Source organism: Watersipora subatra, chromosome 1, assembly GCF_963576615.1.
Source record: "Watersipora subatra chromosome 1, tzWatSuba1.1, whole genome shotgun sequence".
NCBI lineage: Eukaryota > Metazoa > Bryozoa > Gymnolaemata > Cheilostomatida > Watersiporidae > Watersipora > Watersipora subatra.
The window spans coordinates 65,899,468-65,971,556 of NC_088708.1; the positions used below are offsets into that span (position 1 = coordinate 65,899,468).

Below are 72,089 nucleotides of genomic sequence, written 5' to 3' on the forward strand. Positions count from 1 at the left end.
GAGGACGCTATTCTAGAGATGCCTTCTTAGTGGTACACCAGTGCGCTATGAAGCTCCAGCAGCCCAAAGTCTCTGTGGACAGTTGGTCCCTGACCTGCATAGACAGACACGATTGGTTGTTGCTCAGCAATGTTCAAGTAGTGCGGGACATGGTGGCGCCAGTCCAGACTGAAATGGCCATTTCATGTCAAGTCACTAATAAAGAACTACTGCCCATCAGGGTTGATAGACGGTTGCTCAAGGGGCTGCTGTTGACTACGAGCTTGAACTGCCCTGGGCCGAAGAGAAGTGTAGTCACACGGTGCCTCAACCTCACTGACCAGCTTCTACACCTTCGAGCCGGCATTACGGTTGGCACATAAACGGAAGTGCAAGACCACCAGGTTGATGACACTCTGGCCTCAGAGATCTCAGACCCCGAGGTGAATGACCCTCTGACGCCCCTTGTCTACCTGTTAAATCAAAACCTGTTGTATCATATTATTTGGTTGAATTTGTGAGCAAATGGTGCGATAACAAAATGTTTGCAACTATAGTACAATAATGAAATGTGGGCAAGTATAGTGGCCTATAGTACAGGTGCAAACACTTCACGATGGCTTACAATGCGCAGTCTTTTTCTATTTACGCTTTTCCTTCAAGTCCGATCGAAAGAGTCGTGATGAACAGACAACTTTTAGCTACACAACCGTTGCGTTTTTAAAAATGCAAGCGATTCAACCTCGGCACTTTTTCGCTTCTTCTTTGCGGGACAACATGGCGGTAAGCTAATCATTTTATTGTAGTAATATTTTCATGTTTGTTGGCATGCAAGGTTAACCAATTATTTACATTGTAGTTTACATTACATGGAAGATTTTTGGTGGAATTGTTATAAAAATAGTTTCATCAATATTTTGTCACAGTCTGTATTCATTCGTGTTGTATTGTTGGGTATAAGCTGAGGTATTGTTCGAACGTGTTAATCGTTAACATTCCAATTGTATACTAGATATAGTTAGTAAACTTCTCGAAGTGTGTCAGTCATTTGTTTATTTTAAAAGTTTAAGCAAATCTAATTTGTATAACGCAATAATATTTCAGTTGTTGGTATTTCACGTTTTTGCACACATAAACTTTTAAACAATCCCTTATTTACGACAGTCTACATTCTGGTACAACTCAAATTAGGAGACGAAGTACCTGCATAAATTTTATATTACTTGATTACCACTAGGTTTCGAAATTTGACCAAAATACCAAGCGCAATTGAGCCATTTGTATATAAGGATAGGTCTAACCAGAAAATGGTTTTCGGCCCAGGATTACAACACTTTAAACCTGACTAGAATATTTATCAAACGCGCACTAAACAAGCGCATTAAAAAGGCGACCCCTGTTAAAAAGAATGATTGTAGTAGCATTACTGTCAAAAAGCTATTCTATAGAGGTAAGATTATTGGTATACTCCATGAAAGTGCTCTGTCAGTAGGGTATTGAATGCTCAATGACCAAAGTCTGTCGTTGATATGGCATAAACATGTCATGTACAGACATGTGACAACATATTGTTCTCCACTATCTCAACCCAATTCTAGATGCTGTACTATAGAACAGGCCATATATGGATTCAGGAGGGGTTTTGGTTGGGAAACCCAACTGTGCGCTACTTACCATGATCTAACATAGGGATTCGAAAAAGGCTCAACCATTTACAGCGTCATTCTTTATTTCAAGAAGCCCAGGTTCCACATAGAATTCTTATTCAACAAATTAGACAGATTGATTGTCTGATCCAGAATGTGTGCAATTGGATACAAAGTTTTCTTAGAGATAGAAGTCGAAAAGCGACTATGAAAGGGACACTATCTCATAGCATGGCAGTGACTTCTGGAGTTCCACAAGGCTTGATGCTGGGGCCAACATTATTTCTCACATGTATAAATAACCTTCCAAATTCTGTGTCATTTAAAGTCAGTCTGTATGTAGATGCTAAGTTTCTTTAGTCTAAAGTCAACAATGACAGAAAATTGCAACGCTTTCAAAATGTCATTGATCAGCTCTATGAATGGTCTGTCGGGTGCACAATTCCCTTCAATGTTGATATATGTTTAGTTTTATGGTTTTCTGCAAGAACTAACTTATACTTTGGGTGGCTTAACACTCCGGGTAGTAATAGATGCCAGAGATCTTGGTATTCAAATGCAATCAAATTCGAGATTTTACAAACACATACAAGGTCTGATCCAAGAGTTCCTGGAATGGAGTTGTATACACTTGCATATTCACACAATTGAAAAACCCATTGCAGTGTTTACTGGGAAACACCTCGGGAGTGTTGTCACAAAATTTTAGGTTGCTATGACAACGCGTTCTCAAGTGAGCCGACGATATGACAAGGTCTGTTAGGTGCTTCCGACGATTTAAAAAAAATTGATCAGCATATCTAATAAACCGAAACAGCGTATTTGCATCAAGTTTTGTGTGAAATTAGGGAACACAAGGATATTATGACCTTCAAAATAAAGTTTTGATCATTCCTGAAAGCTTCCTTAAAATCGTTGCAAGCGTGCATCCTGAGCTCTTCTTGGTCATCAGTTAGCAAGCGTGGCACGAACTTTGCTGCGACTTGTCTCATGTTTAAATTGTCAGTTAAAACTGAACAGTTCTAAAACCAAGTCTAGTCTCTCCAGATATCCCTCTAATGGTTAAACGCCGATCTGCCATGACTAGAAACCTCACACTGTCGATTGACGATCAAGTTCTTGCCGACGCTGGCCTGCCAGACCGCGCATCATCTTCAGCGCTGTCTCTACCTTCGCAAAAACGTTTGTGCCACTCAAAAAATTGTTTTTTATGATCAGCATCTCCAAAAATAGTATTTAACATTTCAACTGTCCAAGTACTTGTTTTCCCTAATTTTGCACACAGATTAGTGCAAATACGCTGTTCCGATTGATTATACCTGACGATAAGTTTGTTAAAAAATCGCCAAAATCACCTGACAAGCCTTGACAAACCGTCGGCTCACAGGAGAACGCGTTTTCATAGCAACCTGAAAATTTGTGACAACATTTCGGAGGTGTTTCCCGGCACATGCTGCAATGGGTTTTTCCATCGTTTGAATATGCAATGGTATACAACTCCATTTTGGAAACTTTTGGATCAGACTTCGTAGTAAAGAAGATTAGATCCGCCTCCAAGGTTTTAGGCTCTATTAAATACTCCCTCCGATTAGCTCCTGACAAGTACAAGCTGTTAACATACATCAGTCTATGCAGACCTATTCTGGAGTATGGAGACACTCCATGGGTTCTTGCAGACAAAACCCTTTTTGAATTGCTAGAATCAGTGCAAAACCAAGTTATCCGCTTTATCAAAAACATTAAGACCGTCCCGATCTGACAGAAGCGCAAGCTCAACTACAGCTTTTACGTAAATCACACCAAATAGCCATACTGATGAGAATAATCTCTGGTGAAGATAAACAACACCTTCTCCTCAGCTTATGATGAACCGCGTAAAGTTAGAAACTGCACCGCCATGACCACCCGTTTAGCTGCAAGGGGCGAACCAGCTTTCATATATGCATCCCACCGGGTATACTATTACAGCTTTTTCTCACGCGCTGTTAGAGATATGAGGATTGGGTCAACAAATAATGAAGGATAATCTCAGCAGCATGATGTATTGCTGTCTCACACCGTCTCAAATCGTATACCATATGAAGCAATTTTCCCTTTGCGCCGTCGGTATTATCAGTGCTCTATGTTGTATGAGGTACTGTTTATTGTGCAAAGTATATTATGGTTGCCCAAATAACTGAGTCAAGCACAATCATCAATTTTGGGCAGTAAGTAATTGCAATACATAAGGTGGTAAAATAAAATGCCACCAGGACTGTTGACGCTTTCTTGGGTGGTCCTAACACCGGTTAAAAGCTTTTCTTGCCCGGACACAACTGTGATTCAAAGAAAAGGCTCAGCCAGTACGTCTACAGTTGCTGACCAAGTGCAGAGACTGCCAGCAGTGCAAGCATCGTTTACAAAAGAAGTCTTAAATGGGATCCCAGCTTCATAGTCATTGACCTGCCAGTTCATGCCCCTAAATGTATGTACCCACCTATTTTGCTGATTTCTGTCGGGGTTGCCTCCCTAGTCATTGATCTCTATCAAGCAGTGGGGAAGCATCTCTCTAGCAGTGGGTGGGTCATAAAACAAGTTATATTGGTTTACATGATACTGTTACCTATTTAGAGATCAGGCTAAAAGTTTACTCTATTTGTTACTGCTCTTGGCAACATCACACTCGACTCAGTTGCTTGAGTTTCCCAATACTAATATACTTCATATACAGAGCATATCCCATCATGGGTACACCTAGAATGCTCTTCCCAACAGCAGGCTGACAAACAACCAGTGAGCTATGCATAACCGGTGACCATGGATGAAAATGAGAGCTACGGAAGACACAGTAAAAATTAAAAAAATCTCTCTATCACCTGCTCTGATATAAATGGTGCAAACTTCTGAGCACCCTGTATTGGTGATGTTTGGTTGGAGACAATTATAGCAGTAGTGACTATGAATGACTACAGATAACAATGTTTAATAAGCATACTTATTTATTTGAAAATTGATCATTTAGTCCCAAATGTACTCAGTATTCTATTTGAAGTGGTTTCATATTGACCAACACCGACATTAATGTAATGAATAGCATGTATTGGTTCTCTTTAAAGGTTGACTTGCAACAAAATTCACATTACAGTTATTTGGTATCAAAAGATTCACCGTGTCTTACTCTGTTGTGTTGTAGGTGCCAAATATGTGGAAATGTGATTACAAGCTCTTAAAAGCTCAAAAATGAAAAGCCGCCGTAGATTGGAATCTTTTTATTTCTCTGACGTAGTCATGAAGTTTGGTTATTGTCTTGTCACGTGATGTTCTCACGTGGATTGAAAGGCCAATAAAAATCTCAATATAAAACTTATCGTAGCACTAGTTTATGACAATCACTTCGGGTTTTATCGAAGGCCCCGTATCAAATATAGATGCTCGCTACTTTACAGTTTTGTTTCGGTTTGGTCTAATCGGCAAGTCGTAATCTGATCGTGTGACCCAATACTTCGCAAATAATTTCTGCAGCACTTTTCGATTATTACAAATGACCAACAGGCTCGTCATGATTATCAGACAATGATATATACTCCTTCAAGCTAAAGCCAAAAAAATTAAATGAATTTTTACGGTAAGTAATAAGATAATCACTGCTAAAAGTGACAGCATTACAATGACGATAAAACAGACGCGTAAGAACAATAGACATAGTTTTATTGAATGCGTGAAGTATATTTGTGAAAATATTTCGACGAATACGGTTGCATTAAAAGGTAAACAGAAACCATCTACCACAGCTACTTCACATTTGTGCCGTTTTGGAAAGAGAATCCAAACTATGACGGTCTCGTGTGACTGCGATTAACTGTTCGTTGTTGAGCTTTTAAGAGTTTGTAATCACATTTCCACATACAGTGAAACACGGATAACTCGCCCTCGGATAGCTCGAACACATGGTTAACTCGAACGGACTTGTTTGGTCCGTTCCCACGCAATCATAAATAGCTTTAGATAACTCGACCTCAACTTCGTTAACTCGAACAGTTTTTTTGCCCAACGGCTACTGAGACGGTTGTTATCGCTTTAGAATATCACTTTATTCCAAACCATAGAGATACACAACAACTTTTAGTAGTTGTTAGGCGTCATTATTACCACTATCGGCAAAATATTTTCGTTGACTTTTCTAAAGGTTTGCAAAAAATCAAATTTTACCAAACATCCGCTTGGGGATAGCCCTCTGCAAGCAAGAAGCGAGGTAACCTTCAGATAAACTTAAAGAAAAATCTGCAAACTGGTTTTTGTTAAAACGCTCAAAAGAAAAATGTCTTTTTTCTGAGAGTTTCAACTGCGATCAGGTTCTGACTATTTTAATCTAAAAACGTCCTGGCAGTCACATCACCTAAAACAAACAAACGAATCTCAAGTATTAGGAAAATATTTATACTTTCTAACAAAAATTGTTAAAATATCACATGAGAGGCCCCTTAACTTGCAACAAGAAATCAATGCTTTTGATTTATATATAGTTTGTATATGTACTGATAAATACATGCACTTGTGACAGTGTTCTCATAACTTAAATGCTCTGATAACTCGAACACTTTTTCTCGCTCCCGTGAAGGTCAAGTTAGCTGATTTTCACTGTATTTTGCACCTACAACACAACAGAGTAAAACATGGTGAATCTTTTCATATCAAATAACTGTAATGTGAATTTTGTTGCAAGTCAACCTTTAAGTATTTTATTCAAAAGGAAATCAACAAGGCAATACAATTGCGAGACAGTTTCTGGGTTATCATTAAAACTGTGATGATTGTGCAGCATCAGTTTGATTAAGTGGAGTTCTGAGTGTGACCATTTGACTATATATGGGCAGGGTTTTGTTAATCTTTTAGTGATGACAATGCTCACATCCAGAGCCCCAGCTGATTCACTATTCTTTTTATTTCTCCTCTCACTCCAAAATATTGCTACCAACGTCACTAAAACAAGCCTTTTTTATGAAGGACCTTTGTCTATTTTACACTTTTTATGTTCTTAAGTTATAGCATAGCTTTTTTTGTCGACTGCTTGCTCCGCGGTTAAGTATTGTTCTCACATTCCATGATGCAAAATCGTATCAAAAGTTGATTAGACACATTTATAGCTTGCAATAAATTTAAAAGGCTACTCTTAGGTTTGCAAAGTTGTACGATCAGTCCTCTATACAGAATAAGAAACCTCTGGGCAGACAAGGCAAGACTAAAATGAGTACAGACTTTAAACAGCCACGGTGACTGACCTATGTGCTATGACCTGGTTGCTAGTTTATATATGCGCAGTCCTTATAAGATGCCATGCTTCTAGTTTTGTTTCATGGTGTTTTCCTAAATAATTCCATAAAGCCTAAATATGGTTGATTTAGTGATTAGTTTTTAATGATGCCCATCAAAAAGGGACACATATATGTGGTTTGTAACATACATGTACACCATAAGATGAGTTTGGGCTATAAAGGATTTGCCTGCCATTTCAGATTTTGAATAAGTTGTTTTTCTTGCAGCATTAGGTATATTCGCTTAGTGATTGTGCTTAGTAACATCGGTATAACACAAAAAAGGTTATCAATTTTCATAAGTTGATGTAAATGGATATTGATATCAGACGCATACCAACACACAACGCTGTTGACAAGACATTCTGGCTTTTCATATGTTCTTTATTCTATGTGAAAATTTGCTTCGTCTCAAGGACGGCTATAAAAGTTTGCAATTTGAGTTTTTAATATTTTCGTTTGTAAAATTGTTGTTTGGGTGGGTGCAAGTGCTTTTTTCTATTGCTCTCTGGTTTCTGTAGACAGCTGTCATTATTTAGTCATCTATTTTTGTTTTGTAGAATCCGAGACCGCCATTCCAGACTCATCAGTCAGGTAGGTGCCATGTGAAACCTTTAAAATGGCGAGAGGCCATTGGGTGTGTTGGTTCTTTCACCTAATTATGGTCATCTCCCCGGTTTAAGGGCTTGTAATGAGTTGTTTTATCATCAACTAGTTATTGCAGTAGAAATTACTGTTGGAACAACGCTGAGGTGCTATAGGTGGTCAGTGTTATATATGTTGATAACTTTCTTTTCACTGTGACATGTTTGTTTCAGGTTTCGTAACGAGACCTCCAATGAATGTGCCGCTGCCGCGACCAGGCATTGCTCAAGCCCCTCCTTCTGTGCCCCAGGTCAAGGTAAGCAGTGCTGTAGTATCTTACACTGATACTCCTATGAGTTGCAGTGTGAACAATAATAACACAATTATTTTCTATCACACAGCATCTCATGTTTCTTATTACCGCGAAGCAATCAACTAGTTGCTGATATGGAAGGTTGTCATACACTCTTGTCTATGGTCTCTGTAGAGCGTTTGGACAGAACACAAAGCCCCAGATGGCAGATCCTATTATTTTAACACAGTCAGCAAACATTCGGTTTGGGAAAAGCCTGATGAGTTGAAGACTGAGGCCGAAGTGAGTTGATGCCAACATTTAGTTTTTTAGGATTTGCCTGTCCTTAATATATAATGAGTGATTCCAGTCTGGATTAAGAGCCTAACGTAATAATCAGTAAACCTTGTATGATGTAGAGCTGTGTTATTGCGAATTGACCTTGAAGAGATTAGCCCATCATTCGGTCCCATTTGAATCACAAAGGCTTTAGTTACTGTGTTAATGTTTATTTGTCTAATATCAAGTTTTTGTCGAAAGGTATAAGCTGCATGAAGGTTTACCACCGTTACAATAATTCATATGTTTACTTATTCATAAAAATAATTGTTCTGATTGTACTACATAATTAATCAAACTGCATTTATGTTACTAGAAGTAATATATTATTGAAGTAATATATAATGTTACTTCAATAATATAGGTTGTGATATATGGATATAGATCATTATTTCATTGTAAATCTCTAGAATTTTAGGGTTCAAAAGTAGATTTTTTTAAAAATATGTTGTTGAAGCCTTCCGAAAAAGTTATTCGCATGTTAATTGCCTTTTAATGCTGTTACCTTCTAGAAACTTCTTGCTCAGTGTCCTTGGAAAGAGTTCAAATCTGAGCAGGGGAAAGTCTATTATCATAATTCCATCACTAAAGAGTCCAAATGGACGAAGCCCAAAGAGCTGGAACTCCTAGAGCAGAATATCCAGTAGGTTGATCTGGTCCTTTGCTCACATGATGCTGTCTTTGTCTCTTGCTTTGCGTGTGATTCACCCTTGTGACGAGCAATTACGATACAATGTTACAGGAGTGGTGCTGCCCCAGCAAAACCTGGAGGCTCGGCTATTGAAGCAGCAATGCAAGCCACTCTCGCTTCTATTGCACTTCCACCATCACAGACAAGTTCACCTGCTGCCACAGTTGACCGCCCTTCAAGGTAGGCTCACTATTCGCTTACCGTTTGTCATAGCTCATTTTTTGTTTCTCATTTGCATATTATACCCTATCTTACATCAGGTCATTTAGACCAGTACAATTTCAGCATAATTTTATGTTATTTCGTGACTGTACTAGATTGTTAGTAGTACTAGGTTACTCGCTACACGTTAACTCTTTCGGTTGCTATGACAAGTCGTTATAGTGGCTCACCATCAAAATGAAATGATTCATTCGGACGGAAAGCCCTTGCGACAGCTTGTAGAAGTTGCATTTGGAATACACTTGTTATGGGTGGCGGACTTAATAGATTTTTCCTGTCAAGTTTGCTATCATTTAGTTAGGTGATCATTTCGTCGAATAAAAGTGTTTAAGCATTATTATTGAAACCCAACTATCATGGTTGCCAATGTTGTTAATTTTCAGTTATTATAGACGAGAAAAAATCTTCATTGCAAACTCAACATATTTCTGCAGCACTCTTGAACTGAAGCTCTTCAACATTGGACCTCAGATGTTTCTCATACCGATATTTCAGACAGTGATATTGATTCTGAATGTTCCAAACGTTCCAGATTTTCTTTTAATGGGAAACAAAAACAATATAAGTTCACTTGTAGTAGTAATACTATTTTCTACTAGTAGTGATGACAACTCACATGTGTTTTTTGCAAATATTCCTGCTTAATATCAACAAAGTTTCACCTATCAAACATCTAATTCAACTATTGCTAGTGAATATGTTTGACTCTCATTCTCCTATTAGTACTCACCACAACATTGACGATAATTGTCTGGTAACTGCCAAGGAAAGTGAATAGTGCCTCTTAATGCAAAATCTTATCCTGATAGAAAAAAAAATTAGTTTTAAAAGAACTTAAGCTTTTGTGTTAAAAAACAGCATATTTTAATAAAAAAAACTTAATGAAAATTAATTTTGTTAGAGCAACAACAAGAAAATAATAAGGAAGAATTAAAATTAGTTCATGTTGGTTAAATTGTCAGCTGATCAACATGGTTGTTATGTGTGCTTACATTGCCAGCTGTTGCTATCCGATGCACACTACTGTTCTGGTATAGTTCTTTTATTTTTCAACATTTAATTCAACATTTAATTCAGCATTTAATTCAACATTTAATTCAACATTTAATTCAGCTTTTAATTCAGCTTTTAATTCAGCTTTTAATTCAACATTTAATTCAGCATTTAATTCAACATTTAATTCAGCATTTAATTCAACATTTAATTCAACATTTAATTCAACATTTAATTCAACATTTAATTCAACATTTAATTCAACATTTAATTCAACATTTAATTCAGCTTTTAATTCAGCATTTAATTCAACATTTAATTCAGCATTTAATTCAGCATTTAATTCAACATTTAATTCAGCATTTAATTCAGCATTTAATTCAACATTTAATTCAGCATTTCATTCAGCATTTAATTCAACATTTAATTCAGCATTTAATTCAGCATTTAATTCAACATTTAATTCAACATTTAATTCAACATTTAATTCAGCATTTAATTCAACATTTAATTCAGCATTTAATTCAACATTTAATTCAGCATTTAATTCAGCATTTAATTCAACATTTAATTCAGCATTTAATTCAACATTTAATTCAGCATTTAATTCAACATTTAATTCAACATTTAATTCAACATTTAATTCAGCTTTTAATTCAGCATTTAATTCAGCATTTAATTCAACATTTAATTCAACATTTAATTCAACATTTAATTCAACATTTAATTCAACATTTAATTCAACATTTAATTCAACATTTAATTCAGCATTTAATTCAACATTTAATTCAACATTTAATTCAACATTTACTTCAACATTTAATTCAACATTTAATTCAACATTTAATTCAGCATATAATTCAACATTTAATTCAACATTTAATTCAGCATTTAATTCAATATTTAATTCAACATTTAATTCAACATTTAATTCAACATTTAATTCAATATTTAATGTGAAGTTATCTGATATTAGAAATAACAATGAGCAAGGTCAGTGTGCTACACCTGAAGTGAGCTCGATGTCTTTGGCTGCATCAGAGACATCTGAGCTATCAGTCCAATTATTATGTCAATGCTGGCCTCCTCATGCATAGCTCTCTACTAACTGTAACTGTCGCGTTTGTGGAGTTTTCTTCACTATATTGTTTAATTCATAGCATATAATCATGGCCAAGCTCAGTACTTATGTAGCGATAAAAACCTGTCAGCTTTACATATCTCATTTCAATCTTTGAAGGTTTCCTTTTATAAATATAGAACAATGTATTTTTGTATTTTACATGGGGAAGGCATTTACTAAATGCTTTCTCTAAATAAAAATCTCTTAGCAGCTTGTCAATGCACCGTCTGTATATATGAATAAGAATTAAACATGCAAGCCAACAAACCCAAGTAATATTTATCTAATTACATTGAGTCATGGATATTTCGGATTCATATTAGCTATTCCCTCAGTTGGTTTGTTCTACTCTACAAAGTTTTTATTAAAAAGTATGTGAATATACTAATGGAGCCATCATTTTAAATATTACTGTTATTAGTATTTCACTTAATTTGTTTCTGTCGGGCATATCTAAAAGAGAATATTATCTGGCTTTTACTGATGATAACTCTATTTTATTTTCCTCTTCTTACTTCATATTAGTGAGAGTTCTAGCGACGAAGATGATACTAAAAAGTCATCAAAACCTCTTACCTTTGCTAACAAAAAGGAAGCCATGGATGCATTTAAACAGCTTCTGAAGGAGAAGGTATGCAGGAGCACTATTCACGTAGAGACACTCGACGTAAAGTGGTGTTTAACGCATTTGATAAATAATTGATAAATAGTCTCACTGAAATCATTTTTTGCTGAGAGTCAAAAGCAATTAGTAAGTTGTCTGCTCTTAGGTGTCAGGCAACTTTTGTTAGTGCGATGCAACGTCTTGGCCTTATTCTGAGAATATTTTTCATATTATGGGATGTTTATAATTTTCTATAAGCTCTGCACAGCATCTTCAAATCTGCGTATAGATATTGTTGCCCTCAACTATCTTTTTAGCATTGTAACAAATATTATTGTTTTCTATAGAACTTAATATGGTTACAACGTGTCTTGCGCACGGTTTATGAATAAAGGTACATATACTTAAAGCAATGTCAAAAATAACTGTGTGGGGAATCCTTCTGAGAAGTATTCCAACTGCTCAAGCATGCCCAATGATAAACTCGACTAAAGGCATTTTTGCAATTATTTATAATTTATTGATTTTGATAATAGTGGTAGGTTGCTGTCAATCATAGATACTCTGTGTGAGTCTAACATAATATAAAGAGCTAATTTAAGCTACCTATGCCATGTGTTCACTCAAGAGTTCATCGCGCTATCGATCCATAGTCCTTTGCAGTTTTCTATATGCTCGTCTTGTTGCTCAAATCTCAACTGTATTCTACACTCATGTTTTTTGTTGACAGGAAGTGCCCTCCACAGCTACCTGGGAGAGTGCCATGAAATTAATAGTAACCGATAGGAGGTACACAGCCCTTGTACATCTCAATGAGAAGAAGCAGGCATTTAATATGTATAAGATACAGACTGCCAAAGAGGAAAAGGTATGATTATACATATATTTTATCGACCTAATTCCTGTTTTGAGGTTTCACATTGATGGCAGCATTGTATTTCTCAAGAAGTCACCAAGGAAACACAAGTCTATCAGCGCTGTAACACTTTTATGTTATATATATTTGTTATAAAAAATCTCCTTTTAAGGGGTTTATGTCCAAACTTTTGTGGAGCTCTGAATCACACCAATAACTCAAATAATCACAGGTTACCACCCTACCCTAGCTGTTACTCTTCTGGTATCATTTGTACACATTTACCACACATATCATGGTGGCTGGAAGTGAACATTTGCTTTTGTAATAGGAAGAAGCGCGGTTGAGGGCGAGGCAAGCTAAGGAAGATTTGGAAAAGTTTCTCCTTCTCTCGGACCAGATGACATCTGCACTTCGATTCAAGAAAGCTGAGAAGCTTTTTGAGGACGTACCTGAGTGGCAGGATGTGAAGGAGCGAGACAGGAAGGATATATTTGAGGATGTACAGCATGAGGTGGCCAAAAGAGAGAAGGTAGGTGACCTCTATATGTAGCTTACTGCATTTCTCTAATCCAATGCGTCTTTTTGTGTTGACTGGGTTCTAAAATCTGTTGTGTGCTGTTGATAAGTGAACAGCAAACAACAAAAACTCCTGTTAGGTATGCAGCAGAGGTGTGCCGCTAATCAGGATTTACTTTTTAAAAAACCCAAAAAAAGTACAGCGACACGCTTATGAGGCTCAGTTTAAATTCAGAGCGGCGGTGGGCAAGTTACGCCATCATATGCGGCGGTGCATGGGTTGAGGTATAGCCAGTCTCTTATGTTTAAAGCTTTGGAGAAAGCCAGCGTCGCTGTGAAACCACAACTGGCGACCGAGTCTGACTCAACAATGTTGAGTGGGAACCCTGAATGTTGGACAGTGAAATATCTTACTGGTTTGGTTCGCTTCGGATAGTGATCATGTAAACTTTGAGGGTTTAGTGGAAGAGTGAATGTATTATCCAATATTATATATATGTAATCTATGTATATAAATCTGAAAGTTTGTTTTCATCTGTTTGAATGTGTGCCTGTTCAGTTATAGCTAATGAAATTCACAGTGATTGCAACTGCAAGTTTCAAAATCACCAATTTAACCATTGGGCTATACAGTCCTTAGCAATCAATCGCTTCATCACACACCATATACCCTTTTCTTGATTGCACACGCTAAATAACATATTAATTGAAACTCTATTAACTCTATAAAACACAATGTTTATCAAACATATTTCCCTAGTAGTTCCGAGACAATAAGCAACATTCCATAAGATATAAGAGTTACAATTAAGTTAAAAATGAGTTTTGGTCAGCCATTCATTAGCGATGGTTGCAGCCTTGTTTTTTACTTGAAAACTCTGTCATGAATGCTCTCATGACTGTTTTATGATCGCAGGAGGCTGCCAAGGCACTGAAAAAGAGGAACAGTAAAGTTTTTAGTGAGATACTTGACTCCATTCCTAAACTCACCCATCTGACTACCTGGTCCGAGTGTCAGCAGCTACTTTTAGATATGCCACAATTTACTGAAGATCAGGACCTGCTCAGTATGTCACCTTTCTTGATTCAGTTTATAAGTTTAAGCCTTTCCTTGTATAGCATATCTTTATATCATTATCATAGCGTATCATTTATAGCGTACTTTATCCCAGTGTGCACTGCATAGCATTGTATACATTTGTATAACATTCCTTGCATCAGTGTATAACATACAATTACTACAGAGTTGAGCATACCTTGCAGCGTGTATTTCACCTCTGTCCGCAGCATACTGTAATTTAGTAGGTAACACATCTACCAGTTATATGAATTGGGCATTGGGTTGTCCGAGTCTGGTTTATGCTTTATCTCAGTCTGGTAGTGTCCTGATTGAATTTGTAATATGTCTATCCCGTCTGTGCAACACTCCTTTATAGCGTGTATTATTCCTTATCCTACGCAATATACTTGACTTTGCTGTGTAATATGTATCTTATCTCAGTGCTAAATGCAACATATTTTTATGCAATATGCTTTACTTAAACATTGATTATGCCATTTTTGGTGAGCCGATACTCATTGCAGTGTGTCATGTAATTTATCTCTGCCTATGTTTTTGCAGACATGGATAAGGAGGATGCCCTTATATGCTTTGAGGAACACATTCGAATGCTCGAGCAGGAATATGATGATGAGAAAGAGCGGGAGAGAAGGAGACTCAGACGTCAGCAGCGGAAGAATAGAGACTATTTCATCGTAAGCTGAACTCGGTTTATGAAGGACTCGCGTGTCCACTAGCCCTTTATATGGTGTGCTATAAGCTCACTCATCAGTCTATATACATCCAACAGACAAGTTGATACCCATACATACCTTTATATCTTTATAACTCTACCATATCATCTAAAGTGGGCTCTTACCTCACTTGCACTCCTCGTATAATTGTCATGACTAACTGTGAGCATGCGTGACGGAAGGTGTTCTTTTTATAAGTATTATTTTTGACCCGTTCTTTCCTTTGAATTGTGGTGCAGTCCCACGAGGATTGACTCACATATGCTGTCATGGTGTTCCTTTTCATGATATAGGAGTCATTTTCTCATGCACATAATTTCTTTCTAGGAACTGTTGGATGAGCTTCACGAGGAAGGAAAGCTGCACTCCATGTCCCTCTGGATGACTCTCTACACAACCATCTCCGCTGATGCCCGATTTGACTCCATGCTCGGACAGCCTGGATCCACTCCTCTTGACCTCTTCAAGTTCTTTGTTGAAGAGCTCAAATCTAGATTCCAAGACGAAAAGAAGGTTATAAAGGAGATACTCAAGGTCGGTTCGTCTAAAGTGGCACCTGTTTTGGTTGGAAAAGTTTATCTGAGAGGTTTTTTAACAGGAACTATACTTAGCATGTATCGTAAAACTTCTATTTGAACGCCATGGGGGTCTATTTTTCAGCTCTTCATTTATAGTGGCGCTTTATTATAGATGACGTTCAAATAGAGGATGTATTTTTCAAATAGCTAGTCAGAGTTTTTGTAAGATAAATTTAACTTTTTTACGGGTGAAGTGAACGCGCCTATATTTTGCACTCTCCTTCAGGCCGATTAACCTTTTCATACGCAAAAAATCTGCTATAACTTGCCCCCGACTTGTTGTAGATCTCTAAATAAATATGTATTGGCAAGCAGAGAAATATCTCTATCAGTTGACATCTGTTGCCTGCAATTAACCTACGATGATCTTATAGTCTGCATTGCAAATTGTTTTAGCTTCTAATGTTTTACTCCATTCTAAATGTGAAGGCATATTATTATTTTATAACTGTGTTTAATGCTGTTTCATAGAATCTCATTGCATCATTGAAATCCTTGCTTCAGTTTGTCTCCCAACATCTACTCTTCTCCTGCACTGCTGAACTAGTCGATATTAACATTCCAACAATTTTTTTAACAGCAAAACTTGCGCCTTTTCATATAAAATACACATTTTGCACAAATAAATAGCTTCCAAATTTAGCTTCCAAATAGTAGTACAAATTTCATTTTAATAGCTAAACCGTTTTTAAAATACGTGGGAAGTATCAAAACCGCATTAAACAATGAGCTAATATTAGCTTGATACAGTTATTATTGATTTCTATGCTGTTGCTTTCAATGCTTTAACAAAAAACCGACCGTAAAGCTTTGGAGTTGAAAACGGACTTCGGTACAAACAGCGGCAACGAAAGAATTAATTGTTATTGATGTAACTAAGTGATTATTAGCGCCATTTTGTGGACACTTCTATTGATCACTTACTATTGATCACTTGCTATTATGGATTCGTAAATATCAATAAATGTTTAAGTGTCGGTTAATTGGAGGTGGCATTCAAATAGAGGGTGGTGCTCTACATTTTAACCCTTCTCCTAAAGTAGTAGCCAAATAAAGGTGGTGTTCAAATAAAGTTGCTGCCGAATTAGAGGTTTTATGGTATATTTCTTATAACCCCATAATCTCTCATGTTGTGAAAAATTTTCTTAACAGGATGCAGGATTTTTGATGGACCTTAGCACAACCTTTGAGGATTTCGCATCTACTGTGACAACAGACAAGAGGAGTCAGGCGCTTGATGCAGGCAACATAAAGTTAACCTATCGCACGGTATGCAGTTTTTATCTTATTCTCCTATATATTGGTTTATAATACTTCTACTCTTGTCTGAGTGACTCTACCTGGTCTACCTCTGTCTGTGTAACCGTTCTTGCCTTTGTATGTAACGTGTTTTTAACTTGGGTGTATTACGCCCCTAGTCCTATGCAACATATAGAAATCTAGACTGTGTTTGATATAACTAAAATATGTGGAAGCAGCTACAATGTTGTTCACTCTTGACCAAACGTGAAACAGTGTCTTAACTGCTATGACAAATTTTAATTATTCCAAACAGTATACTTTTTGTAAACAATATTTAATATACTCCACAATATATTTATTATAAACAATATTTAATATACTCTACAATATACAGTGAAACTCGGATAACTCAAACTTCAAGGGACCGAGCAAAAGTGTTCGAATTATCAGAGTGTTCAAGTTATCAGAGCACTGTCACAAGTCCATGTATTTACTTATTTATTAGTAGATACATGTACATATACAAACTATAATATAAATCAAAAGCACAAATGGCTTGTTTCAAATTAAATGCTTCTAATGTAAAGTTTAAAACGTTTTTATCAAAAGGTATAGAGATTTTTCTATCACTTGAGATTGGTTTGTTGTTTGAGGTGATGTTATTGCCAGGACGTTTTTTAGATTGACATTGGCAAAACTTGATCGTTATTGAAATGCTCAAAAGAAAAGACATCTTTTTCTTTTGAGCGTTTTACCCACGATCAATTTTGCCGATTTTTCTTGAAGTTTATGCAAAGATTAACTTACTTTACCTGGCATTCGTTAAGAGCAACACTCCAAGGCAGTTCAATTAAAAGTTTTATGAGGTTTTACGGTATATTGTATATCACTAACGTTTTTTGAATGGATACTTATTGAATGTACACACGTATTCTGTGTTTAGGTCAAACGATGAATAGTTTTTTTTAGCTAAGTCAACGTATACGTTTAATTACCACAATTTTTAAAACGTTTTAAACATTCAACATTCCGACGTTGATTCAACACGGAATCCACGTCGGAAAACTATTCATCACAGGCTAGCCGGGTCACGCACTGAAGGATTTTCGCCACGCAAATACAAAACAAAAACAACATGCTGTTTTTGTTTTGTATGTGCGTGGCGAAAATCCTTGCGCCCGTGACCCGGCTAGCCCGTGCTATTCATCGTATAACAGTATAAATCAAATTTCACCAAACCTTTAGAACAGTCGTTGACAAAAATATTTTGCCGATGGAGGTAGTAATGACGCTTATGAATTACGAAAAGTTGATGTTTACCTCTATGGCTTGGAATAAAGTGATTTTCTAAAGCGATAGCAACCGTTTCGGTAGCCGTTGGGCAAAAAACAGTTCGTTATAACAGTGTTGAGTTCGAGTTGTATAGAGCCATTTATCATTGCGTGGGAACGGACCAAGCAAATCCAGTCGAGTTAACCATGTGTTCGCTATATCCGAGGGCGAGTTATCCATGTTTCACTGTATTTATTATAAACAATATTTAATATACTCTACAATATATTTATTATAAACAATATTTAATATACCCAACAATATATTTATTATAAACAATATTTAATATACTCAGCGATATATTTATTATAAACAAGATTTAATATACTCAAAAATATATTTATTATAAACAAGATTTAATGTACTCAACTCTTATAGTTTAAGAGTCCTCTTTTTTAATTTGAACATTTGAACAACATGAAAGGGCAGGAAACAAGTCAGAGCAGTGAATAGCTAGCTACGCACTGCTAGTAGTAGGATACCTGGCAGGCATAATGAAGTGGTCTGGGGAAGCAAAAAAGGAAACAGACAGCAACTCGCAAGCTGCTGACCAGTGTAACATTGTAATGTTACACTGATCCCAGCTGCTCCCAGTGTAACATTGTAATGTTACACTCTATTGCAGATCTTAACCATTAAATACATTACAGTTACTGTAGGTAACCTTAGTTACTAAGGTTAAGATACTATTTTGTTACTAATTTTTAATATGTACAGTACGTATATAAGGTTTTGATACTTACTACGGGTTTGTATAGCCCTCTACGATATTTTCGCCTTATAATTCCAACACTGGGACGAATTAAAATTGTATGACGAGGGTCGACTGTATATACATGTATATACATATTTATATATGTACAAATATATACACACTAAATGCAGTATTTAAAGTCTCTTGCATAAAAACACTCAATATTATAATATAATTATATAATATTATAATAGGGCATTGTAAATTTAAAGGTTGACTTGCAACAAAATTCTCATTACAGTTATTTGGTATCAAAAGATTCACCATGTCTTACTCTGTTGTGTTGTAGGTGCCAGATATGTGGGAATGTGATTACAAGCTCTTAAAGGCTCAAAAACAAACAGTTAATCGCAGCCACGCGAAACCGCCGTAGTTTGGATTCTCTTTCCAAAATGGCTCAAATGGAACGTAGTTGTTACAGGATGGTTTCTGTTTACACTTTCATGCAACCTCATTCGTTGAAATATTTTCACAAATATACTTCACGTGTTCAATAAAACCATGTCTATTGTTCTTACGCGTCTATTTTATCGTCATTGTAATGCTGTCACTTTTAGCACTGATATCTTATAACTTACCGTAAAGTTTCGTTTAATTTTTTAACCTTAGCTCGAAGGAGTACATATCATTGTCTGATAATCATGACGAGTCTGTTGGTCACTTGTGATAATCGAAAAGTGCTGCAGAAATTATTTGCGAAGTATTGGGTCACATGATCAGATTACGACTTGTCGATTAGACCAAGCCGAAACAAAACTGTAAAGTAGCGAGCATCTGTATTTGATACGGACAGAGTCTTCGGTAAAACCTGAAGTGTTTGTCATAAACTAGCGCTACGTTAAGTTTTACATTGAGCTTCTTATTGGCCTTTCAATCCACGTGAGAACATCACGTGACAAGACAATAACCAAATTTCATGACTACGTCAGAGAAATAAAGAGATTCCAATCTACAGCGGCTTTTCATTTTAAGCTTTTAAGAGCTTGTAATCACATTTCCACATATCTGGCACCTACAACACAACAGAGTAAGACATAATGAATCTTTTGATACCAAATAACTGTAATGTGAATTTTGTTGCAAGTCAACCTTTAAATAGGATGAAAGTTAAAGTCAAGTTTAAAACATTTTTATTGCTAGGAATAAATTTGTTTTAAACTTGACTTAAACTTTCATCATATTTAATTTTGTACGTATATATATATATATATATATGCGTATATATATATATATATATATATACAGCTGTATTAGCACCGCCTTAGTATTCAGATGTGTTTCAGATTTATAACGTTGCGTCAGTGATTATCACTATGTTTCCATGATGCGCAGTGCTTCGGAGTTGCGCCTTCTCCGAATCATGGAAACGGCGTCTTCGCACTGAAATCACTGCGCACTGGTCAGTGCGAAGCCAGTGCAAATTCGCAGCAAAGAAACAGCAATTGCGCAGTGGCTGCGCATAGCTCTCATGCCGTAGAAACAGATTCTTCGAGCGCTATAGACTAGTACAAAAGTTATCCTGCTTATCTTTGTTTTTGCTATTCTTCCGATATTTTTTCACTTAAATTTAATTATGGTCTGCTCCTTCGAAGATGATGAAGTGATTACTTTCCTGGACTTTGTTATTGATACCAACACTTTTTGAAAAATAGGTGGCAAGCCCTAAAGTAACATGTCAATAATCTATTACTTATATAAATATTTATTAAAAATAAATTATTTGTAAAAATTGTGTTAAGGTTTGTAAAACATTGTGAATGTGTATTGTAAATAAAAGTATAATGGTGACAAAAGCATAAAAAGACCTTTTTTGACATTCGGTACGCATGATCGATTCCATGTATCCATCCAGCGATTCGATTTATACAATTTCTCTTTTCTGGCTAATTTGCTGAAAACCACTGCGCAGCATGGAAACGTACAATCCCCTCGACTTCGGAGGGGCTGCTTCGCAGTACTGCGCACCATGGAAACATAGTGTATGTATGCTAGTAGGACTTGAGTATTGACTGAATATTTGTTAGTTAGTGCAAGACCTCATTGTTATGGTTCACATTCTTCTCTGCTCCGTATAGTTAATGGAGAAAGCGGAGGCACGGGAACGAGAACGAATCAAAGATGAACAAAGAAGACTAAAAAAGGTTGAAGACTCATTTAAGAGAATGCTGAAGCCATACGGAGCAGACTGGACACATGAGACAAAGGTAAACCTTGTTTAGCTGTAAAAATCTTTCTTGAAGTTTTTTCTCTGCTGCCATTTATAGAGTAGAAAACTTGTTACTGTTTGTGTCGGCCAATCCGTAGTAAGATTGGCTTTTGAAGATCAGTAGGGGGCAATTTGTTCTTTTCAAATATCTACTATGCATTGTGATGGGTGTTTTAAATGCAGCTCTGTAACTTATCTTGCATTTTTAGTGGGATGACGTGAAGTCAAGGTTTGAGAATGAGTCGGCATACAAGGCCGTGCCTCTGGAAGCGGAGAGGGTCAGACTATTTACTGAGCTTGTCAATCAACTTGAGGAAGCCTGTCTCCATAGTCACTCCAAAAAGTCTAAAAAATCTAAAAAACATCGCAGCCATCGGTCCCGCTCGAGATCTGTAAGTCATCTCAACAGATGTACTCCTCTTTATATCCATGTAATAGACTGCTGACTTTGTTATGCTTTTGTCTCTGTAGTATAATTGGCTACCTTTCAATACTTGATCCGTATTTTATTCTGATGTACTCCATTTTCACAGTGTCAACCTTTTATCATATTAGACATCCACCAAAAGGGTGGGTGTGTCAGATTATACATACACCAAAAGGGTGGGTGTATCAGACTAGACATCCACCAAAAGGGTGGGTGCATCAGATTAGACATCCACCAAAAGGGTGGGTTTATCAGATTAGACATCTACCAAAAAGGTGGGTGTATCAGATTAGACATCCACCAAAAAGGTGGGTGCATCAGATTAGACATCCACCAAAAGGGTGGGTGTATCAGATTAGACGTCCATCAAAAGGGTGGGTTTATAAAATAGAGTATGCCAGCCAATAACGTGTCTAATTCAAGCAATTGAAGTAGAACATGACACGAGGAACCTTCGTACATCAGAATTTTATTAACTAACGAACTTACCCTTTCGGTATTATACATGTATAGTGTTTATATTTTGGTTTTTATATTGCTGTATCAGTAGAAAGTGTCCCGTGTCTTCTACACAGGACTATGAATCAGATGACAGTAGAATGGCCCGTAAGAGGTCACGTTCTCGCAGCCCCTCTATAGACAGGAAGTCACGAGACAAGAAGAGAAGTTACCGCCAACGCTCAAAGTCACGCTCACTTTCGGATAATGATGAACGAACGAAGAAGCCAAGGTCGAGGTCAAGGTCAGCGTCGGACAAAGGTTAGTAAGTGATATTTTTATTAAGAATCGAAGCTATCTTTTACAAACATGTGTCAAGTCTTAACATGTCAAGTCTTGCTTAAATTACTCATAGCCATGACTGCTCTAGTCTACTGTTTGTTATCAGGAAGCCATTTGTCCGGCTCGTAAACTTCACCTGCTAAAACTATCCTTGCTTTTTATGATAAATATTATATAGTAATATAGAATTGATTTCTAAATGCGTGTACAGATGTTTTATGACTAACAATTATAGCTAAGACTAATATAGAGCAAATTAGTAGATGTGAAGTGTCAATGTCATGATGTGAACTCAGGGTGACAGTTTATGAATAATGTAATACATTGAAATCGGGATACTGTAAAACCTCTGATTGAATGCCATGGGGCTCTATTTTTCAACCCTTCTCTCGTGGCGGTCAATTGGAGGTGGCATTCAAATAGAGGCTGGTGTTGTATTTTTTAAATGGCTCGTCAGAATTTTGGGAAGATAAATTTAGCCCTTTTTCGGGCGAAGAGAGTGTCGAATATATTTTGCCCTCTTTTTCCGTTGAAGCGATGTTAAATCTTTTGGATGCAATAAATCTGCTTACTTACCTCCAACTTGTCAATGATCTCTAAATAAAATTTGCATTGGGAAGCTGAGATAAATCTCTACCAGTTGTTATCTATTGTTTGCAATTAATCTGCAATGATGTTATAGCTTGTGCCTTGCTTTGCAGTTTATTAGAGCTGCTTTCAATTTTTCATTTCATTTTAAATTTGCAGGAATATTTTTATTTTGTATCTATATTTAACAATGTCGAATAAAATTGCTGCACTAATTTTCATGTATGCTACAGTTTGTAGCCAAAACTGGCTTTTTATGTGCAGTAGAAGAGGAGTTATGAGCATCGATCAATTGTAAGCCGAGTTAAGATAACCGCAAGGAAGCTATCAAATAATATGCTATAAATCTGCAAATTTTTAAGTTATATGATAATCAACTGAATGCTACAAATATATATATATATATATATTCATGAACAAATGACATAAATGAACCATACTCAGTATATTATATGCAGAAACAAAATTAACATTTATAAAACAAAAATATTTGCATTGTTAGCTCAGATAACTGCGTTCTGATTGTGGCTTTCAGTGGAACAAACATCTTTTGGTTGTTCAGCACTTTGTACGATGTCTTTTGACCTCAACTCTTCTTCTGCACTGCTAAACTAGTTGATATTAGCGTCCAAACAATGTTTTGTCATAGCAAAATTTTTACGCATTGCATTTAGCACAATGGCAACGCGAAAAAGGTTTGCTCGCTAAATGTAACCTTTGTACCATCATAAATGGAAACCGTTTTTTATATAGATGTACTTCGAAGTATTAAGACCGCGTTAAACAAGGAACTACTATTAGCCTGAGGCAGTTATTATTTATTTCCATGGTGTTACTTTCAAAGTTTTAACAAAAATAAAAGAAAAACTTTTGGAATTGGACACCGAGAAAATTAATTGTTATTGATGTAAACGATTCATTATTATTACAATTTTGTGGACACTTTTCTACTGATCAATTTATATTATGAGCTCGTAAGGATAAAATAATGTCAAAGTGCTGGTCAAATTGAGGTAGGGTTCAATTAGAGAGTGGTGCTCTATTTTTCAACCTCTCTCAGAGTGGCGGTCAATTGGAGGTTGGCGTTCAAATAGAGGGGGCGTTCAATTAGAGGTTTTACGGTAATTCATAAAATAAATGTGTCAAATCAATTTGTTTGAATTCTCCATTACCATACTATATTTTGTGTTTTACATTAATTTCTCGATGTGTACTGCTACTGTACTGTGAGTTTTTAATTGTAACAGTAGATGTGTCTAATCTATTGCATGTGCAACATATTTATAGCAGGAGATGTGTCTAATCTATTGTGTATACGACATGTTTATAACCGTAGATGTGTCTAATCTACTGTATATACAACATGTTTATAGCAATAGATGTGTCTAATCTATTGTATATACAACATGTTTATAACAGTAGATGTGTCTAATCTATTGTATATACAACATGTTTGTAACAGTAGATGTGTCTAAGCTATTGTGTATACAACACGCTTATAACCGTAGATGTGTCTAATCTATTGTATATACAACATGTTTATAACCGTAGATATGTCTAATCTATTGTATATACAACATATTTATAACAATATATGTTGCTAATCTATTGTATATACAACATGTTTATAACAGTAGATGTGTCTAATCTATTGTATATGCAGCATGTTTATAACAATAGATGTGTCTAGTTTATTGTATGTACAACATGTTTAGGTGTCCGTTAATCAGGACCCTGCTAATATCTTCTAATCTTCCATCGTCAGAATTTTGTAGTTATCCACTGCTCAGCATTTGTACAGGTTAAAGACTTGCTTTGACCATTTTAGAATATATATAGCAACGCTCTGATTTTTCAGATAGCATTGCTATGTGAAACAGCTAAGTGAAATTATTGAAACATTTTCATTCGTATTAAGATTTGGGTGTAATGTTATTTCATGTCATTTAGCCACATGAAGTTATTAACTATACAGTATGGTATAGTTGTTAGTTGATACAGTATAGTTGTATAGTTAATAAGGCTATGCTTAGTCATATAAATTAAGAGTGGTGGTGAAAGGTTAGTTTGACATATGCTCTGAACATAGGTAGCATAGTGTTTACCAACTCTTGGTGGTGATACTTGGTTGAATCGTTATCGTATCCACAGTGTGTAGGATTTTCAGTCTAGCATAGCTGTGGCATTACTACCCTAGGACACTTATATTTCGCTAGTATTTAGTTTCGTGAGTAGCACACAGAGTAAAATTTCGCTGCAACTTAATTTCGCAGCTCTGATGAGTGCGAAAATATAGTGATGTGAAAATAAATACAGTGGAACAAACAAATTAGATTCCTCAGGTCCGGTCCTCTAGTAAAAAAAGTTGTTATATTTGCGACTAGTTTGTATTTGTAACCCGCAGGTATAAATGTATGGCAGAAATCGATAATTCAACGTGATCGCTTGCTGCCATTTGTTTCTTGGACTATCAATGACGTCTCGGTCCTTTCCGTCGTGACCGATATGGTACCAATATTAGATCTCAAGTATTTATAGCAAGCGATGGCCATGGCACGTTTTGAGTTCACAATATTTCAAATTTAAAAAAAATCAAATACAGTACATGTCTCATAAAAAAGAAAATAGATAACAACCAACATCACAACCAGAACTGTATAACATGGTTGGACCTGGTGAGGGTTGTTATCGTTTTTGGTTGGCAGTAAAATTCATCACTACAATAAGTATTATTTAATTGTATGACTTCACCTACCAGACTTTCATCCTCATCAGTTACAAATTCGGTGACTAAACTGATATCATCATCTTCTTCGTTTGTCTTGGCTTTTCCAAAAAAACTTGTTATCTTAATTTGCTTTGCCATGCTGCTCATTCGGTGTATTAACGAATTTACTAGAAATTTCCCAATGAGCTCCATCACACACAAAATTATCTGCATTTCTAATATCACGATTTTGTTGTGGATATCAATGAACTACAGGGCCGTATTCCCTTGGACAGCTGGCCGGCTAAGACGCCCCAACTTTTTAGGAATTTCATAGTCCAACGGCTATAGAAAGGTTTTTATCGCTGTAGAATATCACTTTATTCGAAGCCATAGATACAAACGTCAACTTTTAGTAGTTCTTAGGCGTCATTATTATCTTCATCAGCGGCAAAATATTCTTGTTAACGACTTTTATAAAGGTTTGCAAAATATCAAGTTTTAGCAAACATCTGCTTGCCCATATCCTACTTAATGAACTTGAAATAAAATCGGCAAAAATGATCTTTGTTAAAACGCTTAAAAAAAAGATGTCTTCTTTCTGAGCTTTTTAACTGCATACAAGTTTTGCCTGTTTTAATTTTAAAACGTTTTGTCAGTCACATCAGCTAAAACAAAGCAAATCTCAAAAAATAGAAAAATGTTGATACTTGCCAATAAAATTTTTTAAAACTTCACGTGAGAGGCCCGGCTGAGGCCCTGCATAAGAGAAACCTGTTGGGAGCTTACAGCACCCCCCCCCCCCCTTCTCCACACCCCAGATGTTCATAACTAGTCGTCTAACATTAGCCCCCCCAACTTGCAACCAGTGAATACAGGCCTGCGTAGAACATAGCTATTTAATTTCGAATTTTCGCTAGTTCGTTATGATAGTTTAGTTTCGCGCATGAATTTTTCGCGTGATGATGACTCCGCGAAAACGCGAAAGTTAGATGCCGCGAATACTTAAGTGTCCTAGGGTATGTCAGATTAACACAGCGATGACTTTACGTCATCGTCATGGTAGTTGGACAATAATTTTCATAGGGTCTTATTTGACTTATTGTGATACCATAACAGTATTATAGTTATACTCTGAGCTACCCTTTCAGCAAATCAAGCATTGTAAGCTTCTGATATTGATACCCTACAGGATGAAAATATTCGTTGGTTATAAAAATTTGCGATTTCGCGAACAGTCAATTCCGCGAATTATTAAATTCCGTGAATAGTTAGTTTTATTTTTAATCACAAGGGAGCATAACTACTGCATCAAATTAAAAACTAGCTGCTAGGCTAGTTTTTAATATAAATACTAATTGTAGTTGAGTTCCAAAACATTTTTAAAATCATTGCCTGGGCTTTGAGCTAACACCATTGCCAATACATCACATTTCTTTACAAAATTATTCAAGGTTGTCACAAGATATGCAGAATGGCGTCATCGCAAAAATAGCCGCTAGGCAGAAGTACTAAACGTAGCCGAGTTCCAAAACTTCTTTAAAATCATCGCCGGGCTTCGAGTTTTATTGCCATTGCATCGAACTTCTTTACAAAATTATTCAAGGTTTTCACAAGTTATTCGCCATCGCAAAAAATCTCCTAGTCTTTTTACATTGAAATCAACCCCATCAATCTCTAATACCGAAGTTGAGGACGCTCATGATTCTGATCTGGACATTTTGGTATGTATTTGATTTGCAGTGCAGATACGTTTTTCCATAATCAACTGCATTAGTTATTTATTTTGTTTAAAAACTGATCGCTTTCATTAAATACTTCAGCTATTGTTTTTGTACTTCCTTAACACTTGTTAATATTTTTTCTTTTTTTGTGTTTACTGCAGATTAAGAATGAAACAACCCACTCCGATTACGAAAACTAGAGACAAGTAGTAATATTCATCAAGGCAGGAATATTGGCAGAGAAACAACCAGTCAACCTAGACCCCCTTCATCGACAACAACTCCTTGATATTGCTGCAGCAAACATGATTAAATTATATATTTTATTTCATGTATAAATATATTATAATTTATTACAAACTTGAGTGTACAAATAAAATATTTCAAATACAAATAAAATATTACAAACGATGAATGGAGTAAATATAAACAGTTTAGTCTATATGGCGGTTGTCTAGAGCAATAAAATTAAACTGATACTCTTGATAAGTGAATACTAGCGTGTAATGGTGCTCTCTGACTAGTTATTTTGGTAATAGCAGCTCTATATTGCTGTCACTGTCTTGGGTAGATGTTAAAGGCAATTCTCTCGCTACTACATGGCTGGTAAGGAAGTTATCATCAGAACTCTCCTCGTGGCTTACTATTGCAAAGTTCTGCCGGTTGGCCAAAGATTTGTGCTCGTAAAGGCGTTTTTGTTCCTTTTTTAAAACAGATAACTTCTCCTCGTAAGTAGCTGCAGTCACTTTTACCTCAATTTCCAGACTTCCCTGAATGATTCATGATCTTCTAAGAATGACATATTGTGCAGTATTGTGCTTGCGTGTGCGATGAAAAATCTCTCTCTCACACTAAAACAAATAATGAAGCGGTAGGGATGGAAAAAATAAATATTGCGTTTTACCGAAGAACCAAAGAAAAATTCAACTAAAAAACTCATTACTTACCACAAATTGTTGGTTCATCAAAGGCCTCCAAATCTATGAATATTCGTAAAAACCTCTGAACGCAGCAAAAAATTTATTGTCTTAGTCTTAATTTATTGTATTTAGCTGTCCCGCCTTAGCACGATTCACCCGTAGTTGTAAGCTAAATAGAAAACGAAACACGCAATGCGCAGGGTTAACTCTATTGGTAGACGTAATAGAGTTAACTCTTCATAGAGAGTAGCAGTTTTCAGTCGCGAACAAATTAATCCGCGAATATGCATGAAATGGCATTTTTCGCGAAATGTAACTCCGTAAATAAATTCATCCTGTGGGGTATGCTATTGTTTAATGCATGTGCAGTAGATGTTCTTATAACGTATACATTCTATAACATAAATTCCTCCTAATGGAAAGATCTTTATGTAAAGTTTTTGCTTTGTATTATGTAAGAAATTCCAAATAACAAAAAACATCAAATCGGTGCAAATTCTCAATTTCAATTTGAATAACGAGAGTCCTATAGTTTGCCTTGAAAAATATCGTTTTCTATTTTGCAACGTTTAGGAGAGAAACGACCTATAGGGATATATACTACCTATTATTTATACTAGTACCCTAACAGTCTAGTGTACCATGAGAGATCGTCAGGTGAGCTGATAAAGCAACGAGATTAATTAGTTGCACATTTATTTATAAATATTTAAATACAGTTGATTGGCGCAGGTGTTGAAATGTTGGTCTACGAATCCGAATGTTAGGAATTGGAGTCTCATCGAAATAAATTTTTTATTTCAAACACTAACCTCAGCTTTTGAAAAACGTATGGACAGACAGACTCTGCTGTTACCATAGTAATTGTCGTACAGCCTCTTATTGAGTGCCATAGCACTGTATTTTTCAACCCTTTCCACAGAATGGCATTACATTAAAGGTGCCGTTCAAATAGAGGGTGGCGCTATATTTTCTTATTAGTTGGTCAGAATTTTTGGAAGATAAATTGAATCCTTTTACGGGCAAAGCAATGCTAATGTCGCCTATATTTTGCATGTATCATTAATTTCATTAGTATCAGCCTTTTTGCTAAACTGTTTTTCTTGTACGTCAATGTATCAGGCTGAGTTAAACAAGGAACTACTTTGAGTAAAACATATTGGATGGATACAGTTATTTCTCATTTTGATGGGGTTGCTTTCAAAGTTTGGGGGAAAACACCAAAAAATTAGAGTTAGAAAACGGTCTTCGCTATGCCGTAAAAATGCCTGCCATTACGTCATATGCGCTTCCCGAAGAGTGTTCTCATCACTCATCAACACATTGGCTTTAAAGTCTTCAGATCAGTTTTTTAAACCACTTCAGAACGAATCTGAAGACAATAGGTCGGATTTCGACCTCAGTGACTTTGAATCGAAAGGTAGTTCCGTTGATTGTGACAATCGTTCTTCTCAGGTACACCAACGTCTCTAAAATCATGGCAACCACTACAGCAAAAACAAAAGAATTAATAGTTGTTGATATAATCGAGTCTTTATTTGTTGCATTTTATGGAGAATGTTCCACAGATTTTCCAATTAACCTTTTTATTATGGTTTCATAAAGGTCAAACCTGAATGTCAAAATTGCGGTCTATTAAAGGTGGCGGCGGTAAATTGAATGGTGACACTGTATTGTTTAGCTCTTCCCTTATGGCCTTTTATTAGAGGTGGAACTCATATAAAGGTGGCACTCAGATAGAAGTTTTATGTTGTTTATTTTTGTTTTACTTCATTTTAGAAATATACAAATTTTTCTTGCAGCATAGACTTTGCTGTCTAGAAAAAAAGTGAAAAAAAAGGTTTTAATTGACATTGAAGGTGTGCACTCCAGTTAATGTGAAAGCACCATAATCATAAACCCTTACCTATACCAAGTGAATGTGATAAGAAAAAACAGAAAAGTTGTTGATCTTCTTTCATCTTTTCCCGTTTAGGGGTCACCATCGCAAATGGTTTATCCTGGTACAGAATATATTGTTATCCTTGTCAATACAAACCAATAATACCATAGTTACTGTACAGTTATTACATCAAAAAGTTGGGTTTAGATTTTTCCTATTTGATGGGGTAAATTTAGGACGATGTTGGAATGGATTTGACATCTTTACTGTTTGTGTAATGTATAATCTTTATATTGTAACCATTCTTGGAGCGGATTATTTACATAGTCTACCATAGTTTGTGATTAATTTAGAAAGCTAACATTGTTTATGTTGCCTAGTTTGTTGGTTTCTCCATAACTGGTTGGTCTCCAGCTTTGTTTGTCAATTATAAAAGGTGAAAATGAAATTTGTTATAATGCTATTTATGTTTCAGACGATAAGAGTAAAAAAGGTCGCAAGAAGGAAAAGAAAAAGCATAAAAAAACTTCGAAAGAGCAGGTTGGTGCTCTAAATTTGTTTTCAGTCTGAAATAATTTGTCTAATTTTAGTCTTTAATCTTTTCACAGAATGACCTTGTCTAGAACTTTACCTCATTTTTGATTTGCCTCTTTTTAGTCTCCTGTTGATGAGAAGAAGAAGAAAGTTAAGGAAAAGGTGAAAGTAAGGATATCTTGCTAATAGATCTCTAGCATGTGGTTCTGTTTCTATTTCCTATTATTTCTTAATATCACTCTATTATATCTATCACTTTTTGGTATCACTCTATTAAATCTATCACTCTTTGGTATCACTCTATTATATCTATTACTCTTTGGTATCACTCTATTATATCTATCACTCTTTGGTATCACTCTATTATATCTATTACTCTTTGGTATCACTCTATTATATCTATCACTCTTTGGTATCACTCTATTATATCTATTACTCTTTGGTATCACTTTATTATATCTATCACTCTTTGGTATCACTCTATTATATCTATTACTCCTTAGTATCACTCTATTATATCTATTACTCCTTAGTATCACTCTATTTTATCTATTACTCCTTAATATCACTCTATTATATATATTACTCCTTAATATCACTCTATTATATCTATTACTCCTTAGTATCACTCTATTATATCTATTACTCCTTAGTATCACTCTATTATATCTATTACTCCTTAGTATCACTCTATTTTATCTATTACTCCTTAATATCACTCTATTATATCTATCACTCTTTGGTATCACTCTATTATATCTATCACTCTTTGGTATCACTCTATTATATCTATTACTCCTTAGTATCACTCTATTATATCTATTACTCCTTAGTATCACTCTATTATATCTATTACTCCTTAATATCACTCTATTTTATCTATTACTCCTTAGTATCACTCTATTATATCTATCACTCTTTGGTATCACTCTATTATATCTATCACTCTTTGGTATCACTCTATTATATCTATTACTCCTTAATATCACTCTATTATATCCATTACTCCTTAATATCACTCTATTATATCTATTACTCCTTAATATCACTCTATTATATCTATCACTCTTTGGTATCACTCTATTATATCTATTACTCCTTAGTATCACTCTATTATATATATTACTCCTTAGTATCACTCTATTATATCTATTACTCCTTAATATCACTCTATTATATCTATCACTCTTTGGTATCACTCTATTATATCTATTACTCCTTAGTATCACTCTATTATATATATTACTCCTTAGTATCACTCTATTGTATCTATTACTCCTTAGTATCACTCTATTATATCTATTACTCCTTAGTATCACTCTATTATATCTATTACTCCTTAGTATCACTCTATTATATCTATTACTCCTTAGTATCACTCTATTATATATATTACTCCTTAGTATCACTCTATTATATATATTACTCCTTAGTATCACTCTATTGTATCTATTACTCCTTAGTATCACTCTATTATATATATTACTCCTTAGTATCACTCTATTGTATCTATTACTCCTTAGTATCACTCTATTATATATATTACTCCTTAGTATCACTCTATTATATCTATTACTCCTTAGTATCACTCTATTATATCTATTACTCCTTAATATCACTCTATTATATCCATTACTCCTTAATATCACTCTATTATATCTATTACTCCTTAATATCATCCCATTATATCTATTACTCCTTAATATCACTCTATTATATCTATTACTCCTTAATATCACTCCATTATATCTATCACTCTTTGGTATCACTCTATTATATCTATTACTCCTTAGTATCACTCTATTATATATATTACTCCTTAGTATCACTCTATTGTATCTATTACTCCTTAGTATCACTCTATTATATCTATTACTCCTTAGTATCACTCTATTATATCTATTACTCCTTAGTATCACTCTATTATATATATTACTCCTTAGTATCACTCTATTGTATCTATTACTCCTTAATATCATTCTATTATATCTATTACTCCTTAGTATCACTCTATTATATCTATTACTCCTTAGTATCACTCTATTATATCTATTACTCCTTAGTATCACTCTATTATATATATTACTCCTTAGTATCACTCTATTATATATATTACTCCTTAGTATCACTCTATTGTATCTATTACTCCTTAGTATCACTCTATTATATATATTACTCCTTAGTATCACTCTATTGTATCTATTACTCCTTAGTATCACTCTATTATATATATTACTCCTTAGTATCACTCTATTATATCTATTACTCCTTAGTATCACTCTATTATATCTATTACTCCTTAGTATCACTCTATTATATATATTACTCCTTAGTATCACTCTATTATATCTATTACTCCTTAGTATCACTCTATTATATCTATCACTCCTTAGTATCACTCTATTATATATATTACTCCTTAGTATCACTCTATTGTATCTATTACTCCTTAGTATCACTCTATTATATATATTACTCCTTAGTATCACTCTATTATATCTATTACTCCTTAGTATCACTCTATTATATCTATTACTCCTTAGTATCACTCTATTATATATATTACTCCTTAGTATCACTCTATTGTATCTATTACTCCTTAGTATCACTCTATTATATATATTACTCCTTAGTATCACTCTATTATATCTATTACTCCTTAGTATCACTCTATTATATCTATTACTCCTTAGTATCACTCTATTATATATATTACTCCTTAGTATCACTCTATTGTATCTATTACTCCTTAATATCATTCTATTATATCTATTACTGTTCAATAGAAAATGGTATTATTTATTGTGACCATTTCTTACTTCAATGCTCTCTACTACCTTCTTTATCACATCCATATTTAGCAGTAACCTTTACTCTAGATGTACTGTAGGTATAAAGGTTGTTCACCTTAGAGTAGTAGCCATGGAAGAGCTGCAGGCATATATGCTGAAGGTAGCACTGGTTTCTCAAGCAAGTTATTCCCATCCATCACACACGTTATCATCTCTTTCATACATTACCTTTACCTTTGTACAATCCATTGCATGACTCTCACTTACTGGAGTAAGACAACCTTGCAATTTTTTAACCAAAGGGTAATATCTAAAATTGAAGTCTAATGCTTGTCAGGCCTCCCATCTTTCAAATTGTATTGGAAGGTTAGCTCAGTATTGGGACACACGCATAGGCTACCACCTGCATAGGCTGCCACCTGCATAGGCTGACACCTGCATAGGCTGCCCGACCCGAGTCATGCTACTTCATTGGCTTTAAAGATGAACTTGCATGAAATTTTAGTAGGTTCTTCCTGTATGCGTCTTAGTCCAATTATTGTCGTATTTACGGGTTCTGGTTGGTTTTGCAAATGAGGGCAAGACTCAAAGATATACCAGTTACTAGAGATTACACACAGGGGATAATTGCTATAACTGGATGAATGCTATAAATATTATAAATGCATAACTGCTTGACACACATCTGTTTGCCCATGAAGCTTAGTTCACATTGAGAGCTGTATGGCTTTCAAATTTAGTTTTTGCACAAACTCTGTGTAGGTGAAGGTCACTACCATCCCCCATTTTTCAGATTACATACTTTTTCACATCCAGAATTTACATTCACATCATGCCTATGATCAGTGCAGTTTTTATGACGAAGTAAAACTGCATGCGCGCTATTATTCCATAGATATGGCTGTCCGATTAGAGAAGTTTTTTAAATTGTTTTTATGACATCTATAAGAATATTAATCTGCCAGATGCATTCCTCAACTAATACTATTCCACCTCGGAATTGTTTGCCTTATCCATTCACTGTTGACAAATTGTAAAATTTAGAAAACATTGCATCGATAAATTATTAGTGACTGTTTATACATACTGTATATTTGAAAATGCTTCAAATTTTTATTGTTCATTTTGACTTTGCAAATACATTGTAACTCTGTCCACGGAGACATTTAACGATCCTGTTACCGTCCACATTGAAAAACTACCGAACCAGACATTTCCGTTTGTGTCACACATCGTTTATGCAAATGTCTACATACAGCTCCCGATAGTGTCGATTGTAAACCAGGCTTAGCATGTGTTGATGCATTGAGGTCAAATTTCACTGGTTTATTTTTCCTTCGTACTGTGTGAGTATCTTCTTGTACTGCAAAACTATCATCTTATTGCTTTCTTCGATCAGTGTCTGTGTTGCTTGAAGAGTGTCTTTTAGCTTTTTATTTTTCCGCTCTATTTCTAATGGTAAACACGGTTTTTTCAGTTTCCAAACTCAAGTTATGGGTTTTGTCAGTTGGTAGTTGTCTGCTCCATACCTCAAAGACCCTTCATGTTATGAGTGCAGACTTGACTATTTTAGCTATTTTACATGACTTAGCGGAGTTTAATTCTAGAGATAGTTTCATATGGCTGGAATGTTGACTGTTGTAGTGGACCAGAATTCCGTTGGCTGAACTGCGAATTATGGTTCTTTGTTTGAGTTGAACTAGTCAGTTTGATTTTCTGTTTGAGTTGAAAAGTTTGATCTTCCATTTGAGTTGAACTAGTCAGCTTGATTCTCTATTTGAGTTGAACATTTGCTGCAGCAATTGAGTAAAAAATTCAGCCTTGTTTGGTTTTGTTCAAATTGTAATGTCACAATCTTCATCATGTTGATAGGGAAGTATTCATGAGACTGACTTTTACGCAGCTTTGTTGCATATTGTCATATGCCCATATATTAGGTGTTACACATATCGTGTGGGCATAAAATGTGAGGCTGTGCTGTGTAATTTAGTGTGAATTTGAAAGTTTATGAAATTGTTGCTTGTAGAATTCTAGCTGGGCTTCTGGCATGGTTTACTTCTAACAATTTTGTGAAATAATTGTATTCTTTTAGATTTAGTTGCAGTTAATATCCGTAGAAGGAGTCCATGTCAGAACAGATCTCTGGTGAAAGCAAAGTTCAAGACTTAAATCTGGACGAGTTTCCGTATATGACAGTTTGCTAGCTCTAAACTTGTGTTGATAGGTTTCTAACTCAAAGCAAAAGTTCACCTCATTTTTGTGCTAATTTATTTTTTAATGTTTTTACTGAAATTCTGTTAAACCTGCACAGTCTAATACATTGTCTTTGGTGTCTCTTATCTATGCTTCTTGACTGCTCGGCTAACTAAGAGTTGCATCGCTTGATCAGAGGCAAATAAATTAAGAGCTGAAATATAACGAAATGGACACAACTTCATTTATAAACAAATTGGCATACATTCTATTCCCAAAGTGCTTACTTAACATTCGCTGTGCGTATTCCCAGTAGTTCCATAGCTGGCACTACGAATGCACATTAAGGGCAAAGCTTAGTCAGGAGACAACTCCAGAGCTTCTCAGTGAGAAAAACTTAAGGGTGGACAATTCTTCAGAAGGAAGGCTCTTTCCTTAGAAGATACAAATTAAAATGTTTGCTACTAGTGTCATCTCATCCTTTCACAACAGTTTTTGTAAAAGCTTTTGTTGGAGGCTGAATCGTAGTTTTTCATCTTACTATAAAAACTGCTTCGTGTCAGTGATGCACACCTTTGTTATGAGCATTGTGAGAGGGTTTGTTGCCAGGAACTCACTAGCAAGCCTTTTTTTTCTACCATCCCATTGACCATTCTTTTATCTCTTTCCCATCTTTTTCAGAGATGACTTATTCTTGGTAACTTTTGGGCTTATGTTGCATGTTTTGGGTGTTCGATAAACAACTTTTCTCTTGTTCGTTTCTTCGACATTGATTTGGTTATGCTGTCTCACCATTTGCACCACATATTGAACAGCTATGCTTGATTACCTTATTTTAGTATCTTATAAAATATTAGCGCTTATATGATTCTGTTGTATCAGTTTTATGTCTGCGCAGAGATGATATTGTAAGTAACACTCGACGCGTGTCTCCTGCAGGGTAAGCACCAGAGTGAAGAAGGAGAGTTGAGTGAGGATGATTTGGAAACAAAAAGACAAAACCTCTTGCGACAGCTAAACCAGTGAAATTTGATCATCTGCTAATGGATGCTGCCTTCGTATGGATTGTCATTTGTGATTCAGCTGACTATTGTATTGTCTATTTTGATCTTGGTCATTCCAATCTAAGCCATTGATCTCTTAACGAATAGTTTTCAGTATGTTGAACGTTTTCATACTCTCCCCACTCTGGTCGATTACTCCTTTTCAGTTGTCATTGCGCTGAGGTTACCTTTTAGTAGGTTCATTTTCAACACTATTGTACATAATTTTAAATACTAGCATATAAAGAGGAGTATAACAAATGTAAATTGCCTAGGTCATTGCATTATCATTTCGTTATCATTTTAATATAAAACGGTTTTTCTTTGCTGCCAAACGAGTGAAGTATTGTGTTGAAACAGAACAATTATATTTATATTGTGGACCAAAAAACAGACAAGTATAATTATCACTATATCATTCACCGAGGAGCAATCATATTTTATCGGTACATGAGCCGCACATGGTCAATGAGGCCTCGCTGGTTTGCTTCTCGTGCGGACATGTATCGATGTGTGTCGTTTTCCCATATATCATCTACAAAAATGTGTAGAAGTAGAGCATGGAATACTTAAACGAGCGCTAGAAAGATTATAAAAAAATTGTAAAAGTGGCTTCAACCTTTGCTCCATGGTATTCCTTTCCAATTTATCAACAACTAGGCCATGGGTAGTAATGGAGCATTTCCCCAATTGTGTTATCTAATTAGTGTTTTAAGTGTTATGCTAAAGCTTTTTGCTTTAAAGATTGACTGGCAACAAAATTCACATTACCATTATCTGATATCAACAGATTAACCATGTCTTACTCTGCTGTGTTGTAGGTGCAAAATATGTGGAAATATGATTGCAAGCTCTAAAAAGCTAAAAAACGAACAGTTAATCACAGCCATCTCAAAAACGCCTTTGATTGGAATCCATTTGCAAAACGGCTCAAATGGGATATAGTTGAACAAAATGGCTTCTGTTTACACTTTCATGCAAGTTAATTCATCGAAATATTTTCACAAATATACTTCACGTATTCAATAAAACCATGTCTATTGTCCTTACACGTCTATTTCATCATCATTGGAATGCTGTCACATTGAGCACTGATATCTCAAAACCTACCGCAAAATTTTGTTCAATTTTTTAACCTTAGCTCGAAGGAGTGCATATCATCCTCTGATGAACATGATGGGCCTGTTGGTCACCTGCGATAGTCCAAAAATGCTGCAGAAACTGCACGCGATTTAGCAGAAAGTATGGGTCACATGATCAGATTACGACTAGATGATTAGACCAGGCTGAAACGATACTGTAAAGTAGCGAGCATTTATATTTGATATTGGCTTTCCGATAAAACCCAAAGTAAGACATTTTATATCGAGCCTTTAATTCCACTTGATAACATTACGTGTCAAAACAATAACCAAACTGTTAGAGTACTTCAGCCAAATAAGGTGATTGTAAACTACGGTGTTTTTGTGATGGCTGCGAATAACTGTTCGTTTTTAAGCTTTCAAGAGCTTGTAATCAAATTTCCACATATTTTTCACCTACAACACAGCAGAGTGAGACATGGTGAACCTTTCGATACCAAATACCTGTAATGTGAATTTTGTTGCAAGTCAACCTTTAAATCTGTAAAGAGAGGGCAACAAATGCTTGTGTTATTTGAAGCATTAACTTACAATGATTTAGCGCTTGGAATGTATTAGCATAGCTTTTCATACTGTTTGGCACCTGAAACAATCCTTTGTGTGTAACTAATGTATCGCAAAGAGAGAGAGCAGGCCTGACCTGCAAGACCCGGTCTGTTTACAATTCCCCAAAAAACTACTGGTGATGACAGGATGGCATCCTGCCTTTAATTGCTCGTCTCCAAGGCACGTCTCCAGCCCATGCGGTTCCCTTTCAACCGGTCTCAGATATGTCCAGCCAAGATAATTGAGCCACTGTTTGTGCAACAATGGCTCTTGAAAAATGTGCACACAACTTCTGCTTGCAGTAAGGTACGCAGACATACTTAATCTTCGAGGGATTATACTAATCTGAGTTACAAAATTTACAGTTTGTTTCATGCAATTTCTGTCGGTTCAGGCTGCATAAATATTTCTGGCGTCAAATCACGTAATTGAATTATCCAGCCAAGGCTTTACCTCATTTTTTGTGAAAGCGAGTGTGAGGTGAATGCACTTGCACACTTATGAACGTTTGGTAAAACAAACACTGCTACCTCGTTATACTCTGTAAGAGAGGTGTTGGATGTTTGTATCATCTTTCTCTCTTCTTTTATAACCCGTATGATGATTAGTCCAACCTACATATGTTGAACAGATTGTACGGGTATGTCTAAGAGGCTTTGCCACTGCGCAGAGAGAACACTCACCAAATAAATTTGCTTTGCGCTACATTTCTCTCTAGATTGGCTACAGGACATTGTTATCAGTTACTGTATAAACTATGTAGTTTATTTCTGATGCACTATTATTATTTCAAACATGCACATTTGTACAAGACCTACCAATAAATCCTCTACTTCTTGGGCTACAATAGTCTCTATAGAGATTTCGAATCGTTACAGATCTGCCCGCTTCAAATCTTCCAATACTTATCATTCTTCCTGACCTGGTAGCTTGCTACAAAATTCCATCAGCCAATTAAATGCTATCCCTTACATATATATATACATATATATATATCTAACAACATAATAATAAATAAATATAACATAATAATAAATAAATATAACATAATAATAATAAATATAACAATTTTTGCAAAAATAAAAAAATGTTGCGTATATAAATTGTAAACAGGATTTACGATAAAGGCAAATAAAAGTCCAAAATATTTTGTGCGTGGAAGTGATACAGCAATTAGACAGAGAAGACTTAGTTTTAGGTGATTTTCCGACAATCTATGGTAAAGTACGCTCTATTCAGTGGAGTGTATGAAAGTGTAAAAATACTTTTTACGCTGTCAAAAATTGATAAAAGCACCTGAGCTGTCCTGCTCATCCCGTCCATTATAAACCCTGAGACTAACATAAAACGTTGACTAACTAAACTAACACTCAAGGTTACTTCTTTCATTCAACGAAAGAAAGTTCATTAGAGACTGGTTAACAGCCTTGATGATTGGCAGTCTATCTTATTACAGGCTCAGTTAATCAAGCTTCTAGTTTTTATTAACTATTCCTTATTTAGATGCCAGCTGCCTAGCACTGTGTTTCCATGCTTCAAATGAGCTTGGAGTTGAGTTGCTTCCACTTCGAATCATAAAAATGGTAAAATCCAAATACCTTCGACACCATTTCGCTTTGCTAAATTGGTGCGAAGTCCTTTGTTGTAAGAAAGCGAGTGTATTTTAACAAGTTGTGTTTTGCTTGAAAAAATCTATATATGTAGCGCAACAGAAAAAGTAAGCAGCAGCAGGCAACTCCAAACCCATTCAAAGCATAGAAACACAGCATAGGTAGCACATTAGATTTTTTTACAAAGCTCTTTTCATCATTGCACTTAATTTTGGTCTTTCATTTTTCTTGTTGGATGCTCCAATCTTCCACCATTTGATTTAGTTTGTTCTTTTTCTACCAGTTGATGATGTGTACGAATCTTCAATGGCTGTACTCAGTTTTTCTCCCTTAATATTAAATATCTTTTTTATAGCTAGTGAGCTTCTTTCGCTATAACAATTTTACTAGATAACCCTTGTGTCGGAAAAGTGCATTTTGTCTTTTTCAGTCATGTATGTCAATATTCATTATGTATTAATGTATCTCAAATGCCACATTTTTGTATGGCTTCAAAAACTCTGTTAATATGACGAAAATCTAATGTATAAATATGTATAATATTTTATACATTTCTATAAAAACCCAATTTTTTGAAATTTTATGCTCTAGCTTTATGCTCCACCTTAGTGTTTTCAGGCGTTTGCGTGATTGCTGTGGGTGATAAATGGCAGGAATCCTTCTAATGTAACTATCATCTTACTTTTGTGGCTGTCAAACAGCTAATGAGTAGCTGAGTGTGGATTTTTAGTGTTTTACTACCAGAGAATACTCATTGATGAGAGCCAGCAAAAGAGGCGTATATATTTACAGGAAACCATTGAGCCTGATCATTTGTTTAATGTTACCTCGTTACTTAGGACATTCCCCTAGAATATTTTTTTATATAGAACTCTGGTCTTATTTTGTAAGGTTATTGCGTAACTGTTATAGCTAGATATTTTGAAAACTCATTTAACCATTTGAAACTTTTTTGTCAAAATGACTAATCGATACCAAAAGCCATCACGAAACATACTTACTGGACGGGCCGACTCAGACTCTATGCTCTGAAGCTTGATCCTTGCATTCGCTGTAGCATACCGATACTCCTTTGTTCCAGCAGCCAAAATCAATGAAGACAAACCTTCAGCTTCACCTATGCAGCAAGTGGCTATTGGATGGTTTCCTTGCACAGTTTTCATCGCATCATGTATTGCTATAATGGAGTTGACGTCTCCTCCAGGGCAGTTGAGAAGTATTCGGATAACTTTAACTGGTTGCATTCTTGGACATTCTTGTATGACCATGTACTCTCCTTGCGCCGTCCATAAAGAACCTATCGCGATAGGTAGACCTGGCTCAACTCTATTAGGATCTTGATACACGGGATTGACGACTTGCGGAGGAGCCTGGTTCTGAAGAGCAACCCTAATTGGAGAGAAAGCTTTGGTAGGAGTAGACTGAGCGACAGGAAACTGTATAGGAGAACCCGGAGATGCTGGCACACCAGGAGTATGCGAGGCTGCGGATATACCTGATGGTTGTTGAGCTCCTGGAGGAGAGAAAGTGTGAGGTAACTCAGGAGTTTGCGATCTAGGCGGATGAATTGCAGTTGAGCGTTTTGCTGGACTCTGAGGAATCTGATCGGGTGGAAGAACGTCTGTGGGATTTATGGAGCGGGGAGAACCTGGTTTGCCAGTCGAGCTTAAAGGACTCGCTGCACCTAAATAGCCTGCTCCACCTACATTTGAAGGGTCTTGGCCACCTGCAGCGCCTGGAGCCCCCTGAGGGCCTGGAGCTACCGGAGGACCTGCAGCGTCTGGAGGGTCTGGCCCTTGTGGGTCTTGTGGATCCTGGTCATCTGGATCTTCAAGGATAACGTTTACGTTTATTGATAAATGCAGGAGCTGATCAATTACCTCTGTTGCCACCGCATCATCTATCTAAATTCAAAGAGTAGATAATATGTCCATCAAAGAGCTATAAGCGGAAGTTTAGTTGAACATTGATTATTGGCTATAATAGTATGATGTATGATCAATTTAGAATGAGATTAACTGCAATTCAAAAGTCTTGTCAAAGAACAAATACAATCAAAACCACACTAAAGCAGCAAAGGTTATATCAAAGCATCAAAGGTCACACTGAGGCATCAAAGGGTACATTAAAGCATTAAAAGTCACACCAACGGTTTATATCAAGGCAGTAAAGGTTATATCAACAAAAGCCAAAAGGTTACACCACGACATTAGAGGTCACACCAGAGCATCAAAGGCCATACCAAAGAATCAAAGGTTACATCAAGTAAAAGTATATAATAAAGATCTTTTCATTCATATCTTTGCCACAAGACTATCTATTGAGCCTTTTGTGCATTTGACACGTTTGAAAATGTGCAGAACCTAAAATTTTTTAGTTTGATTCAAGTCGGTGGATTCTACTTGTAGATATAATGTCTAGTCTTTGCTGTGTGTCAACTTGAAGTAAAAGCTATTGAAGAACTTTATTTATATACAGTAGCAGCCCTTCTGCAGCCTTATTTGTTATCATCAATATTTTCCTCTCAGGCAATCATTCTCTGTCAAATATCTTATTAGGCTACCATTGATGCTTGAACTATTTGGCCTTTTATTCCTTTTTTTATTAAACCTATAACATCACAAGTCTAACCTTGATCTTCAGTCATGCTGCTTGATAATTCTATAATTAAACCTATAACATCACAAGTCTAACCTTGACCTTCAGCTTTGAGGCTTGATAACTCTACTTTTAAACCTATAACATCACAAGTCTAACCTTGACTTTCAGTCATGCTGCTTGATAACTCTATTATTAAACCTATAACATCACAAGTCTAACCTTGACCTTCAGCCATGGAGCTCATTAACTCTACTTTTAAACCTATAACATCACAAGTCTAACCTTGACCTTCAGCCATGGAGCTCGATAACTCTACTTTTATACCTATAACATCACAAGTCTAACCTTGACCTTCAGCCATGGAGCTCGATAACTCTACTTTTAAACCTATAACATCACAAGTCTAACCTTGACCTTCAGCCATGGAGCTCGATAACTCTACTTTTAAACCTATAACATCACAAGTCTAACCTTGACCTTCAGCCATGGGGCTTGATAACTCTACTTTTAAGCATATAGCATCACAAGTCTAACCTTGACCTTCAGCTATGGGGCTTGATAACTCTTCTGATAACTCTACTTTTTCTTCTATGAGTTTAGTTTACTAAACTTGGGTATGTTTTAAATATCTTGTGTCAGACTCTTAATTGCTTATATATAAACTATGATTGAGCAATAGCAAAAATCATAGTTTATTTTATGTGCATTTTTGGAAATACATGTACATAATTAATGAAAACTTTTTTATACTTGTACTATGTTTAACTATTTTGTATTGGCCTAATAATAACATGTTTTCTTCTTCTATGTGTTTACAAGAGATAAGCATGAAGCAAATGTCTGTTTATATAGCAATATCATCTATTAAAAGTTGCTTCTAGCTATTTAATAAAACATAGCATCAGCTATCATTCTTACAGCCTACTAAACTGCTGCAATACAGTGAAAGAAACTTGACAAATTTTGAAAGTAGACTTGCTCTCATGTGGAGTGAACAACTCCTGTTGGAACAAAGATTTTCTAATAAATATTTAATAATTATCTACCAGGATGGTGAGTTGTTAGGATTTAGTGAAAATCACCACCCGACTATCAACAGCCACTAATTTGACTTGAACCTAATATTCTGTGTATAGTTAAAAGACTACGGTATGAAGTCAAGGCAAAGAACATCGCAAGGAGAGTTCACTAACAAATGTAAGAGCGAATAAGAAATAACTTCATGATTCAGACATTACAGATCTATTAGTTGGCAATGCAGACATACAGGATAAAATAGCAAAGATATTTTTTATAAAGAGTCCTCCAGCACAGCTGTCAGCTCAGTAAGTTAAAAGGCTTAAAGCGGTGGCTTGTATGGGTTATATTAGAATTAATCAGCAAGCATCAGTATTACATCCACACAGTGTCCAGTATTACATCCACACAGTGTCCAGTATTACATCCACACAGTGTCCAGTATTACATCCACACAGTGTCCAGTATTACATCCACACAGTGTCCAGTATTACATCCACACAGTGTCCAGCATTACATCCACACAGTGTCCAGTATTACATCCACACAGTGTCCAGTATTACATCCACACAGTGTCGATGTAGGAGATTTGACTATCATTTAAACTAAGAGCCCATCAGAATAAAAGTGGTTTTGAAATTGTTTCTAAAATAACAACAGATATAAAATCTGATCATTCATGCAAAAGCAGTCTTAGCTCTCTTTGCGAGTTCATAGAAAAGCGTTTTTGAAAAACATTTTTTCTTCTGCACGTTGGTTTGCTTTATGCACCAGTTTCACTTTGCTTTAGAAGTGTTTAATATCTTCTTTTGTCAAAGACTTATTTGTTTACTCACATATTCATCGATGATAATTGTGAAGCCATTAGAGTACATGTAGTCACAAACATTGACGGACGGCTGGTTGGGCACCAATGGGATAACAAACTCTGAGGAGTATTTTCTTGCAAACTGCACTTGAGGCTGCATCATATTCTTTGATAAGCACCGCACCTGAATAACATACGTAAGCGTACAGTAAGCGTACAGTAAGCATACAGTAAGCATACAGCAAGCGTACAGCAAGCATACACTAAGCGTACACAAAGCGTACAGTAAGTATACACTAAGCGTACACTAACCGTACACGAAGCGTACAGTAAGTATACACTAAGCGTACAGTAAGCGTACACTAAGCGTACAGTAAGCGTACAGTAAGCGTACACTAAACGTACAGTAAGCGAACAGTAAGCGTATAGTAAGCATGTGGTATACCAAGAAGGACAAGTACGCTGCTTCATAGCTTGTAACATTTTTACTGCATGCTGTAGGAATGGAGCTCATAGTTAAAATTTATGATTATGACATGCATTTTTTTAAAATATATAATTAATGGAAACCTTTCATACTTGTATTATGTTTTATTATTTATTCGAGTTTGCCTTTTCTTAAAGTGTAGATAATAATATAACTGTTTGTAGTCATGTTAGCCACTAACAATCAAGCAAAAATTTTTTTTTTAACATCAATAATTATTTAAATCAGGAGAAAATAGAAAAATAGTGATGCATGAGATAGTGCAACAGTAAGGGTTTGGTATACATCCAACAAACTAGCTGAGATTTAATTTTTTTCACACCATTAAACTAGCGTGTGTTTAGCTTTCAAAGAATTTCAACGGGTAGCATATGCAGATTTGATAACAGCTTATAATACAATAATTATTATAGGTGGAGCAATGTAAAAATATTTAGAAATAACTATTTATTCATAGGAATTTGTCCTCACAGCCAAATTGATGCTGAAAATTTATCTCTCACTATATTCATAATATTGACTTCGTCTAGCAGGTATGACTTGAAGTTGTTCAAGCGTGAGGCTTACCCGCCGACTAAGAAAGCTTGTCAGGAACCTGCCAGCCATTTCAATGCTTCCTAGCAGATCTCTTCAGAGTACCTGTTGCAGTGTCTATATTGCAGACCTCGCCAACTCCAATGGAACACAAAACCTATATTTAAATACATAAAAATAAAATTTTTGGACAAGTTGCCGTTTGCGGCAGCAATTGAGTTTAAACAGGAATGCAAAGTGTTTCCAGAACTTCGGATATTATATATACTTAGCTGTATTCAGTGTAGATTACAAAGGCCAGTCATTAATTTAAAACTTTAGTCAGTTTTTTAGTCATGTAGTCATCATGTAGCCATTGGGTATTTGTCATGTAGTCGTCATGTATTCGTCGTGTAGTCGTCATGTAGTCATCATTTAGTCGTCATGTAGTCGTCATGTAGTCGTCATGTAGTCATCATTTAGTCGTCTTGTAGTCGTCATGTAGTCGTCATGTAGTTATCGTGTAGTCGTCATGTAGTTGTCATGTAGCCATCATGTAGTCGTCATGTATTCTTCATGTAGTCGTCATGTAGTCGTCATTTAGTCGTTATGTAGTCGTCATTTAGTCGTCGTGTAGTCATGTAGTCGTCATGTAGTCATCATGTAGTCATTATGTGATTACCGTGTAGTCATTGTGTAGTCGTTGTACAGTCGTCATGTAGTCGCCGTATAGTCGTTGTATAGTCATCAAGGAGTTGTTGTTTAGTTGCCTTATAGTCATCAAAAATTGTCGCATGTAGTCGTCTGGTATTCGGTGTGCAATTATTGTGAGTCGCTGTGTAAACTTTGTGTGGTCATCATACAGTCACCATGTGATCGTCGCACAGTCAGCAAATAGTTGTCAAGTAGTCATTGAGTAGTGATGAAATAGGAGTTATGTGATCGTATGTAGCCATCGCGTTATCATTGTGTACATTATGTAGTTGTTGTGTTGTTGTGATGTCATTGTTTGGTTGCTGTGTAGTCACCATTTAATAAAATTCACTCACTCTGTAGACACAGTCAGTATGTAGTCCTTGTCTAGTCAACATGTACTTATTCTATCCGCTTATTATCAAAATTTTGATTAGTAGAAAACTTGAACATGCCATACGTACATACCTGAACAGAAAACTTGAACATGCCATACGTACCTGAATAGAAAACTTGAACATACCATACGTACCTGAATAGAAAACTTGAACATGCCATACGTACCTGAATAGAAAACTTGAACATGCCATACATACCTGAATAGAAAACTTGAACATGCCATACGTACCTGAATAGAAAACTTGAACATACCATACGTACCTGAATAGAAAACTTGAACATGCCATACGTACCTGAATAGAAAACTTGAACATACCATACGTACCTGAATAGAAAACTTGAACATGTCATACGTACCTGAATAGAAAACTTGAACATACCATACGTACCTGAACAGAAAACTTGAACATGCCATACATACCTGAATAGAAAACTTGAACATACCATACGTACCTGAATAGAAAACCTGAACATGCCATACGTACCTGAATAGAAAACCTGAACATGCCATACGTACTGAATAGAAAACTTGAACATACCATACGTACCTGAATAGAAAACTTGAACATGCCATACGTACCTGAATAAAAAACTTGAACATGCCATACATACCTGAATAGAAAACCTGAACATGCCATACATACCTGAATAGAAAACCTGAACATGCCATACGTACCTGAATAGAAAACCTGAACATGCCATACGTACCTGAATAGAAAACCGCAATGGGCAAATTATTGCAATCAAACTATTAAACATTTTTGAAATACTGAAAGCCGAATTGTTGAATTGTTGAATTAAAAATAAATTCCTCATTTGATGCGTCTTACTTTGTGAATTAAAATTACTTGATTTTGACATTAATCATATAAACGCTCTTCCAAACCTTTATTCTATCTAAGATAGTAGTTATGGATTGTTGATATTTAGTCTAAAACTGTTAAATAAACTTTTAGCCAAAGTGTATGCATAAAGTACTTCATGCTTACGCATTCATAGCCAATCCGATCTGTTGCGCTAGCAAAAATGGATAGGGTAAATAACCATACCATGTTTATAGAGCAGCAAGCAGGTGTCCCATAGTCATTAAACGTGGGAAGAAAAAATATGTTTTGATAGATATTGCATTATGAGGTGATGTTTCAAATGTAAGATTATGATATCCGTTGAGTTGAAGAAGACATCTCCCAGTCAGAATCTAAATACCCATAGAATTACTTGCAAGTAAACATTTCAGCACATTTGGTTATCATTTTTCAATTATTCAAATTAACTTTATACATATAGTCTTACGATAAGCACAGCTGTGTATGCCACAGGTAGCTTACAATTGAAACCAGTATTGCACTATGTCGAGATAGTCAACTACTTTGAAAATTGTTTTTTATAAAGCTGGTAAATCATGGAAATGCATGATACCCTTGGCTTTACTCTGTTAGTATACAGTTTGGTTGTCATTAAATTCTTAATAAAAAATAGCATAGCTTTATTTATCTCACACATTGCATGAATTCATATGCTGCACTGTGATTGGATGAATTTGATTTTCGCACAGCATTTTAAAGAATTTACCACCCTGCAAAGCTTTTTCCCTCTGAAGCATCAATAACAAACAAAATGCATTCAAGGCAGCCTTTTCAACACCAGTTTTCTCAGTGCAAAAACACTGGTGCGAGTTTATGATACGAACTATGATAGGAAAATGAATCGCCAACTTTGAAATGCAGACGAGTGACCCAAATAATGGAGTGTTGATGTCCCAAGCAGAATGTTATGGATTTGACACCATCTCAAAGCAACTCTTCGCAGAGCAAATTCATTCAATGCTCCGGTTTAAAACAAGAATAAATGATAAGAGCTTCATAGTATAGCAGATAGTAGATAGATAGTCATATTTTTTAAGTTTGGTAAAAATTGCCAAGATTTCGACGTGTTGGATGTTTTTCGGTTTTTCAACATTGAAATATGATTTGACACTCACACTTTTATGATTGTATTATTGTTATTATTAGGAAACCTAGGAAATGTTAGTACCCGAGTCAGCATTGTTTCCTAAAGATGTTCTCATGTAACAAAAGGTAACAAACAAAATCAATAACAGTGAATATTAGTGTATTTGAATTGTCAACGTACCACATTTGAGAAATAAAAACATGAAATAACACTGCAATAGCTAGCTTGGCCAAAACATTCAATTAACATCCTTGCACATCACGGTATAAACCATCCAGGTCGAATTACAGAGTCGATGATACCCATCTGTTGTGCTACGATTGTATTGGCATAGGCTGGGCCATATGATCCAGCACCTCCTGTAACATATTGTATAATGTTACACATAAATACACCTTATAATATTTCTTATACTCGTCCTTATACTCGTCCTTATACTCGTCCTTATACTCGTCCTTATACTCGTCCTTATACTCGTCCTTATACTCGTCCTTATACTCGTCCTTATACTCGTCCTTATACTCGTCCTTATACTCGTCCTTATACTCGTCCTTATACTCGTCCTTATACTCGTCCTTATACTCGTCCTTATACTCGTCCTTATACTCGTCCTTATACTCGTCCTTATACTCGTCCTTATAATCGTCCTTATACTCGTCCTTATACTCGTCTTTATACTCGTCCTTATACTCGTCCTTATACTCGTCCTTATACTCGTCCTTATACTCGTCCTTATACTCGTCTTTATACTCGCCCTTACACTCGTCCTTACACTCGTCCTTATACTCGTCCTTATACTCGTCCTTATACTCGTCCTTATACTCGTCCTTATACTCGTCCTTATACTCGTCTTTATACTCGTGCTTATACTCGTCCTCATACTCGTCCTTATACTCATCCTTATACTCCTCTTTATACTCGTCCTTATACCCTAGGACACTTATATTTCGCTAGTATTTAGTTTCGTGAGTAGCTCACAGAGTAAAATTTCGAAGCAACTTAACTTCGCAGCTCTGATGAGTGCGAAAATATAGTGATGTGAAAATAAATGCAATGGAACAAACATAATTATATTCCTCAGGTTCGGTTCACCGATAACAAAAATTCAATTTGCGACTAGTTTGTAATTGTGAACCGCAGGTAGAATGATGTGGGCAAGGTCGATAATGCAATTTGATCGCTTGCTGCCATTTGTTTCTTGGACTATCAACAGGCCAGTTTTCACTGGGGCAGCTGACCGGCTGAGCCGCCCTAACTTTTTGGGAATTTTTTTACGGTAAGTACAGTCCAACTCGAAAAACTTGCCCTCAGATAAAATGTAACATTTCATCTCAAACACAAGGTCAACTCAAACGGATTTGTTTGGTCAGTTCCAACGCAATGATAAATTCCTTCAGATAACTCGACCTCAACATCCTTTATTCGAAAATTTATTTGCCCAACGGCCATGGACGCGGTTTTTATCGCTGTAGAATGTCACTTCATTCCAAGCCATAGAGACAAACATCAACCGCTAGTAGTTCTTAGGCATCATTACTATCATCAACAGAGGCAAAATATTTTTTGGTTAACGACTTTTATAAAGGTTTGCAAAAGATTCAGTTTTATCAATCATCCGCTTGGCCGTGTCCCATCGAAGGCGTAAAAGCCTCCGAATGAACTTAAAATAAAATCCGCAAAATTGATCTTTGTTAAAACGCTCAAAAGGAAAAGATGTTTTTTTTTCTGAGCGTATTAACTGCGGTCATGTTTTGCCTATTTTAATTTTAAAACGTCTCGTCAGTCACATCACTTAAAACAAAACAAATCTAAAAAAAATTACAAGTTATTGAAGAGGTGTCAGTGGTGAATCCAAACCTTTCCAGAGCCATGCTGCTTGTGTAGTACTGCGAGTGTCGGTGCATGTGTCTTATTTTCTTTCAACACACGGTGCTCACTGCATTGATTGACGTCTCCAGCAAACGATAACGCTAACTAATGCATGTGCATTGATATTAAATTCCTATCATTATAAATCATTCCTAATGGGAAAATAATCCTAAATAATTGCAAAATAATAACGTAATAAATTTTGACAGTCAAATTATTTTGTCGGTTTATATTTTAACGATGCTACAGTGGTCGTTAAAAACGTTAAAATAAATGTCGTTATAAAATTCAATTATACAGTATCAATGAACAAAGCTATTTAGTTTCGCTTTTTCGCTCGTTTGTTATGATGGTTTAGTTTCGCACATGAAACTTTCGCGAGAGGATGACACCGCGAAAACGCGAAAGTTAGATGCCGCGAATACATAAGTGTCCTAGGGTACTCGGCCTTATACTCGTCCTTATACTCGTCCTTATATTCGTCTTTATACTCGTCTTTATACTCGTCCTTATACTCGTCCTTATACTCGTCCTTATACTCGTCCTTATACTCGTCCTTATACTCGCCCTTATACTCGCCCTTATACTCGCCCTTATACTCGCCCTTATACTCGCCCTTATACTCGCCCTTATACTCGCCCTTATACTCGCCCTTATACTCGCCCTTATACTCGCCCTTATACTCGCCCTTATACTCGTCCTTATACTCGTCCTTATACTCGTCCTTATACTCGTCCTTATACTCGTCCTTATACTCGTCCTTATACTCGTCCTTATACTCGTCCTTATACTCGTCCTTATACTCGTCCTTATACTCGTCCTTATACTCGTCCTTATACTCGTCCTTATACTCGTCCTTATACTCGTCCTTATACTCGTCCTTATACTCGTCCTTATACTCGTCCTTATACTCGTCCTTATACTCGTCCTTATACTCGTCCTTATACTCGTCCTTATACTCGTCCTTATACTCGTCCTTATACTCGTCCTTATACTCGTCCTTATACTCGTCCTTATACTCGTCCTTATACTCGTCCTTATACTCGTCCTTATACTCGTCCTTATACTCGTCCTTATACTCGTCCTTATACTCGTCCTTATACTCGTCCTTATACTCGTCCTTATACTCGTCCTTATACTCGTCCTTATACTCGTCCTTATACTCGTCCTTATACTCGTCCTTATACTCGTCCTTATACTCGTCCTTATACTCGTCCTTATACTCGTCCTTATACTCGTCCTTATACTCGTCCTTATACTTATCCTCACACTCGTCCTTACACTCGTCCTTATACTCGTCCTTACACTCGTCCTTACACTCGTCCTTATACTCGTCCTTATACTTGCCCTTATTTTTATCTTACCTATAGATGGTACAATACACACAGTAGCTATAGAGGGTACAATACTCACGGTGGTTATAGATGGTACAACACACACAGTAGTTATAGATGGTACAATACACACAGAAGCTATAGATGGTATAATACACACAGTAGTTATAGATGGTACAATACACGCAGTAGCTATAGAGGGTACAATACACGCAGTAGCTATAGAGGGTACAATACACGCAGTAGTTATAGAGGGTACAATACTCACAGTAGCTATAGATGGTATAATACACACAGTAGCTATAGAGGGTACAATACAAGTAGTAGCTATAGATGGTACAATACACACAGTAGCTATAGATGGTACAATACACACAGTAGCTATACAGGGTACAATACACATAGTAGCTTTAGATTGTACAGTACACACAATGGCTATAAGCGTTACCAAACACATACTAGCTGTAGATGGTACCATAGCTATGAATGGTACAACACATGCAAGGCTTAGCTGGTGCGTTTAATATACCATGAATGGTAAATTATACTAAAATTAATGTATACACTATAGAAATCAGTAAAGCTCCTGTATAAAAAATTAGTCACCAGCAATATTAGTAAGAGCACGTACTACTAGTTACTAACTTACTACCAGTTAAACTGGGTGCTGCTTCGATAATAATGACAAGCAATACATGTAAGTGCTGCAGTTTTGAACATTTTCAGAGCTTTTTGAGCAATTCCAAGCTTTAGGTAAATACAGGGCACACAAGATGCTCGTAGCCATAGGCAAACTTAGGAAAAGATAAACAGTTCTGCTCTGGCTCACCTACTACGTTACCAAGGCGACCGTTAGAATACTGGATGTATAGTATGCGTAGAGCTTCATATTTAGATAAAGTTCCCAAGAAACTTGGACGGTTCGTTGGGGCGGCCTACAAAAAAGAGAAAGCATTAATTTACACAGCTGTTTTTTTTCTTCAGGGTGGTGATCCAGCAAAACAATGTGTTTTTATAAGCACACATCCATAGAGCTCATTCTTAACTAATCTAGCATCTATGGACACATATTCATAGACCTATTTTCCTAACCAAATACTTTTTATGGACACATATTCATAGACCTATTTTCCTAACCAAATACTTTTTATGGACACATATTCATAGACTATTTGCCTAACCAAATAATTTTTATGGACACATGTTCATAGACCTATTTTCCTAACCAAATACCTTTTATAGACACATATTCATATACCTATTTTCCTAACCAAAATACCTTTTATGAACACATATTCATAGAGCTATTTTCTAATAAAGATATTATCTATAAACACATAATCATAGAACTATGTTCCTAACCATCATAGCATAAATGAGCACATATTCATAAGCCAAATTTCCTAAACTACATAGTGTCTATAAACACGTATTCATAGCTATTTTCTTAATCTATATTTCAAGACTTATTTTGTCAAACTTCAGCCCAAGTATACACTCCTAGCAGCAAAGTTGCAGGTAAAATTTTACATTGATTCTGGATCAATGATTGATAGCCATTGTTTCACTGGTTACATTGTCTTTCGACTCATACATATGTTTTAAACATGTCCGGCAATATAAATTCCTGTAGTTTCTAAGCATGCCTTTGCGGTGCTCTGGTATGTAGTACCAAAGTGTGTGGTACTGTGTCTAGTACAAGAGCATGTGGTTGTTTTCCAGAGTTCCCTGATTAGCATTGCATTGTCTCCAACTGCATGTCTTGATCATTTATGTAGAATCACCAAATTTCAGGTAATTTAAAGCATACATTCTACTGTAACTGACTAAAATGTATATGCTTATTGGTCATTGTCCGAATTCAGATATGGTCTTGACTAAGCATTTGTTGACTTATAACAATTGTGTGTTATTGTTTATAAAACGCTAAGCTGAGATCCTAAATGCTCTTTTCGACCATGACTATTTTTGAAGCGAAGATCTTTTTTCCAAAATATATTCAGAACATTTCAATGGTACAATCAGTGGTACACTCAGTGGCACAATCAGCTGTACAATCAGCGGTACACTCGTACAGCAAAATAACTGCAAGATTTAATATTAAGCAACAACCTTCATTCAAAAATTTTGAGAATAGTTGACTTTTTAGAAGCGTACAAACTTATTAAAAGAGTAATACCATTGGCAAATGGCAAATGGTAAATGTGAATGAAGCTAGTTTTTAGTTTTTTTTGTTTTCCTTGGTAATGATTTAGCTTTTTTAATAGAATAACTGAGTTTTTTACGCAACAGTTTTATAAAAAAATGTTCGAAAGCCATTCATTTATTGGTCAACTGCCCAAAATGATAATGTGCAATTATTTTTATATATCATCCAATGACTAAATGAGATTTAGTTTTTTTTAGCTACAAAAATGACCAAAAGTTTTTCGACCAAAAATACATAAAAATTTAAGCCAGTTACAAAAATTTTTTTAAAGGACTAAAATTTGGGGATCGTACATAAAAAATGTGACTCAACAACAAGATCTTAACAGATTGTTTACACCGAACATGGCCTACCGGAGAGATTGTGCAAAATCTAATAACTGAATTTCTGAGTTATCCTAGTGAATAAAGCTAAATCCTTGCCAAAGCAAATAAAAGCAATAGCCTTCACTTGCAGAGCTTTTAATAGTTTTTTATAATATAATTTTTTAAGGAGTTTGTAGGCTTCCAAAGAAATAAGTATTCTAGCGACACGTATGTGTAAGTTTGTATTCATGGTACAGGCTTTATTTACAAACAGTTCTTCTGCAAGCTATCTAGTTACAAGTGCTTTGAGGTATTAACATTTGGTGGGTAACATCATGGTTATGCTTTTATTGGTAGACAAACGACTGGTGTTTTTTGTTATACTTTATATCTACATTAACTCTTTTATCATTTTTTGACTGTATATTTTTGGCTCAAGTGGTGCATGAAAGGCCTTCTCAAGAATTATTCACTATGTCTGCTTGTCATGAAAAGTTTTGTAATAGCTAGTTTATCATTTTAGTAATTTTTTAGACGGACAAAATGCTTGAGCGCTTTACGCCAATGAAATCAATATACGCCAATAAGATCAATAAGATCAATAAAATCAATCAATTAGAAACTGTTCCGCTAAACAATAATCTACAACGCTGCCTTCCTTGGCCTTTCTTGTAGCCAACTTATAACATATGCTATAAAATGAAACTTGGACATACCTGACTATAAACCCCCTCTCCAACCATTATGCGTGCACGCTCGAAGGCTGAGCGATGGCCTGGGGTTCCAGATGCTAGCAAGAGTGATACCAGTCCTTGAGCAGTTCCAGTACATACAGTGTGTATTCGGTGCTTGGGCTTGAGACCTTGAATAACGTCGTGCAATGCTAAAACCGCTCCTGGATCTCCACCAGGGCTGTTCAGAAAAAGATAAATATCCAGATTTTGTGGTTGAGGAGGAAGTGGTACCAGACTTTGACTACTACTTGATGCTGTTCCAGTTGCCCCAGCTGTTCCAGCTGTTCCAGTCGTGCCAGATGTCCCAGCTGTTCCAGATGTGCCAGCTGTTGGAGTCGGATCTGATGTAGAATTTTGCGGGCCGAACACTTGCGCAGGGTCCGGTAAGTTAGGTTGTGTTCCTGGAAGATCAAATGGCGTGGGTGCAGAGGACCTTTCTGTCAGGACCTTTCTGACCTTTCTCTCAGGTTCGATGTCAGTGCCGTCAAATAAATCTGCTCCTACTGATTTTGTCGCACGATTTTGCCTATCTTTATCAAATTCAGGAGGAGGTGGCAAGTCAAAATTAGAACCTGAGCTTGCGTCTGATGAAAAAGATGCACCTCTTGGATGGGCAGGAGGCTGTCCTCTAGGAGGGTCAAGTTCTTGTGCTTCCTCTTGGTGTGGCGTTTCAGGAGGATCCGCTGATACCACAGATGGAAGCTGACTAGCGTCTGATTCATTAGAAGTGTTAGATTGTGTAGGATCAGTTTTGTCTCCACTTTCTTTTTCTAGGGCAGTTGTGGTTGAAAACCAAGATGAGCTAGCTGTTATAGACGATGATCCATTCACTGGTTGTGGCATCTGCTGTGTGGCTGTTAGCGTATGTTTGTGTCGTACACCAGGCCCAAAAGTGCCACCACTTGTGCCGGCTCCACTTGTACTCGCTCCACTTGTACCGGCTCCACTTGTACCAACTCCACTTGTACCAGCTACACTTGCACCAGCTCCACTTGCACCAGCTCCACCTGCACCTGTACCAGCTCCATTAGTGCCACCTTGTGGAAGAATCTGGGGATTATTTGGAGGTACATAATTGTACAAATCAGGATAAGCCAAAGCTAGCAACTGAATGATTGCCTCCTGCGCTTCTTTATCATCTATCTAAAAATACCATCTATGTTCCAAAAATGTTTCAAGATGAACATATGTCTATGTTCTATTGTGAAACATAAAAGAGTTTCAAATAAATAATAAATAAATAGTTTAATAAAGCCTGTACCATACTAATTAATTTTGCCAAAAGATTTAATTTGTAGTTTTTTATTATTTACTCTTAATGACTAACATGTTTATTCTTATCACATACAGAAACTAATGTCATTTTACATGGTCTTATAATATTCCTAAAGCAGTAGCATCTCATGAGATCTTATGACACCTCTAAACTAGTGTCATGTTTTGAGATCATACAGCATCTGTTTACTAGTGTCAACTTACAAGATCTTATGACATCTCTAAACTAATGTCATGTTTTGAGATCATACAGCATCTGTTTACTAGTGTCAACTTACAAGATCTTATGACACCTCTAAACTAGTGTCATGTTTTGAGATCATACAGCATCTGTTTACTAGTGTCAACTTTTAAGATCTTATGACACCTCTAAACTAGTGTCATGTTTTGAGATCATACAGCATCTGTTTACTAGTGTCAACTTACCAAATCTTATGACACCCTAAACTAGTGTCATGTTTTGAGATCATACAGCATCTGTTTACTAGTGTCAACTTATAAGATCTTATGACATCTCTAGTGTCATCTAATGATGAACTACAAACCTCTTAAATTAGCAAAGACCATTGAACTTCAAACTGGGCTCCTTTGAATTTCATCTCTTCTAGTTTATACCTGATCTTTCTCTATATCCTTCTTAATACCATCCCTGATCTTTCTCTATACCCTTCCAATTACCATTCCTGATCTTTCTCTATATCCTTCCTAATACCATCCCTGATCTTTCTCTATATCCTTCCTAATACCATGCCTGATCTTTCTCTATATCCTTCCTAATACCATCCCTGATCTTTCTCTATATCCTTCCTAATACCATCCCTGATCTTTCTCTATACCCTTCCTAATACCATCCCTGATCTTTCTCTATATCCTTCCTAATACCATCCCTGATCTTTCTCTATACCCTTCCTAAAACCATACCTGATCTTTCTCTATATCCTTCCTAATACCATCCCTGATCTTTCTCTATATCCTTCCTAATACCATCCCTGATCTTTCTCTATACCCTTCCTAATACCATCCCTGATCTTTCTCTATATCCTTCCTAATACCATCCCTGATCTTTCTCTATACCCTTCCTATTACCATTCCTGATCTTTCTCTATATCCTTCTTAATACCATACCTAATCTTTTTGTATATCCTTCCTAATACCATCCCTGATCTTTCTCTAAATCCTTCCTAATACCATCCCTGATCTTTCTCTATATCCTTCCTAATACCATCCCTGATCTTTCTCTATATCCTTCCTAATACCATACCTGATCTTTCTCTATATCCTTCCTAATACCATCCCTGATCTTTCTCTATATCCTTCCTAATACCATCCTTGATCTTTCTCTATATCCTTCCTAATCCCATCCCTGATCTTTCTCTATATCCTTTCTAATACCATCCCAGATCTTTCTCTATATCCTTCCTAATCCCATCCCTGATCTTTCTCTATATCCTTTCTAATACCATCCCTGATCTTTCTCTATATCCTTCCTAATACCATCCCTGATCTTTCTCTATACCCTTCCTAAAACCATACCTGATCTTTCTCTATATCCTTCCTAATACCATCCCTGATCTTTCTCTATATCCTTCCTAATACCATCCCTGATCTTTCTCTATACCCTTCCTAATACCATCCCTGATCTTTCTCTATATCCTTCCTAATACCATCCCTGATCTTTCTCTATACCCTTCCTATTACCATTCCTGATCTTTCTCTATATCCTTCTTAATACCATACCTAATCTTTTTGTATATCCTTCCTAATACCATCCCTGATCTTTCTCTAAATCCTTCCTAATACCATCCCTGATCTTTCTCTATATCCTTCCTAATACCATCCCTGATCTTTCTCTATATCCTTCCTAATACCATACCTGATCTTTCTCTATATCCTTCCTAATACCATCCCTGATCTTTCTCTATATCCTTCCTAATACCATCCTTGATCTTTCTCTATATCCTTCCTAATCCCATCCCTGATCTTTCTCTATATCCTTTCTAATACCATCCCAGATCTTTCTCTATATCCTTCCTAATCCCATCCCTGATCTTTCTCTATATCCTTTCTAATACCATCCCTGATCTTTCTCTATATCCTTCCTAATCCCATCCCTGATCTTTCTCTATATCCTTTCTAATACCATCCCTGATCTTTCTCCATATCCTTCCTAATACCATCCCTGATCTTTCTCTATATCCTTCCTAATACCATCCCTGATCTTTCTCTATATCCTTCCTAATACCATCCCTGATCTTTCTCTATATCCTTCTTAATACCATCCCTGATCTTTCTCTAAATCCTTCCTAATACCATCCCTGATCTTTTTGTATATCCTTCCTAATACCATCCCTGATCTTTTTGTATATCCTTCCTAATACCATCCCTGATCTTTCTCTATATCCTTCCTAATACCATCCCTGATCTTTCTCTATATCCTTCCTAATACCATCCCTGATCTTTCTCTATATCCTTCCTAATACCATCCCTGATTTTTCTCTATATCCTTCCTAATACCATCCCTGATCTTTCTCTATATCCTTCCTAATACCATCCCTGATCTTTTTGTATATCCTTCCTAATACCATCCCTGATCTTTCTCTATATCCTTTCTAATACCATCCTTGATCTTTCTCTATATCCTTCCTAATACCATCCCTGATCTTTCTCTATATCCTTCCTAATACCATCCCTGATCTTTCTCTATATCCTTTCTAATACCATCCCTGATCTTTCTCTATATCCTTCCTAATCCCATCCCTGATCTTTCTCTATATCCTTTCTAATACCATCCCTGATCTTTCTCTATATCCTTCCTAATACCATCCTTGATCTTTCTCTATATCCTTCCTAATACCATCCCTGATCTTTCTCTATATCCTTTCTAATACCATCCCTGATCTTTCTCTATATCCTTCCTAATACCATCCCTGATCTTTCTCTATATCCTTCCTAATACCATCCCTGATCTTTCTCTATATCCTTCCTAATACCATACCTGATCTTTCTCTATATCCTTCTTAATACCATACCTAATCTTTCTCTATATCCTTCCTAATACCATCCCTGATCTTTCTCTATATCCTTCCTAATACCAAACCTGATCTTTCTCTATATCCTTCCTAATCCCATCCCTGATCTTTCTCTATATCCTTTCTAATACCATTCCTGATCTTTCTCTATATCCTTCCTAATACCATCCCTGATCTTTCTCTATATCCTTCCTAATACCATACCTGATCTTTCTCTATATCCTTCTTAATACCATACCTAATCTTTCTGTATATCCTTCCTAATACCATCCCTGATCTTTTTGTATATCCTTCCTAATACCATCCCTGATCTTTCTCTATATCCTTCCTAATACCATCCCTTATCTTTCTCTATATCCTTCCTAATACCATCCCTGATCTTTCTCTATATCCTTCCTAATACCATACCTGATCTTTCTCTATATCCTTCCTAATACCGTCCCTGATCTTTCTCTATATCCTTCCTAATACCATCCCTGATCTTTCTCTATATCCTTCCTAATACCATCCTTGATCTTTCTCCATATCCTTCCTAATACCATCCCTGATCGTTCTCTATATCCTTCCTAATACCATCCCTGATCTTTCTCTATATCCTTTCTAATACCATCCCTGATCTTTCTCTATATCCTTCCTAATCCCATCCCTGATCTTTCTCTATATCCTTTCTAATACCATCCCTGATCTTTCTCTATATCCTTCCTAATACCATCCTTGATCTTTCTCTATATCCTTCCTAATACCATCCCTGATCTTTCTCTATATCCTTTCTAATACCATCCCTGATCTTTCTCTATATCCTTCCTAATACCATCCCTGATCTTTCTCTATATCCTTCCTAATACCATCCCTGATCTTTCTCTATATCCTTCCTAATACCATACCTGATCTTTCTCTATATCCTTCTTAATACCATACCTAATCTTTCTCTATATCCTTCCTAATACCATCCCTGATCTTTCTCTATATCCTTCCTATTACCAAACCTGATCTTTCTCTATATCCTTCCTAATCCCATCCCTGATCTTTCTCTATATCCTTTCTAATACCATTCCTGATCTTTCTCTATATCCTTCCTAATACCATCCCTGATCTTTCTCTATATCCTTCCTAATACCATACCTGATCTTTCTCTATATCCTTCTTAATACCATACCTAATCTTTCTGTATATCCTTCCTAATACCATCCCTGATCTTTTTGTATATCCTTCCTAATACCATCCCTGATCTTTCTCTATATCCTTCCTAATGCCATCCCTTATCTTTCTCTATATCCTTCCTAATACCATCCCTGATCTTTCTCTATATCCTTCCTAATACCATACCTGATCTTTCTCTATATCCTTCCTAATACCGTCCCTGATCTTTCTCTATATCCTTCCTAATACCATCCCTGATCTTTCTCTATATCCTTCCTAATACCATCCTTGATCTTTCTCCATATCCTTCCTAATACCATCCCTGATCGTTCTCTATATCCTTCCTAATACCATCCCTGATCTTTCTCTATATCCTTCCTAATACCATCCCTGATCTTTCTCTATATCCTTCCTAATACCATCCCTGATCTTTCTCTATATCCTTCCTAATATCATCCCTGATCTTTTTGTATATCCTTCCTAATACCATCCCTGATCTTTCTCTATATCCTTTCTAATACCATCCCTGATCTTTCTCTATATCCTTCCTAATACCATCCCTGATCTTTCTCTATATCCTTCCTAATACCATCCCTGATCTTTCTCTATATCCTTCCTAATACCATCCCTGATATTTCTTCATGTTCCCCCTATTACCCTATCTCACATTCTTTAAAACCTAAACCATAAAATTTAAATTGTGAATCGAGAACTAGAAGCACCTTTAGGCCACCACTGTTTTCTGGTAACTCATAACATAAGAGCATCTGTAAGGTTGACTTCCAAGGTCATACTATCCATTCTTAATAACATAATGGCAGCTCATTAAAACAATGATTAAACTCATGTGTTACTCATGGAGCCTACATGTTTATCGATGAGAATCATTCTCTGGCTGTACAAAGTTGTTATTGTAGTCAGCAGCTCATCGTTTCCAGGTCTTCGTATCATGCAATGGGCAGCAGTATTGTGAAAACTATAGTCTTGCCTCGCAGGAACAGCAACTGCCTTTCTTAATAAACTTCCCTGTAAAATATCTGAGCTTTATTTTGTTGAATAAAGTTATTTTTAAATATTAACAATGCAGAGTATTTTTTATGAAATAGAATATACTGAGCATGCTTGAGCGGTCATGAACATACCCGAACATGCCCAAACATGCTTGAACATGCCCAAACATGCCCAAACATACCCGAACATGCCTGAACATGCCCGAACATGCCCGAACTTGTTCACTTGATGCTTTGCTACTCCTTGCACTATCTTCACCATCTTTTCTTTTTTACTCATTTATATTTTCAAGATTTTTTCATCCTAAATATCACTCACTTTTATGTGATTGCTTATAACTATCTCAAGTAGTATCTTGTCGCTGATATGAAAGTCGCTTGCCATCAAATCCAACAGACAAAAAGAAAAACAAGTCTTAGACTTCCTGTTTGTTACACTATCAATTCCATGTTGTGTCCTTCAACTAGCAGCTGTTAACCTTTAACTTGTTAACCAGCGTTTCATCGATCAAAGCATTCAGCTCAGTTTCTTACAGTGTTAGCAGGTCAATGTACATAAACTATATTTACCAATGGCCGATTTAAAATCTTTCCAATGTTGTATGCCATCTCTTTGGTAGAGTAACAAACTTTATTGTCTAAACCTCACCTCTTGCTGAAAAGTGGCACCTGTAAAGACAACTTCGGCGTAACATTTATGTTGATGTATAAGTATCTTTTTAATATGATTATCTATCATTGGCTTCCTGAGTAATTATATGCCCACACACATGCACACATATATGCACACATATATATGTGACTACATGTATCTATCTTCTATATATATATATTTCTCGAAGTTTGTCATATGTGTATTTTACTTTGTAGGATTTGTAGGATTGATTGTCTGGCTATAGATCTTAAAATCTTGGAATAAATATTCCGTACCGAGGAAGATTCGATCTCGGACCCTGCCGTTCACCAGTCTGACACCTTACCCACTAGACTACAGAATTCGCATTGCTAGCTTGCTAATATAAGTCATTATATGAGAGCAAATATCTAACCGCTTTGCGTAGGATGCGGGTCATAGCATAACGTCACAAAAAGCTGTTCACTCACGTTATTAAACTGGCTATTAGCGAGCAACTCTCACTACTTCTCATTGTTTATAAGACAAAACACTTTTCTCATGATATGTAGTTTGAAAGTTAGAATGGCAAATGTTGTTATATGATAAATACAAATCAATTTTCTGTCCAAAGACTTTTCTATTACCTGGGTAACGCCGTTTGTCACAGCTAGTATATGTATATATACATATATGTATGTATATATACATACATATATGTGTGTATAATATGACAGTGACACATGACAGTTATACATATAATGATTATATTTTAAATACATAAAGATAAAAAAATATAATATATAGTAATATGCAATATACTTATAACACGTAAGACATTCCAGGTTTGTTACTTACCATCAATAAGTTTGAACTTTTACCTGCTATGCAAACTCACCATTGTAATATCCATCTAAACATTTTTATCATATTAGAAATGCCATGTATTATTGCGGTAATGGTCTAGCAGAATCTTTTGAAATGAGCAGAAGAGTAGGACGCATAGACTATGAATCAAAATGACAGTGTAGTTTTGTTAAGTCACATGTCTATGGAAGCCACAGGTGATTAAGTGTTTGTCCTTAATTATCCTGAAAAAACCAATGCAATTCTTATTGCCATAGTTGGATTTGCTTAATAAAAATTGCTAATATTATAATAAAGCAATTTAACATTTTAGCTTCAATTCGGTTAACCTTACTAATATGTACATGTATGTAATTGATCTGTTGACCTTAGGTCAATGTGGATTTACATGTAAATGATTTGGTCTAGCTAAGAACGTTAAAATGGACAAACGGTTAACATCACGTTGTTATTAGTAGAGTTAATACCATGTTGTTATTTGTAGTGTTACTAAATTTTTGAGGTCATTTGTAGCATCAGTTTTCTCACAACTGAATAAAATTCTTATGCATATTTACATGGATAAATAACCAACTATGGTCACTACTAAGTATTTATTGGCGTATGTAAAGAATTTCGTGCTAATTGTTAGGACAGCTAACTAATGAACTGACGGCATTTGAACCTCATAAAAAGTACATGCAAAAGGTAATACCTGAATAGTTATTCAATGCGTAACTGAATATTGAATATTGAACAACTATTGGATAACTATCTCAACATTATTACAACTACTTCAACATCAAAAGTCGGGAGAGCATTTTACTTGAAACTTGGAACCCAAATTTGCAAAATAAATTTCTTTGTAAGCGAGAATCAAATTGTGTAATAAATTTTATTGGTACGTTTGTGGTATTTCATCAATCGTTGTAATACAAAAAAGGGAAGTTGCAGGAGTTGATAAATCTGTTTACCTTGTTCTACAGGCTATAAGACACACCAGATCATAAAGAGCAGCATTAATTAAAATTTCAATATCTGTCATTGTCCACACGGAAGGCACATTGAATTATGAGGGCATTAAGTGAACAGAAGTTGGATAAGTCAGAGCATACTATTAAACTGACGATAGCTTTCAACGACGTTCAACTTTAGGCTAACAAAAAGACTCACTTTTTGGTCTCATGCTTAGATAATTTTCAAGACAAAAATGCCCGTACGCTCACGTGCACACGCGCATGCACTCGCACACGCACACGCACACACACACACCATACACGCGTGTGCACACATTCATTAGTTCATTCCTCATCTACATATCCTTAATTAAAGGTTGACTTGCAACAAAATTCACATTACAGTTATTTGGTATCAAAAGATTCACCATGACTTACTCTGTTGTGTTGTAGGTGCCAAATACGTGGAAAAGTGATTACAAGCTCATAAAAGCTCAAAAACGAAAAGCCGTCATAGATTGGAATCTCTTTATTTCTCTGACGTAGTCATGAAATTTGGTTACCGTCTTGTCACGTGATGTTCTCACGTGAATTGAAAGGCCAATACAAAGCTCAATATAAAACTTATCGTAGCACTAGTTTATGACAAACACTTCGGCTTTTACCGAAGACCCCGTATCAAATATAGATGCTCGCTACTTGACAGTTTTGTTTCGGTTCGGTCTAATTGGCAAGTCGTAATCTGATCATGTGACCCAATACTTTGCAAATAATTTTTGCAGCACTTTTCGATTATCACAAGTGACCAACAGGCTCGTCATGATTATCAGACAATAATATGTACTCCTTCAAGCTGAGGCTAAAAAACTAAACGAATTTTTACAGTAAGTTATAAGATATCACAGCTAAAAGTGAGAGCATTAAAATGACTATAAAATAGATGCGTAAGAACAATAGACATGGTTTTATTGAATGCGTGAAGTATATTTGTGAAATATTTCGACGAATAAGGTTTCATGAAAGTGTAAACAGAAACCATCTAACACAGCTACGTCACATTTTAGCCGTTTTGGAAAGTGAATCCAAACCACAACGGTCTCGTGTGGCTGCGATTAACTGTAACTGTTTGTTTTTCAGCTTTTAAGAGCTTGTAATCACATTCCCACATATTTTGCACCTACCACACAGCAGAGTAAGACATAGTGAATCTTTTCATATCAAATACTGTAATGTGAATTTTGTTGCAAGTCAACCTTTCAAACTTCATCTTTAGTGTCTGAGTTAAACACGTGATTCCACCACTAAGTACTGTAGGCTCGGATCCTTCTCATAATAGTCAGAGTCAGTTTCGCCTGTTATCGGCATGCTCAGTAAAATCTTGAATGACACTAAAGACTGATACTTTAACCAGGCATAAGTGGTGTTTATCAGGGAGTCAGATTCAGTCCGCTAAACATTCTCATGACTGAGCATACATACCACTGAAATATTTGGCATATACTGCTAGCCAAATATCAACTGGTTTTGTGTCTAGTCTGGTACTTCAATTGCAGGCTAATTGTAGTTTTATGTCTATTCTGGTACTTCTATGACAGAGTAACTGTGGTTTTATGTCTATTATGGTACGTCTATTACAGAGTAACTGTGGTTTTATGTCTATTATGGTACTTCTATTACAGAGTAACTATGGTTTTATGTTTATTCTGGTACTTCTATTACAGAGTAACTGTAGTTTTATGTCTATTATAGTACTTCTATTCCAGAGTAACTGTGTTTTTATGTCTATTATGGTACATTTATTACAGAGTTACTATGGTTTTATGTCTATTATAGTACTTCTATTACAGAGTAACTATGGTTTTATGTGTATTCTTTTTAGTAGTTAAACTCTTGCATTCAAGTTTTTTTCAAAATATTTCTTTTCGAAAAGACCCTAAATGTTATTGAGTACTATTACCATTTGTATTTTCATTAAGAATAAGAAATAAATAGCTAATTCGAGCCATCAACATGACATCTAACAAGGTTTTAGGGTTTGAAAATTCTTCCAGAAGGTATGGCGCTGCAAATCGGTCCGATCATGTTAAGCATTTTTTTACTTAATATAGGCTACCTGTTTTTTTCCTGGCTCAGGGTCTCTAAGTCTGTGCTATATTGCAACAATCTGACTTAAAATGCGCCAAATGAATTCTATAGATTTCTGTGGTATGATCTTGAAATAAGGCAATAGAGCAGAGGCACAGATTTAAAGATCTACAGAAGGACTGGATAAAACTATGTTGATGGTAAATGTCGTTGATAAAACCAATTAATCAAAAGGAACAAAACAAACATTTATTTGTGAGAAAGGAATGGCTTGACAAAAGCTTTACAGACATTCAAGGCTCTCCCCTTATCTAGCTGAAGCTGAATTATAAGTAGGCATCCGCCAATCCCATAGCAATAGCTTCTCGTGCTGTCATAGTCATTGATGTCCATGGTAGTATTCCTAAAAGCAATCATCGTAGATCATGTGACCAACTCGAATTGAAAACATCTGTGAATTAAATTTAAATGATAGTTGTTTGACATGCACACAACTTTCATTCTAGGTTGAGCAATTGTTATTTTGACATGTTTAGTGCTTTAAAAACCTTGCTTTGCTTGTAGTATTCTTTTAAATACAAAGAAAATATAATATAATTTCATACTGAGGAATATCATATTATTGTACACTGAGGAATATCATATTATTGTATACTGAGGGATATCATATTATTAGATACTGAGAAATATCATATTATTGTATACTGAGGAATATCATATTATTAGATACTGAGGAACATCATATTATTGTATACTGAGGGATATCATATTATTGTATACTGAGGGATATCATATTATTGTATACTGAGGAATATCATATTATTGTATACTGAAGAATATCATATTATTATATACTGAAAAATATCATATTATTAGATACTGAGGAATATTATATTATTATATACTGAGGAATATCATATTATTATATACTGAGGAATATCATATTATTGTATACTGAGGGATATCATATTATTGCATACTGAGGAATATCATATTATTAGATACTGAGGAACATCATATTATTGTATACTGAGGGATATCATATTATTGTATACTGAGGAATATCATATTATTATATACTGAGGAATCTCATATTATTATATACTGAGGAATATCATATTATTGTATACTGAGGGATATCATATTATTGTATACTGAGGAATATCATATTATTGTATACTGAAGAATATCATATTATTATATACTGAAAAATATCATATTATTAGATACTGAGGAATATTATATTATTATATACTGAGGAATATCATATTATTATATACTGAGGAATATCATATTATTGTATACTGAGGGATATCATATTATTGCATACTGAGGAATATCATATTATTAGATACTGAGGAACATCATATTATTGTATACTGAGGGATATCATATTATTGTATACTGAGGAATATCATATTATTATATACTGAGGAATATCATATTATTATATACTGAGGAATATCATATTATTGTATACTGAGGGATATCATATTATTGCATACTGAGGAATATCACATTATTATATACTGAAGAATATCATATTATTGTATACTGAGGAATATCATATTATTGTATACTGAGGAATATCATATTATTGTATACTGAAGAATATAATATTATTGTATACTGAGGGATATCATATTATTAGATACTGAGGAATATCATATTATTGTATACTGAGGAATATAATATTATTATAACCAGCTGAATTAATAAAACCACTCACTTAACTGATGTTAACACTTCAGTGTGCTGCATTAGCAACAATAAAACAGTCCACAGATTTAATACTCTACTAATTATAGAACATATTTTGCAGCTGCAGAGATTGATAACTTGTCACTTAATCTCTCTTTAGAGATTCCATTCTTTAGATTTGAGCTTACTAATTTATTATGTTTTTCAAGCTTTCTTTTAAAAGTACAAAGCTACATGCATATCTCTGTGAGATAGTTTGTAGGAGCAGTAAATTACAGTATGTTGTCTTCTCTTATATTTCTAAATATTTCTTTGCACTTTTTATGATAAGAAGTGAACTGTTTCTGTACCTATTCGCCTTATTAAGGTTTACGGCTGCTAATAGTGTGTTACAACTAACTGAATCAATGCACTCGTCCTGGTTATCACTATATTCAGGGTTAGTCTTTAGTTAAAAACTAACTTTTTGTCTCCCTTTATTCACAGTGTGAAAAAGAGGTAACTTTATAATATGCACTCATTTCTCATTAGCAACGTTGGGTACAGCAGCAGGAAAAAAGAAGGGCAGAAGCTACTGATACCAGCCTAAAAAATTCCATCTGAAAGATGCTACTATCTCTATAAAGTTTTGATTAAAAGTTCAGTTAAAATGGTGTAGATTTTTGACAAGTAGGCTTAAAATAGCACAATTAAAAGGTAAAATATAAAAATTATTTGCTGAAAAAAGAAATATTTTTATACAACAGTAAGAAAAATAGAAAAAACAATTTAAATAACAAAAATCTTTGCATTCAGCACTTTATATGTCGGTAGGACGTATGATAAAATTAGCAGTAGATAATGTAGGCACTACAGGAACTGGGAGGAGCGGACTAGCCACCCGTGTCAAATGAAATAAAAGAAGAGTTTAAAGGAGCCAAAAATTGTTCCAATTCTTATTTTCTTCTGTGATTCACTAATATCTAAACCATATATACTGCATGTTGACCACTATAACTTACTACTATCTGTACCATAAACACTGTTTGTTGTCCACTATAACTTACTAATATCTGTATCATATACACTGTTTGTTGTCCACTATAACTTACTAATATCCGCACCATATACACTGCATGCTGACCACTATAACTTACTAATATCTGCACCATAAACACTGCATGTTGACCACTATAACTTACTAATATCTGTACCATATACAATGTATGCTGACCACTATAACTTACTAATATCTGCACCATATACAATGCATGTTGACCACTATAACTTATCACTAGAAATTCTCTGTCATACAGCCCACGATCTGATAATGGAGTAAATGATAATGGGAAAACGAAAGGGTAGTGCTGGTTGTTGAAAAAGTAGTTGTCAGCAGGAATTGACAGAGTATAGTGTAAATGAGAATTGTTCGAGATGATGTAAAATAAATTTGAGGGAGCACGACTTCAAAGAGGAAATTTTAGTAATCTAGGAATTTGACAGGGGAACTTGTTGGCACTTATGACATAGTTGTATCTGAGCATTGTATGTAATGAAATGTTTCTCATTACATCCAGTACACGTGAGTTGTGATATGTTGTTGTCAAGTCTGCCTAGAAAGTTGTTACGCAGTTCTTGAAAATCAGGACAATCTAAAGATTGAAAATGAGGAAGGTGATGAAGGGGGGCAGCATTGGGAGGAGCAATATTGTTTTGTGCAATATTTTCATGGTCAATGATGTCCATAAAATCATGATCATCATCTAGAAATAAAAGGGCTGCCAAGTTCATGTCATTTACATCGCCTACAACATCTACTAAAGAATTCTCTGAATCAGATGAGTTGTTGTTATTAATTTGAGTAGTGTGTTGTTGAACATTAGCATTTGATGTTGATGGTTGCTGTGAGGACCTATTTATCCTCCTATTGAGCCGTAATAATTGAGAGACACGTGGACGGCCACTGCGTCGGCCACGACGTGGTGTTCTGGGAAGTTGTGTGTCCATGGTAGTTATTAAGTTGTTTTGAAATTAAATTCAAAAAGTCAATTATACAAAACAAAAGGTTGCAAAAAATTCACACCTAATCTAATACTATCTCAAACCTATGTTTTACAACAATAAAATGAATATTAATTAAAGCTGTAGGCCTAACCTACTGTAATGTATGTAATTTAACAACAGCAATAAGGAAATATGTTTATTATATCTCTGAAATGCAATATTAGAAGTAAAATGACAAGCTGCTGTGTAATATACACAGTTTGAAAGTTGGTTGTGTTGAATGTAGAATGGTTTTGATAGCGATCTAGCAAAAAGCAAGTATGAGCGTTCACATGTCTGGAGGTTTTCTGCAAACTGGAGCAAAATAAAAAAAAATTTTCATCATAAAGGGACGTTGTAGTTTGGCCCTAGCTTGTACATAAGATGTAAAGAATTTTGGCTAACCTTTTAAATAATTTAATGAAACTTTCGGTAATTGGGAAAAAACATAGGCTGATAGACTGTGTATCACAATTTCGTACCTGTAAATCGGTCTACGTCTCAAATGCTCTACGTTTATTACAGAAACCTTTGGACAAATAAATTTGATTAATTATTCTTATGAAAATTTTATAAAATCAAATAATTATTCTTATAATTAAATCTATTTGCAAGATATTAAAAACGAAAAAATGTTAGAAACCTTTGGCAATTACACAATGCTATAGATTGGCGAAATGAGCACGTTTTTCTCATGAAATGCGCCCTTCTTAATAGTTCTACTATCTGTCGCATGGCTTTATTGGCGTATCGTTGGCCGGTCCTAATTTTGAATAAAAAAGCTGGTCAAGTTTTTTATTACGAATTTCAGCCAAATTAATCTGTCTATTTGTGTATAATCCGATCAGATGGGTAAGTTGTAGGATATTGCCAACAATTTTCAAAGACTGGGTAACATATTTAAATAGGTTTATATGTGTTTTGTAACGTTATTATACTTAAACGACTCCATTGAAAAATGGTTAAGTTTGTTGATGAGATTTCGGTACAAGGGTTTGCGAAGGTGTTGATGAACAATTTTCATGAGTTGTGTGCACATGCATTTATCATAAATCTCTTAAACAATCGCATTGCTCATGTTTGGTCATGGGATTAAAAACTAGTAAACTAGTAGAAAACTTATCTTTGTTGCTTTAACTCCTTGCTAAACATTTGACATAAAAATTACAGCTGCGTGTCGCCAACAATTGTTTAAATCAAGATTAGCCAAGTGCCAGAAATCTTGGAAAGTTTGATTGTTTGAGCTAGAAATCTTAAGTTGATGAGATCTGATGATGATGAAACATAAGTAGTCATGCTGATTAATTTATTACTAGTACAGCTCGTATCAAAGCGTTTCATCTGATTTGTGTTGATATCAGTTGAGTTTATCATAAGCAGATATTTAAAGAGCATCTTTAAAGTGAACTAACTAACTTTTAATTAATATACAATCTGGGCTAGTGCATTTTTGGTAATGCTGCCTACTAACACCATTTCTTTTTTTTACCGTTTCTTTCCTTAAACATTGTTAGGATTTTCATTTCCAAATTTCAAGAATAATGCTTTCATATTATGCGGCTTCGAATATTGAGGCTTCAACTGACTTGGCAAGATACTTACCTAAACCACGAATGTTTGCCTGAGGGTTGCACGCAGCAATGTACTCTAGTCTTAACAACTCCAGCAATCCTTTCTCTTCATCGACCTCATTTGCAAGTAGAGACATTGTATCGTCTCCCCCCTGTGATAAACAATTATGGTTAACAACTAGAGATAGAGTAAAAGCACTCATGAACTCGCAGTATATAAATGGCTTAAATCGTTTAGACGACTTGCCATTCAATTGGCAACTTTGAATTTATCAATAGGCTCCTGTACATACATACAGCGTAAACTTCAAGCATAATGTGATATATATAGGTAAGGTATGTCACAGTTCAGGTAAGATATGCCATGGTGTGTCACCAGTCAGGTAAGGTATGCCATGATGTGTCACAATTCAGCTAAGGTATGCATGGTGTGTCACAGTTCAGCTAAGGTATGCCATGGTGTGTCACAATTCAGCTACTGTAAGGTATGCCATGGTGTGTCACAATTCAGCTAAGGTATGCCATGGTGTGTCACAATTCAGCTAAGGTATGCATGGTGTGTCACAGTTCAGCTAAGGTATGCATGGTGTGTCACAATTCAGCTAAGGTATGCATGGTGTGTCACAATTCAGCTAAGGTATGCATGGTGTGTCACAGTTCAGCTACTGTAAGGTATGCCATGGTGTGTCACAATTCAGCTAAGGTATGCATGGTGTGTCACAGTTCAGGTAAGATATGCCATGGTGTGTCACAATTCAGGTAAGTACGCCATAATGTCTCACATATTAGGTAAGACATCATGCACTAATACATGTACGATCGCTTTTTTTGTACCAGTACACTGATTAGCTACTGGCAGTGCTGATTCCGCGCATAATTGTTTGTTATCCTAAAAAGTAGGGCAGATCACAGAATGAAGAGCTACCACGGACTCGCTCAGTTTAAAAGTTACTTTGTCATCTTGATTCATCTTTACAGCTAGAAT

General features: G+C 35.6%; 2 protein-coding genes across 2 annotated transcripts in view; one reads left to right on the forward strand and one right to left on the reverse strand.

Moving 5' to 3' along the window:
* The first annotated feature begins 745 nt into the window (after positions 1–745).
* LOC137410549 (pre-mRNA-processing factor 40 homolog A-like) lies at positions 746–37,006 on the forward strand. The gene is made up of 19 exons (XM_068095985.1): positions 746–762; positions 7,477–7,510; positions 7,735–7,817; positions 7,989–8,096; positions 8,645–8,775; positions 8,875–9,003; positions 11,687–11,792; positions 12,496–12,633; positions 12,953–13,153; positions 14,057–14,207; positions 14,762–14,895; positions 15,262–15,468; positions 16,665–16,781; positions 20,916–21,044; positions 21,256–21,438; positions 22,049–22,232; positions 30,550–30,614; positions 30,732–30,776; positions 36,533–37,006. Exons 1-19 carry the CDS (start codon positions 757–759, stop codon positions 36,617–36,619), a joined length of 2,238 nt encoding a protein of 745 aa, XP_067952086.1. The 5' UTR covers positions 746–756; the 3' UTR covers positions 36,620–37,006.
* A 29,073-nt stretch (positions 37,007–66,079) lies between these two features.
* The window catches only part of LOC137385932 (ATP-dependent Clp protease proteolytic subunit 1-like), a 12,621-nt gene continuing 6,611 nt past the window's right edge, over positions 66,080–72,089 (reverse strand). The window contains exons 4-5 of the mRNA XM_068072553.1: positions 71,136–71,256; positions 66,080–66,213 (exon numbers count right to left, since the gene is read on the reverse strand). Coding sequence (XP_067928654.1) covers positions 66,137–66,213; positions 71,136–71,256 — 198 coding nt within the window. The 3' untranslated portion in view covers positions 66,080–66,136. The remainder of the gene's footprint in view (positions 66,214–71,135; positions 71,257–72,089) is intronic.

What these genes read in the sequence shown, in the direction of transcription:
- LOC137410549 (XM_068095985.1), top strand. An exon ending in ACAGTTGACCGCCCTTCAAG is followed by an intron (nt 9,004 to 11,686) that starts GTAGGCTCACTA and finishes ACTTCATATTAG; the next exon opens with TGAGAGTTCTAGCGACGAAG. An exon ending in AACAGCTTCTGAAGGAGAAG is followed by an intron (nt 11,793 to 12,495) that starts GTATGCAGGAGC and finishes TTTTGTTGACAG; the next exon opens with GAAGTGCCCTCCACAGCTAC.